This window comes from Eucyclogobius newberryi, unplaced genomic scaffold, assembly GCF_026437365.1.
Source record: "Eucyclogobius newberryi isolate DKJ021-1_F unplaced genomic scaffold, fEucNew1.0.hap1 SCAF_16, whole genome shotgun sequence".
Taxonomy (NCBI): Eukaryota; Metazoa; Chordata; class Actinopteri; order Gobiiformes; family Gobiidae; genus Eucyclogobius; species Eucyclogobius newberryi.
The window spans coordinates 14,816,586-14,888,674 of record NW_027315790.1 but is presented as its reverse complement, the minus strand read 5'-3'; the positions used below and the strand labels follow the sequence as shown (position 1 = coordinate 14,888,674).

General features: G+C 39.2%; 2 protein-coding genes across 2 annotated transcripts; one reads left to right on the top strand and one right to left on the bottom strand.

Moving 5' to 3' along the window:
• Positions 1–49,918: 49,918 nt before the first annotated feature.
• Positions 49,919–51,744, bottom strand: med10 (mediator complex subunit 10). Its single transcript, XM_072447703.1, has 4 exons — positions 51,461–51,744; positions 51,293–51,376; positions 50,951–51,053; positions 49,919–50,459 (listed from the first exon to the last, which is right to left on the bottom strand). Exons 1-4 carry the CDS (start codon positions 51,580–51,582, stop codon positions 50,364–50,366), a joined length of 405 nt encoding a protein of 134 aa, XP_072303804.1. The 5' UTR covers positions 51,583–51,744; the 3' UTR covers positions 49,919–50,363.
• Positions 51,745–54,571: 2,827 nt separating this feature from the next.
• Positions 54,572–62,389, top strand: ube2ql1 (ubiquitin conjugating enzyme E2 QL1). Its single transcript, XM_072447694.1, has 3 exons — positions 54,572–54,760; positions 55,187–56,053; positions 62,199–62,389. The coding sequence occupies exons 2-3, from the start codon at positions 55,349–55,351 to the stop codon at positions 62,328–62,330; spliced, it is 837 nt and encodes a 278-aa protein (XP_072303795.1). The 5' UTR covers positions 54,572–54,760; positions 55,187–55,348; the 3' UTR covers positions 62,331–62,389.
• The last annotated feature ends 9,700 nt before the right edge of the window (positions 62,390–72,089 follow it).

Below are 72,089 nucleotides of genomic sequence, written 5' to 3'. Positions count from 1 at the left end.
ATGGTACATGTACGTATGTGTTTGCCGACTGACTTACATTACAGACAAAGCTGATGTTGGCATCAGTATTGTTAATACCAACATTATTGCTGCTTGATTAAAAAAGGGAGGAAAGCTTACAGTACACCATGGGCTTTTATGTCTTTTAAAAATGCCAAACTGATTTATATTTATTATGGATAAAGTAAATTGGAATACATATTAATATAAAATTACAATACATCATGTGTCGGGGCATGTGTATCTTGACTTTATTGAATCGTGACAAAGGTACATCAGAGCCTCAACATCTTCCCCTAATCCCAATGCTTCGTGGAACAGCAGGTAATAAAATCACACCTAAATTACATGTCATCACCTTCAAGATCACTGCAAAGTCAGAGCGATGCCGTTTTAAGAAGCCAAAGGAGGGGCCTAGACACGCACGTGCTGCAGGGTGTGAAAGGTACTGTCGGGCACATTCAGGTAATCAACAGTAGAGGCATATTCAGCTCCGTGACATCTGGAGCTATATGCAGAGAGCTAAATAAAGAAAGAGGAGACTTGTTCTGCTGTTCTGCCTACATGCCAGACTGAACAGGGCTGCGGCGGTGCGAGGACAAATAAAAGACAGACAGAGATGGAGCGAGTACAAGGGCAAGAGAGAGGGACATATGCAGTTCTGCAGGAAGCACAAAGTGGATTTTCACTCAGAAAGGTGCTGCTTGCTGTAAACTTCACAAAGTTTAACCTTCTTCAATATATGCAGTGGTGGAAGAAGTACCTAAGAAGTTTGTTGCTGGGGATCTCAAGATATCTAGATCATTTGGTTAATCGCTAGCAGCAAAAGTGCTCCATCTAGACCCCAAAAAAGTAAAAACATGTAAAATACTTTATCTGGCTGTTTATGTGACGATATCACTATCTCAGAAAGTTTAATTTAATAAAACTAGCAAATTAAGGAATTCAATTTTGTATGGTCAAATTTGATTTTGTGACATCATTATCTGTAAATAAACGTGTAGATGCAGGGGCCAACAAATACTACATAAATAATAAAACATCTACTTCAAAGTAAATCATTTAGTGTTTCCCACCAAAGAGTATATTATAAAGGAGGTTTTTGTGACAAAAAATGAGGCGGCTTCACACTGTTTGCATCTAATAATAAAGTATTACTTTTCTCATCAAGCTGGAAGTAAACCACTGAAGATACAATATTTTATCATTCTAATTGACATATTGTAACAAACACAGTGTAATAGTTGTATAGTGGACATAATGATATAAAAAAATGATGGATTTTTACTCCAAACTGCATGGACATTGTTTTTGTTTGTTGTTGTTTTTCTTCCTTGTCAATTTGAGGAATTCCTAATAAGTCTGCTTCAGTCTGTGGGACCATGGATTTGATGAATGATGTGTAATATTAGGTAAAATGCCAAAACATTTTCGACATGTCCCCAAGTTGTGTTGCGATCGATACTTCAGTCATTTGATGCAGTGTCTGGAACCGTGCCAATCCCTCCTCTGCTGTTCCCTGATAGCGGCTGTGCTCCATCTTTTACCAGCATCAATACTGCTTTAGATTTATGACAAATATCTTTCCATATGATTAAAATAATGTACATATTTGCCAGTGGAGGTGAAAGTTTCCTTATCATTGTTCAACCTACATAGTAACTGGAGCCATTAAAGTACTCGCTGTATGAAAGATCCGTTCAGTAAAATTATAATAATGATTGCGTGGAGTGAAATGTAGGTCAGAAAGTAACTAAGAAACAGCACGTTTTTGTTGAACCCCTGAATTAATTCATCAATTTATGTTCATTTGCGCAAGTGCATCACTAAGGTGCTCACAAGGAGTGTGCTGCAACTCAGTGCTCTCTAGTTGAAAGACTTGAATTCAGAATCTTAAAGTGCATGACCACACATTTCACTGAAACATAGAGAACATGATTCTAAGTCATTTAAGAAAATGCTTTTGCTAATTATTTCCCAATTTAACAATTTCAGTGACTTTGATTGTACTTCCTGGTTGGACATGGGTAGCAGAAGTGACACTCGATAGTCAGGAGAAGAACTCGGGTTGAATGCTATTGCCTGACTTCCACTCGCAACGTCACCTGTTGTCTGGAGACGGACCAAAGTCAGTAGTTTTGCAACTTCATCTTTAACATTCGAGCTCATTGACTAAACATTACATTTAGGGGTTTACCGTCAGTTTTACGTATCATAAGAGCAACAAATTTGCAGAAGAAAATCCCAACATAACAAAATGCTAACCTTCTTAGAGAAAAGCACCTGGATGCAAACAGGTCAGAACCCTGAATGCAGTAAAACGACTGTTACCTAGCAACCGCTTTATATACAAGGGCCAAAATCAATCTAAATTACACAATAGTTATAATTTGACAAATAACCTTTATTTTGAGAACAGAACATTCTGTCAGCTGTGTAAATTGTTTGTCTGGAATGTCGCTTACTGATGACAAAGACAGAGGGATCCAGTATATTATGATAAATATTTAACTAAGGTACTAGCCCACCAAACAAAACTCATAATTAGAAAAATATGGTCTTTAAGTAGTTGCCAAGAGTTGATTTATTTCAAGAAGTTTTATTTTTATACGTTGCTTCTTATTTGCAGTAAAAAACATTAGCAGATCATCCAATCTTAAATGACCTTGAAACCAGTCGACCAAAAATGTTAAATAAATTAAATATATACTAATTTAAGTCTAACAGTCAATATTAATTTAAGTTATTTTGGCCAAAGTTATAAATGAATATACACTTATTGTGGTATCAATCAATCAATCAATCAATCAATCAACCTTTATTTACAGAGCCCTTTACAACACTCAAAGTGATGCATGTCGTTGGGCAGTTTGTTCCAGAGTCTGGGACTAGAGAGAGAAGGCTCGATCCCCCCCAGTGTTTGAGTCTGGCTCTGGGGACGTCCAGCAGAAGCTGATTTGTTGACCTTAGAGCCCTGCTTGGGTTTCGGGCCGACACAGGTTTGGTCCGATAAGGAGGTGCCAGGCCATTTAGAGCTTTAAAAACAAAAAGTTAAATTTTAAAATCAATTCTAAAAGAAACAAGAAGCCAATGGAGAGCAAAAAGAACCGGGGTGATGTGCTGACGTATGTAACCGCCCCTATAGTATCTTCATCTAAGCAGAGTACAATCTGGTGCCGAGCAACAGTGGCCGAAGTGAGCAGCCGCTCAGGGCAACTTTGCCCGAGGGGAAGCAGGAGGTCGAGACGTCAGAAGCGTGAGACTGTTTAGCCTCTCAGCCTCCAGCCTCTCCCTCCCAGTCTATTGTCTGCACTGCACCACCTGCTTCAACATGTAGCCGATGGTACATGGGCTCTGTCCAGGGAGTATTTCAACCAAGAACATCACTACCGAGCGAGACGCATAATCTTCCAAAACTAATGAATCTCAAACCAAAGCTGCACCAACCATAACTTCTCTTCTGCACTGCCTCATTATCCTCATTCATATCCCAGACAGCACATTAATCAGGAGTCCCGATCTTGTTTAAAGACTATGCACTGTTACTCTCACATTATGACAAAATTATGACTCAGAGGGCCACGATGTGAACTACACATTAGCACCGCGACCCACAATGCATTAAGGCAGCAGTGACAAAGCTTTTACTGCAAATGGGGAAGGCGAGAGATGGAGCAATCTCACAGAAATATAATAACAAATAAACACACGACAGATATAAAGGCCTTACGTAACCACAATGTAACAATGAATAATGTAAAAGTAACCATAAATAATGCACTGTCGGTTTGTGTGTGGATGTGGAGGAGGATGGTAAATACTGGAGCGCAATGTCAATGTCAGCTTTATTTCTATGGCACATTCACCACACCAGCTGCTCAAAGTGCTTCACATGACATACAAACTCAATCAGAATCAATTACAAACATATACATTGTTTACCCCTGTACCATATTTAAGTTATTTTTTACTACAGCAGTTTTACACTTGATCTCTACTGTTTCTCATAGGAGACTAAACTTCTGTACAGCACAAATGAAAGAGAAATAAAACTATCAATTATATATTTTACTGAAATAGAAATTATTATTTCAAATATTGTTTTGTCTAACTGGTGAAGACTGACTGTTGTAACAAAGTTTACACCGTATTAAATCAATGATAAGATAAGATAAGCTATTCCTTTATTGTCCCACATGGGGAAATTTCATTGATGCAACGCAGGTAGATACAGAGGTAGATACAGAAGAACAGATCACTTATAGGAAGTTTGAAAAACACTCTCAGTAGAAGATCCCCTATAAACAAAAACTCCCATAGACAAAACCTCCCATTACCCAACAAGGGATGGAGGGGAAAAAATAACAAAGATAAAATAAATAAATAAATACATAAATACCATTGCATGTGATCACGACAGTAATTGCACATGAATATGTGTCACGACAGCACATAGATTGCACATGAATTTCACAGTAATTGCACATGAAACACGACAGTAATTGCACATATGACGGAATTGCACATGGTTAGGTCAGTATTGCGAGTGTTCAGGACAAATTAGTCATGTCTTTGAATAACAATTCAGTTTTATGAATACTGGGAGGAGAAACAATGTACAATATACCATGACTGATATATAATCTAGTAATTTCTATTGCTGACATTATATTTCCTTTATTGACCAAGACCAATTTGTAGAATCACATTTTTCAATTTCAAACTTGGATATTGATCATTACAAAACCCTTCTGGAGACCTCTATGGTCACAAGTCAAAGACATAAATCACGTCATCTCTTGCGTTTGAATTGATTCCCTTAAACTTCCACAGAAACTGGATGAAAAGGAATTTCAAGCTGATTTACTTTGAGACAGCAAAGACACAAGATTTCAATGTGTTCTCAAGACACAACACACAATGCAAAAAGATAATGTGTTTTCTGTTTGGCCAAGGACACACGTACAGATGCAGCAGCGTCTGGAGAATTGAATTAGACAAAAACTTAATACAGCCAAAAAATGTGGGAAGCATTAGTTATAAGGTAGAAATCTGGGGGTAATAATGGACTCAGACTTGAACTTTAATAGCCACGTCAAATCAATAACATCAGCAGCTTTTTACCATCTAAAAAACATTGTCAAAATCAAAAGTACAGTGTCTAAACCAGATTTAGAGAGACTTATCCATGTGTTTGTCTCCAGTAGATTAGACTACTGTAACGACCTGCTCACTGGTCTCTCCAAACGAGCTGTAAAACAGCTGCAGTACATCCAGAACGCTGCTGCTCGGGTCCTGACCAGAACCAGGAAGTATGATCACATTAGTCCTGTTCTCAGGTCTCTGCACTGGCTCCTGCGGCTCAGAGAAGAGACTTTAAAGCAGCTCTGCTTGTGTACAAGTCTAGCCTAGCACCAAAGTACATCTCGGACATCTTAGTGCAATATGAACCATCTCGGACTCTGAGGACCTCAGAAGTGGCCCAGTGTACAATGTGGTTAACAGATTTTGTTTTATTTTTATTCATTTACATTTGTACACAACAAAGAGTAAGTAATTATACAATGTCAGAGTTAATTGACCGCAAAAAAGCGTGAAGAGGAGACAATGTATATTCTACATACGGAGCCACGCTATTCCTTAATATTATATTTTTCAAGGATATAATGTGGTTGCTAAAGTAACTGTTATGGAATGTCTTTGTGGGATGTCGTGATAAACGTCGAGAATATAATTTTTAGTCAAACCTTAACTCTGTTTGAGTAAAATAATAGCGCAACCTGTCAAATGTAATAATAACCTTTAAATATAGCCGCAAGCTGCAATGATCGGCCCTCGCCACGCCGCCGCCACGCCGCAAGAGGAGGGGGCGCTAACGCGCCCCAATTGTCCTTTTATTACGCCTACTGCTGAATCTGTGACGCTGTCACATCTTCTCCCCTTTGTTTTACCATCAAAAAGCAATTTTATTTTGAATTCTTGGCAAAATGTGCAGCTTTGCCGCACAGACACCGTAACTCTTTGAATAAAAATGTGGATAACTTTTGATGGTCCACCCCTGAAGATGAGTCTCACCAAATTTCAGGTTAATATGTCTAACGCCCTAAGAGGAGTTTGTGAAAGTCTAAAGTGTAAACATGTTCTGGCGATTTCCCCATTGGAATAACATGGGAGGTTTTGGTCATCGCTACGGCAACGCCATAACAATTATGACATGGGTCTCATTGACTTTTTTGATGGGGATGCCAAAATTGAGTTGTGTGTCAAATTTCATATAATTTCGCAAAACTAAATATTTAACCTCCATATAAAATCTGTAGGGGGCGCTGTGGCTCCAAATTAATTTATTTCACTTCAAGTAGGTTTAGGGCAAAGAGTTTAACAACTGATTCTAATTTGACGCAATTCGGACTTTATCTGCGCAAACGGCAGAAATGTTAAATTTGGGAGATTTCTGAAATTCTTGCTACAGTTTGCGGCTTCGCCGCACAGAGACCGTGAGAGGTATCAATGTAATTTGGATAACTTTTGATGTCCCACTCCTCAGTAGCATTTTCACCAAATTTCAGCTTTTTAGGGCCAACGCCCTGGGAGGAGTTTGTAAAAGTACGACGTTTGGAAAAACTCCGAAGTCATGTTTAGCCATTTTTGAAGCAATATGGCCGACATTTGGTTGGGCGGACGGCGTTGCCGTAATAATATTTTTTACTTCTCTTTTTGGGTCAGTTCCCATCTCTCAATGCATTTTTGGTACATTTGGGGGCGCTGACGCGCCAATTTTTTTATTTTAGAAAAGGGAAATAGCCAGAATGTAGAGAGGCACGATTTTTAGAGGTGTGAACATTTTTGTGACTTTTCGTCAATGTTCACTGGGTGAAAAATAGGGGGGTTGGTCCCGAGAAGAAGAAGAAAGAATAATATTCCGATGCGAAAACAATGTTTCCCATTTTTCAAATATCATAAACTATACATTTTCGGAAAGCGCTCGCGCTTTCCTACCTCATGGTGTGGGTCCCTGGTCACTGACGGGTACTTTCGTTAATTTTAAGTGGGCTCCGCCCACTTTGTGTTTTTGGCCCTCTATACAGTAATAATGTTCAATTTTTGCATTACATGCTTATATGCACGGAACATGCAAGAGATGGGGAACGTATTCGTGAGGTACTTAGCGCAAATGAGTGCTTTATATGGGAAGCGGTCGTCATCTCAATGTAAAGTGCTCGTTTAGTGCGCACTTTTGCACGGGCTTCGCCCGTTTACAACGGTAATGTTCCATTTTCCTACTACTAATTAGTATGCACGGGGCGTGCGTGAGTGGAGGAGTGCGTTAGTGAGTGTTTGGAAGTGGGCGAGCGCTTCGCGCTCGATTTCGTGCGCACTACGTGCGCACTTTCGCAGCCGTGCTTCGCACGGCCTTACGAGATTAATAGGCCTCTCGCCAGCTTGTGGCGCTCGGGCCTAATTAATGGTTAATTGTCCCTTTGGTAACTTTGTATAGGAGAATGTCTATGAGTAATCTTGCAAAGAATGTAAAATAATTTAAAACCACTGCAACAAGGATTTAAAATAGGTTAATCAACAAAGCATTTGATAACTGTCCCAGAGCATCCTCTGTCCTAAGACCCTCCTCTGTCCTAAGACCCTCCCCTGTCCTAAGACCCTCCCCTGCCCTAAGACCCTCCCCTGTCCTAAGACCCTCCTCTGCCCTAAGACCCTCCTCTGTCCTAAGACCCTCCTCTGCCCTAAGACCCTCCTCTGTCCTAAGACCCTCCCCTGTCCTAAGACCCTCCTCTGTCCTAAGACCCTCCTCTGCCCTAAGACCCTCCCCTGTCCTAAGACCCTCCTCTGTCCTAAGACCCTCCTCTGCCTTAAGACCCTCCTCTGCCCTAAGACCCTCCTCTGCCCTAAGACCCTCCTCTGTCCTAAGACCCTCCTTCTTGGTACGGAAGAAGTACAAGAAAAGCTGTAGCATTTGGCATTATCAGAGAAAGAGCCTGAGTCCTGGAGTGACATTAAAATGACCCATCGACCCAGTGTCCTCACCGTTCTCTCCAAAACAGCTGTTCTCTCTCCTCCTTCTCCTCCTCCTCTTCCCTTCTGGTTCTCCTGTCCTGGATTTATCACCGCTGACCTCCCATGCTCCCTCGCACTCACACGTTTTTGTCACAAATCGTACAAAGAGAAAAAAAGACATAAGTTTCACCGTGTGGGCTGTACATGTTGGGTAAAGGTTTTGACTTCTTTTAGTACATAGTGCTTCTTCTACCACTGTCAGTGTTACAACTGACAGTAAGGGTACTACTTTCTTTTGCACTCTTTAAAATGTTGACAGGAGATATAGTCCTTTTTAAACCATTAAATGAAGACTAAAAGAGCCTTGGTGAAACGCAACTATACAATTTTAGTACAGGCAAGATATTTTGAGATAAACTCGACAGAGCATAAAAACAACAAAAGCTTTAACAGTGACTTTTAACTTCCAGTGTCACAGAGCAATAATAAATATCTAAAATTATCAAAATGAATACTTAAATATTATTATATACGGTGAACCCTGAATACTATAAAGAGCTAAAAGGTGCGAACATGTGCTGGCAACATTACCAAAACATGTTAGTCCACTCTGACAGTTAAAACATCTCAAAGCTCCTCCATCTCGCTAAGTAGACATTTTAGACTTAATACCATGTTTCTTTTTCATTCATGCATGTTTGAGTTATCATTTAAGCTGAAATAACTTACATCTCTATTGTAAATGTTGCTCACTGCCATGCTGCTAATTGTCCATTTCAACATGCATCAATAAACACTGTGACCACTAGAGGGCGATAGGCACAAAACTCTTTGTGTATCCTGGGTTTAAAACAAAAAGGCCTGACCTGTGCTTGCCCCTGCAGCACGAGTGAAGGTTGCAGATGGGTGTTGGGACAGGCTGACCCCCCCAACACCCACACACGGCCTGGCACACGGCGGGACACAGAGGTCAGAACGGTCCAGCAAAGGAAGTCCCCCCTGTCCCATATGTCACTCCCGACCTCTCCAACCCTCTCCAGCCACCATCACCCACTGCTCTCAGTCCTCATCATAAATAATAAATAACAACATTTGAGATAGAGAGAAAGAAAGATCGTTTTATAATAGAGCTTAATGGTTGTACACTGCTATTCTGTAATGATGTTGATGGTAAAACTGTGGAAAATTGGGTAGTTATTGGGTAAAATGTTTGGTGAATTAAAACAAATATTTTTTATAATTACACAAATTCTACGCATTATCATTACAATTGATATTACAAGGAACAGTTTTTTTGGGTGGATTTTCGAAAATCCAACAGGCATATCTAAATCCTTTAAATGCTAAAATTATATCAGATCAAATTTCTAGAGATTTTAAGTCTCAATAACAACAAAAAATCTAATTTGTAGTAAAGTATTTAATATATTTGTAGATAAAATGAAAAAAATCATTATACACTTATTTGAGTATTCGTCCAGTAAAACATAAACATCTGAATTTTGCCTTTATCAAAAATGTGTCTGTGAAGATATCCTATTAAATGAACTAATATGTTGAGAAAAATACAATATCCTTAAACCAGGCTTTGCAACTCACATATGTCCGAGTGGGTTCCATTTGTCAAAGCCACTTTAATAATTCATGTTTTGTCATATTCTGAGGTTAATTCAAGTTATTTTCCACTTTTGCCGCTGTTATGGAATTTAGACTGTTTTTGTTTTCCCCAATGAAAACAAAACGTGCTAATTGCAATAAAAAAAAAAATTGCACAATCTCCATTAACAAGTAATTCATCATCTGCCTATTCCCGTGGCCAGTTTGTGTGGTCAGCACCAAAGTGACATCATGTCTCCACCACCAAACAGCCTGAAGGTCTGTTCACAAGTAACATGATCACAGATGACCGCGGTAACGAGTCTAAAACTGGCCTCTGACTCATCCGCCTATGTAGTCACCCCAGGTTTTTAACTACAGGAAGTATCAAGAGACCTTGGGGTATGGCTCATATAAAGAAGGAAGTTCCTTGAATATTAGATTTTATAACATTATAGAAGCAACTGGAAAGTAGGGCATTGTAATATCAACATCAGGTTTTCAGACACAAAAACATCAGTAGACTTATTAATATTAGCCATTTAACACAACAAAAATGGTCAAATATCTTCAAACCACCCGTTTTTACCATCAGCAGATTGGAAAACATCTCGATTCAGATTAAGAAAGACCCAAGCTGATCATTGACGATTAGAAATTCCTGAATCTCAGTCTTATCCCGTCGATTACCTGCACAAGCCATACATACTAGAAAGGTATCATTTAAAAAAAGACATGTGATTTTTTTTGAGGTACCTGGTATTCAGCTACAACATAAGTAGACATGACATTTTTTTCATTGTAAATTGCAATATTGTTCTAAAACTTACTATTAAATACACACCCATTGACTTCCCGTTCAAAACTGCAGAACTGATAAGCCCCGCCTCTTCATAATGACATTTCACAGTAACAGATTTTTATTTATGTGTCTTTATTTTGGTGACTGTGTGACATCTTAGAACTCCATATATCCCTTAGCGTCTTAGTTTTTCAATAATAGTTTTTCTTCTTCGATCTTTCCAGCGCCTTCAACACCATCCAGCCGCTGCTCCTGAGGGACAAGCTGGAGACGGCTGGTGTGGAGTATGACCTGGCAGAGTGGATCCTGGACTACCTCACAGACCGACCCCAGTTTGTGAGAACCCGGAACTGTGTGTCTGACACTCGGACCTGCAGTGTGGGGGCGCCCCAGGGCACTGTCCTCGCGCCCTTTCTCTTCACCCTTTACACTGCAGACTTCAGACATGACACGGACAGCTGTGTCCTGCAGAAGTTCTCTGATGACTCTGCCATCATCGGACTCATCACGGACGACGATGACGCGGAGTACAGAGGACTGGCGCAGGACTTTGTGGACTGGTGTCAGCGGAACCACCTCCTCATCAACGCGGGGAAGACCAAGGAGATGGTGGTGGATTTCCGCAGACGCCACCCCACTGCCCCCTCACCAGTGAACATCCAGGGACGGGACATTGAGAGAGTGACTCATACAAGTACCTGGGTGTTCATCTGAACCACAAACTGGACTGGACTCATAACACAGACGCACTGTACAGGAAGAGCCAGAGTCGGCTCTACCTCCTGAGGAGACTCAGGTCTTTTGGAGTGACAGGGCCACTCCTGAAGACCTTCTACGACTCTGTGGTGGCATCGGCCCTCCTGTACGGTGTGGCCTGCTGGAGCAGCAGCATCACAGAGAGGGAGAGGAAGAGGCTGGACAGAGTCATCAAGAAGTCCAGCTCCGTCCTGGGCTGTGCTCTGGACTCGGTGCAGGAGGTGGGGGACAGGAGGGTCCTGGCTAGATTCACATCTATGCTGGACCATGAGTGTCACCCCCTGCAGGACACTCTGTCCGCTCTGGAGAGCAGCTTCAGTGAGAGACTATTCCACCCTCGATGTGTGAAGGAGAGGTTCCGTAGGTCTTTCCTTCCTGCTGCTGTCAGACTTTATAACAAACACTGTTAGTACTGAACACTCGCAATACTGACCTAACCTAATACTGATGTGCAATTCTGTCATATGTGCAATTGCTGTTGGAATTCATGTGCAATTACTGTGAAATTCATGTGCAATCTATGTGCTGTCGTGACACATATTCATGTGCAATTACTGTCGGGATCACATGCAATGGTATTTATTTATTTATTTGTCTATGGGAGTTTTTATTTATTTATAGGAGATCTTCTACTGAAAGTGTTTTTCATACTTCCTATAAGTGATCTGTTCTTCTGTATCTACCTTTGTATCTACCTGCGTTGCACCAATGAAATTTCCCCATGTGGGACAATAAAGGAATATCTTATCTTATCTTATCTTATCTTAATCACTACTAAGTACAGGTGGGCGGGGATGTAGCACTCGAGCCTCAGTTACAGGACATTACAGGATTACTCAAACATGCATAAATCAATCAAAATATAACTTGAGTAAACTAATGATGAGTAAACAGTCTAGCAACCAGGTTAAAAGCTCATTAAAGTTGATTTTGCACAATATGACCCCTTTAAAAGCTCTTTGTAAAGTATCACATGTGCTTACGAATACCAAATATAACCATTTTGAATTTTAGTTGGCTTTAGTATTAGCTCAGTGAAAAATTATTCCAACCATAAATATTAATATCATACAATTTAACAGGAAAAAATCATATTATTGGTGATTGGCTTCAATTGGAGCTCAAATGTCCTGCCCACCTCGAAGCCCACAGCGTTTTCATGGAAACACAGTAGTCAACTTATCACTGAAATATGTCTTCAATTACCACATAAGTCAAATTTCATATTACACATACTTTTTAAGTTTTGCTCAGCATTGTCCGTTATACAAGTGGATTGTTCATTCTTTGACAGTGCCCAAACTATACACAGTAGATTCCCAAGATGTCTCATTATTTCTAATTACGCAGAGCACATATTTACAACCATAACTCTTCATCATCGCTATGGCAACTGAGAGATGCTGAGAGACTGAGAGAGAGCCATAATCAGCCTGTGCCTTGAATGGTGCCTGAAGAAAGAGCTAATAATGACTAGAAAAACGCATTTGCCTTTACACTACGGTGGTTAATGGTGCTAAAAAAAAAACCCAAGCAATCATTTTGTTTTGTTCTGTGTGAAAGTGCGCAGAAATTATGGATTGAATTGAAGTGCAATTTAACCTGCTTGATCATTTGAGAGCTCTGTTGAAGACAAAAATAAGAGGCAATCAGTGTTTTTAATGCAATGTGATAGGATGTACTTTAGTGGATGAAAAGCTGGAGGAGATACACATCAAGTGAAATGTTTTGCAGTGCAGTGTTTGCTTTTTGCAGTGTGGGTAAATGGACTCAAAGATGCACATGTAGAGAGCCTGCTACGACAGCTCTCTACCTCCTACTGTGCTTTTAGAGACTCTTGGGACCACCAGAAGGCCAGCATTTTGAGAGTGAAGTGCTTTGCTTGGATGATATGGGGGGCAAAGCAGTGCCAGTGCTGTGGTGGGCTCTGAACCCTGACCGGAAAACTTCAAATAAGTTATTGTCCTGTAGATGGCGACAAAGCTGTTTAACTACAACTCTTTCAAGGATTTTAAGAGACAAAGGGAAGATTTGATATAGGTCTGTACAGCAAGGTGTATGTATGCTGCTCACCCAAGTGTGACCTTTTCAGATGAGCGCACATGTTGATGGGATTGGGAGAGATGCCCCTCACCTTTCTGAGCAGATCGGTGCTGCAGTGGGACAGCCTGATCTCCAGTGGACACCATGGAACCCAAGTGTGTGCTCACGTACTGTAAGTGTATATGTTCACTGAGCGGCAAGAAAGACTGGCAGCCTTCAACCCCCCACAGAGAAGAAGATGAGAAGAGGAGAAGAGAAGAGTGGGTGAGGGGCTGGAGAGTAAGACATTGTACTAAGAGAGGAGATTTTTATACCTAAAGTGATGCATCTCCTGGCCCAATGTCTGGATACAAACTGAACGTACAAAAGCTGAAATTCTATCGTACTGGCAACCCCTATTGACATTTCAAGTGACCTACCCATTTAAATGGCAAACAGGATCCCTCAAATATTTAGGTGTGGTCCTCCATAAAACAATACTCCCCACTTTTCCTCTATAAAGAAAGACCTTGAAAAATGGAACCGTATATCATATTTTAGTCTAAGCCAATGGATTGAATCAAATCAAAATTAATGTCTTGCCCAGATTTCCCTAACTATTCCAGACTCTGTCAATTCCTATCCCCAACCAGCTGTTTGATGAATGGAATAAAGCAATCTCTAGATTTATATGGCAAGGTAAAAGACCTCATATGCGATTAAGACCCTACAACTACCAAAAAAAAAAAGGTGGTTGGGGCCTACCTTTCCTGAAAAATTACTTTATTTCAGCTCAGATCAGAGTACTGGTCTGTGGAGTGCAATGTTGTGCCAGGGGTTCCTGTGCAGGCCGTACTGGCAGATGACAAACGGCTGAATAACTCGGAGGAAGTTGAGAACCCATGGGTAAATCAAAACATATAAATTGAACAAAGCTGGTTGTCTTATGACCAAAGCGTTGATCTGAGATTTAAGATTCAACAAAAGGCACAAGAGTTTTTTACCAGATCGTAAAAGAAAATCAAATTAAAAGCTTCGATATGTTGAAAGAATTCTTTGGCTTGGAGAAACATAACTTTTATAGGTACTTACTAATAAGGACTCATTATAATCAAGAAATAAAACAAAGCACCAACAATTATAACCCTTTGACTGAAATCTTTATAAAAGCATATAAATCGGAACTTTCAAGGGGAATAAAATATAAAGTATATGGATGTATCAATGACAAGAACAGCCAATCTACCGTACTAAATGTATTAAAATCAAATGGAAAAATTAGGGTAATTTTGTTTTGACGGATGAGAAGTGGGAAGAAATATGTACATCACATTGGAGGACCATAAAGTCCCATGTTCGGAGGGAATTTTGTTGGAAGAATGTGACACGTTTTTTCATAACTGACATTCGCACCATGGAAAAACTAACCGCCGGACTCAGCTTGAAATTTTTTCAAATTAAACAAACAATGGATAAAATGGGGCTCAAACTTCCTGCCATAAGCTGCGTTAACCCTTCTTTCCTTTGGATGCTACCTCATTATCTGCTATTCTTATTCTTTTTTTAAATTATTATAATTATTATTTTTATCTTTATTATTATATATGCTTATGGGAGAATGAGTACCGGTATGTGTTTGTGTGGATATGTGGATATATGTATGTGCACACATATATATGTATGGGTATCACAGAATATATATGAATGTTTTATATGTATATGTATGTATCAGAATATATGTGTATATGTTTTTTATATGTTTATATGTTTGTGTTATGTACTGCTTTGGTTGCTGTATGTTTAAAAAGGAATAAAGGAGAGAGGAGGGGCAGACAGATTACAAAAAGAAAAAAGAATAAAAGTCAAAGTAGTAGATGAAAGGTGCAGAATAAAGAAAAGTAAAAGGGAAGGGAGGAAAACTCTGTTCTATTGTCCAAGTTAAACCGCTCTGAAATTCTTTGTGTAGGAAAAAGACTAGATTATAGTGTTCTTAGAGTAACAAAATTGTACTGGACAGAAATGTAATGTATGCTTTGGTCTATACAGTCAGTTATAGTATAAATCCATTTATTTTACATTGTCTTTAATAACTCACACAAAAAAGGAAAAAATAACATAACTGTTTTGACATTACCCCTCGCTGAACTGCCATCTTAACATGGTGGTTTGAGTGCGCTGATGATCCAAAGAGTTATGCTGCCTGAGGCTTCATGTCCCTGGTAGAATTTTCCATGGCAAACAGGTCCTAGATAATGAGCCAGACCAAGTGCGTTTCACAAATCCATCCAAAAGGACAGGCTTGGCTAGAAAAGGCCACATGGGACCACCCTTCTGTAGGCCCACCACAAGTAGGACCATAAGGTGACGGAGCCTGGGGGAGCCTGAGCTGGTGCGGGAGTGTTACCAGTCTCACCTCCACACAGGGCTTGGGCTCGGGAACCAGCATCCCAATTTGTCAAATCAGTGTCTGTCAATGTATCTCTTTATTCTTACTGGCTCCTGTATTCTTGTCCTAGGTCAGTTCATTTACCCTAACAGAACAAAGAAGACCAACAAAGTACAGCCTCCATGGTCATTGCGTATGCAGAGATGACAGCCAAGTTGCACCACTGATGTCTGTATTCTTTCACACTCCTATTACAACCCATTTGAGCCTTGATTGTGTTCAAATGCGCCGGATGCTTTCATTTTAATACCAAGGCTAAACCACTATGACACAATGATTTCCCAAGCCCAAATGAAAAGTGCCTCTAATTGAAACAGCTTTTGAATCTAGGTGCTAATGGACTTCCCTGTATTTCTTGTTCCCTGTGTGTTTTTATTGATGCCCTTGTCTGTCTGCACATTTGCAGAGTCACATAAGACCGCGTGTGTGCCTAATGTAGTTTTGATTGGGAGTGATTAACAGGCAGAGCGGGCCAGGCATCTGTGATCAGATTGCTCCTGCAGCCAGACACTTGCCACGGCACTGGCGGGAGGCTGCACACACTGGAGCTGTAATGAGCACACCATTACTGTGTGTGTGTGTGTGTGTGTGTGCGTGTGTGCGTGCGTGTGTGTGTGTGTGTGTGTGCGTGTGTGTGTGCGTGCGTGCGTGTGTGTGTGTGTGTGTGTGTGCGTGCGTGTGTGTGTGTGTGCGTGCGTGTGTGTGTGTGTGTGTGTGTGTGTGTGTGCGTGCGTGTGTGTGTGTGTGTGTGGCTATATTCATGGGGTAAAAGCAAATCATTGTATGCCTGACACATATTTATCATAGGATACTGGAAGAAAAAAAAGACAATGATGAAATGTAAAAGTGTGTGCTGCCCGGTGTTCGAGTGGTTAAGGCACAGCACTCGTATGCCAGGCTCCGAGTGCAGCAGTTTGAATCCCGACAATTTACTGCATGTCGTCCCTTGTCTCTCATCCCCCATTTCACGCTGTCTTTCCTGTCTAATGAAGACTATGGCCCTAAGAGAAAAACAGAAATGTAAAGGTGCACTATGTAATTTCCCTGATACGCCAGCTACGTGTCTCCATAGATAATCCATTACTTTGCCTGGAATGCTTCACATATGCCATTAAAGGGGCTGCATCTGATTTTTACTGTTTTGAATTGCCGTCCACATGTATCACTCACTTACCCATTGCATACCCAGCATCCTAAATATCAATCCACAATGAGTTTAGATGCACTTATCACGAGTCTCTAAGACCAAGTGAGTTATCCCAGGTAACGCTAACAAACATTAGCATGCTAACGACGCGCTTCCCCTGCTTCTCTGAGAATAAAACACTTTATATTTAGAGCAGCAAATGCACTGTGCTCTCATTTTCTCCTGACTAGATGTTTTAGAATATATCTGTACTGGGGCAAAACTATTTGATTTGATTACACATGCAAAACAAAAAAATAGTAAATTAATGTTTTTCACATTTCAAAACAGTGACAATCAGGCACAGCGTCTTTAAATGTACCTTTCTCCATGGAGACAAGCAGGTGACACCACTTGGCCAGATCTTGAGTGAAAAGGCCGCTCTCAGTAAGAATGCATGTTTTTCTAGGTATTTTTCATTAAATACCACACAATGGTACAATGGAACAATCCATAAAAAAAAAAAAAATATCCCAATGAAAACAAGCTGCTGAACGCTCTTCCACCATAAAAAAAAATCTGGGTCCTGGGCGTAATCTGCTGACAATCACTATGTTCACATGCACTCCAAGAAAACTGGTGTCATGGTCCAATTCAAACAGATTTGTCAAAATGTATACAAACCCAGGAACTATGATTGAGATGTCGTGGTTCAAATCTCCCTCATCCGAAAAACACATCTTGATAAGTCCATGTGTACTCATGTTCGCTGCACAAAAACACATTCTGATTACACTAGAACAAGAGTAGAGAGACATTCAACTGCTTGTGTTTGGATTTTAGATCAGTGGAGATGACAAACTACACTCCCTCCACTGCGGTCTATGTGTGTGTGGTTTTGTGGAAATTACAGTAAAAACCACTGAAGCTTCAATGTGTTTGTTTGCCCTGCAGAGAGCAAATAACTCAAATAAATCAAATGCGTAATGAGTCAAATGAGATATCACTTATCCATGTTTGCATCCATGATAGTGATTTTAATTAGCAATTGTAGCTGCAAAGGTTTAGTGCAAATTACAAGACGCCCCAATGCCTCTCAGCGCCCACTCACACGTATTTGATTATTTAACCTGAATGCAGCCTGGGACAAGAGTGGTCTATTTAGTTATTTAGTGTTCTGTGTGTGGAAGTGTCGTAATTGTGTGGAGTTTATATGTTCTCTTCATGTCAGGATGGTTTACTTCTGGGTACACCATTTGCAACCATCAACCTAAACACAATAGACTAATCATTCATCTAGGTGTTCTTGGTTACATGGACCATGATTGGAAACAGGCTTCATGCTGTTTCTAAAAGGCTGCCCCAGTGGCATAGAAGAGAACAATTTTCCCCCCTGAGATGAAAAAAGCACACTTTAACCTTGAGATAACCTTGAGTTATACGTTGAGGGAAATTTGTAGTTCTATATTTCAGTTATAGTTAATAAATAGTCAGTTCAGGTAAGGTTTTTCTGTATTATCTGAACAGGTGTTCATACAGTTCTCTGCTCTTTCCCAGAACAGAACACACAGCACATGCTTTTGGGGAAAGATTAACATTTTAATGAAAACATTAATTTGCTGCGCAAAAATTTAGTTAAGGAAAACAAACTCAGTTTAGGATTTTTTACGATTGTCAGTTTTATAGACGTGTGTCAAAGTCATTGGAAAACAATTGCAACAGAATGTACAGAACCAGCACAATAAAAACAATTTCAGTAAAGTAAAGAATGTGTAAACATTTGAAGCAGGCCAGGATCAAATCTGCTGCTGTTGTCTGTGGTCAGGTGTACTGAGCACACACACGCTCTCTTCTCAGTTTAAATAGAGAGATCCTAGTTAAACTGAGAAGTTCAGTACACATCGGATCAGTTCGAGTCAGTATTCTGAAGCACACCAAAAAGCCTTCAGCACAACTAAACACTTAATATATTGTGAAAATAACCACAAAGAATAAAAATGTCTGAAACTATTCTGGTGATACATACATTATTTTACTGATACGCAGTAGCTTTATCCACATTGAAGCCTACATAGTATCAAGATAAGATTAAATAATCCTTTATTGTCCACACATGGGGAAATTTCATTGATTTCAAAGTTATATCAAATATGTATATAAAAAAAATTGTCACCTCTAAATGTGCCATTGTGTAACATGCATTAGGTTTGTGCAGCTGGGTCACAATGAGCCTCTCTGCTGCTGAATAATGCAAGAAGAGTTAAGTGACACGGGTCCACAAATGACTCATAAGTTAAGCAGATTGAAAGGACACAAATACTTTTCATCAGTAGCCATGGATAGAAAATCCTTGAAAATAGAATAAATTTAAGATTCTTTGTTGTGATAGGATTCAACCATGAGAAGTGGGTGATGTCATTGTTTTAAGCAGGTGTACATTATGCATTATGGATCAGAATCAATATTTCATGTACTCATTCACGCTGTTATACTTATCTCTGCAGGACCATGTGCAACTTTGATGAGTATGTACAGTAGTGTGAAAGGTTATATAGAATCCATGTCCTACGCTTTCTTTCAAGACAAAATTACAGAATACAACTTGTATTTTTGCAAGTAATGGGATTTTTGGGAAAGATTTTTCTTTAATAAATCCTGGTAATTATTTATTATTCATTGTTTTATGTTGCATCTTACCGCCGAAACAAGTTCCTATGTTTGCGAACTGTGTTTTATGACAATGGCAATAAACCTTTTTCTGATTCTGATTCTGATTCTGAAGTGGGGAGGGGCATGTGTCAGTTTGTTACTCTAAATTGAAACACTGAAAGTGCATCTAACTGTCAACTGTAAAGAGAAGGAACATTTCTTTAGGAGAAACATCAAGTCACAAGTCGAAGTCGAGTCCAAGGTCGATGTCCATTTTATCAAGTCAAGTCTCAAGTCATCCAAATAGTGACTCAAGTCTGACTCGAACCCAAGTCACGGTTTGCAGATCCACACCTCTGCAGGATAGAGGCAGAAATGTTTTGTTTGTGTTTTATTCAGAATAAAAGCTACCGCTGGGACAAAAAATTTCATATAAATCTTAACAAATTCAGCAAACTATTAAATGATCATACTGTTAGGGTGAGCAGTGCTTGGTACTTTCCGATTAAAAGAGGTTAAATTAAATTGTATTTGAAACTAAATTTAAAAAAAAAATCTTAATGGACAATTTACATCCTAAAGACGGCTTTTGTGAAATTATTTTACCATCATTATCACTAAAACTAGAAAATAAAATTATAATAATAACTGATTATACAGATCATTATAAACGAATCATCATTGGAAGGTTGGGAATCACTTCAGTTCTGCAAGTGTCCAATAAGAAGCCCGGAAACCAACTGACGTGAGTTAACAGTTCCTTTCGTTTTTTTTAGGTGTGGCCAGCCATGGGAAAACATCATGGGAGGATATAGTACAGGTTCTGCTTCCATCTGTGGAGAAAGTGCATGGCTTTTCTGTAGCAAACCATATTAATGATCTCACATGGCTAAACTTTGAAAATGACATGGAAGGACCGTATACAATCTGTAAACGTCTCAGGAGACCATAATCCCCTTCTCTCAATCAGCTTGGGTTCTCCTCATTTCTACAGGCAGAATAAAACTTTGTTACCATGATCCATATACTTACCCAATGTTCAAGCATGAGTCACACACTGAAGCTTTTTCCTTTGCCAATCATCTTGACCCACTTTTTACCGTAGCTAACAGAACAAGTGGGGGCAGGGGCATCCACTCAAAACTGATCACATAATAGGATAATCACAGTTACATTTGTACTCTAGCTTTGCAAAAATGGGATTACGCTTCGGTAGATTGTATTTAAATCATTGTCCTTCTTTATACAATTGAATAGACTTTGATGTTTTAATGAACAGCTTCTGGCAAACTGGGAACTCGATTACGTGGCTGGGTGGAAACAAGCACAGACAAAGAGGTCCAGCTTCCATGATCATGTCTAGACACTGACCAGACTAACTTATAGGATTGAAAAATACAAGTGTAAAATTCTTCATTTTTTGCTAATAAAATTCATTGGCTGAAATTGCAGACATACGGCACAATATAAAAAGCATGCCATTCGAATAAAAGTCTAAACAGTTGGTCTTTATGCATAAATGAACTACTTGCCACACATTATATTATGACAAAAATATAATAATAGAAGCTACTTAATGAGCCATGAACAAATAAGTTATTTAGTTGGAGGTATTCTGAGGACGACAGGGCACGAGAGGTCTTTGAATGCAATGCAATGGTTTCTACGTCATTGTCTAAGTTTTGGAACATGAAAGTTAATGTTTATATTCAAATGGTTTGTTCTGTGCCTGATCTGTGTCACATGAGCTTTCCAAACGCTCACACAAGACATGCAACTGCTTCATTTATATTTTAACCATCAGTCTTTACATGTTCTCAGATCAATCTTGGTTTCATTTAAGAAAACATCCTTGTAAAACATGTGTTCTCACCATGAGGGGGTCATATCCACAGATATGACTTGTAAGCTTGGTTTTGGAGGTAGATTTGTTTAATGCCATACTGTGGAAAATTGGCGACAAAGCTACCTCTCCAAATGAATCTTTATTGCAGGACATTGGACAGTGGTGGGGGATTAAACATTGTGACACAGTACAAAACAATAACCTCATTAGAGTATTATGTTGTTGTGTTGGCTAATGCCATCAGGAGGAACCAATCAACATGTAACGCTTCCTCGAGTATAGAAAACTATTAAAAGTTAATAAGGTAATTTTGACACCTCTTTAAAATGGAATTGTAGCCTGTTAGCTCGGCGCTCAGCTTGTGTGGTTCCCTGATACGTTTAGAGAGCTTTACACAGCCGAGCATGAGATTAGGTCCACACTCATGATTACAGCAGACCCTTGTTTTCCTAGGGCCCGGTGTTGTGGTTGACCCTGGAGGTCAGAGGTCGCTCTAACCCGCTGTGAAGTGGTGACACCTCATTACTTCCCTCACTACCGCCTGATCACCCCATCGGGTTGTCATGGCAACTGCGAGACAGGAAGCTTATCTTGATGCAGAGAGAATTGCACCAAAGCACTGCTCCCCGGGGTGTGAATGTGTGTGTGTACGCATGGCATATGGTGTCCACTGCATGTGTCTGCCATGAAGGGACACTTCCTCCTCTCCCCCCGCCTCCATCATACCCCGCAGTGATGGAGGTTTCCCAAATAAACGGGATGAAATGGAAGAGCACAAGGTGATGACCAAAACCCAAGGCTAAAGCTTTCACTACTGCTGTCAAGTGTAATCTGTATGTAATGCTCGTGGTCACATCTCTGCTGATTATGTCAATAGTCAAACTTGCTTGGTGTGTTCAATCTTCGAATTTCTCTCAAATTGGTCATTCATTTTTACCTATGAGAAAAAGAAAAAGTGCCAAGAGTCAATATATTATAAATTATCAAGTGGATGAATAGTGTTAGTGTTCTTGTTGTTCCAAATGAGTTTTCCAAATGGCTGTGCATGAACCAATATTGTCATAATAAGAATATTAGGAGTCATTCTGGCAAGATATACTGCCACCTGCCCATGTGAAACTGAGCCACTATTGAGGTTTTTGTAGTTTTAGTGTTATCGTGTGTGTAGTGCTGCATTATGCCAAATGCTTTTATCTCGGCACTTAAAGACTTAAAGAAAACACCAGACACGTTATAAACATATCCAAATGTGTGCAGCTGTGCTAAATGTGAGGTGACAGGCACTTCTATCCATATTCTAACTATGAATCACTACCCCTAAAATACTATCTGAATTTGTCCTCCTGAACTTTATCTCCACAACACTGAACATTTAAAAGCTGTATGACCTTATGTCCTTTTAATATCCATAATGCTAAATGTGATTCTTCTACCACATTGATGTACATTACAGATTTCCCAACTATTCCTTTATCAAGATCCCGCAGCTTTGACTGGTATTACGTGTTGTCTAATACTATTAACTTCCTAGTGTGGTGATTGTGCATTAACCCTGCAGATTATTAAAAATGCAAACTCCTCTTGTTCGTCCCACCTAACCCGCCTCTCCCCCATGACCTCATCCACTGACCAAGAGCCATGGCTGTGCCAGAGTAAAATTGCCATTATAAACAAGGATTGTCACCGTCTTAAAACCAGTGAGGTGTGCGTCGCATCATGCATCCTGGCTTTGTGGTGGTGTTGGTTTAGCATCACGGAGCCCTGTGTGTTATTCTCTTTGCTCATTAGTTATAAACAGACCTGTAGTTTAGCCTTTGTGTGGAATCATCTTCTTTTTCCTATAGGGACCACCTAGGACGGCACTGTTGACTCTATTAAATTCTATTACGGGGCCTGAGAAATTAAAATATTACACCCTTTTCCTGGTCATTATAGCCAGACATCTCAAATTTAAGTAAAGCTTAAAGGCTGTCACTTTGAGTTCAGTACACTGTGTTCTTGTCTGTGCGGGTTCGGCAGCTCTTTGCACTGTTACCACAGACAGTTAAAGGAATCAATGTCTATTTACAAGTCTGCAATCAGGCATCACCATCTCCCACAGAGACACAAAGCCTTCTGCCTCCGAGTGACGTCCATCTAGATGTGACTCGGAGCCACGGATGCCAGCTCCCATAATAGCTATTGACCAGGGCTTCCATTTCTGTTGCAGAGATAAGGCACGCCCACCAAAATCGCTCCGACATGCGTAGACTCTGATGGTACAGTGGACCCTTTCAGTCAATCAGAGACAACAAAGGTCCAGCTGGCACCAAGATCAACTGCGTCAGCCCAGTCAGTCCCTTTGCTCTTCCCAGATTTGTTTTGCTCCTGATGAGGTGAATGAAAAATCCATGAATTCAAAGTGGATAGAGTAGGGCCATCAGACATGGATAAAGGGGGAACAGGTGTCCAATTGGTGATAAAATAAGGCAAGAATGACAGTAAAGAATGATTCAGCATCCATAGGGTTTTTCATACGATGATTTGAGCTATTATAGAAGGAGGAGGGGAATAGGATAGCATATTTTAGAGTTTAAACATCCAAATCTGCAATAAAAGAGTGGCAAATTTGTGAGATTTTAGACATGCAAATGTATGAGATTTTAAACATGCAAAAAGAAAAAAGTTGCAAATTTACACACACCATTTTTTTTATTGCTAGACTGTAGTATTATGTTGATTGGAGGAAGTTGGATGAGGAATAATAACTTATATCTGCAAACTAGATCAAGCTTAGGGTGACTTTTGCCTTGGATAAACTACAAGGATATAGTTTATGAGAGAAATGTATGTGCTATTCTTGGGACTTAGTTTGACAGTTTGACAGTAAACATATGTCCCGTGCAGACGTGGGGGAAATATAGACATTTTGAAAATGTTGTTTTGAAGATATGCTTATGATATGATTATGCTGTACACTTTCAAATATAAGGTGATGTGTGATTCATTTTTTGTGTGATTTATTTGTCTAATAACTAAACCGCAACTAATATGTGGGGATATATCGGGATACTAAAAAATATATACGTTTTATTTTTGTCATTGTCATAAGTTTAAATTGCCAACCCGTGAAAGGTAATTTTGAAAAGAAGATATGGATGTAATTTATAACAGTGAAAGAATGAACCATCTGAGATATGCAAGATGTTTAGCTTGAGGGGGCCTCTAGAATGGAGATTTATGATGGGACCCTCCAGCTGCAAATGAAATAGCGGCCTGTTATTTGGTGCCCAGGATGACAAATCTATCTCAGCCGCCTGTATTAAGTTTTACAGATAAATAAAGAAAGCCCCTGTTTTGCACAAGTCATATTTTTTAGTGGAACCAGTCACACGCCAACATCTACATTTTGGATAAACACAAAATGAATGCAAGGAAACAACAATGCACTGTAAGTGGATAAACTATTTCTGATATGAAAATACACAATCGCCAAATTGTTCATCTTTATACATTTTTTTTATTTATTTCTTTATGATAGCTTGAGTGCTCGTATAATGTTTCCCCGCCCACAGATCTGTATTTTTTCCCCCTCATGGTCACACATGTTCAGACGTTGAGACAAAAATAAAAACATGTTTTGAATTTCCAAAACAGGATGTAAATGGACCTGTTCCTATAATAAAGCATAGTATATTAATAATAACATGTCTTTTAATATGTCTTAAAACACATTTACAGACACAGATTAAACACATTTACCCAAAGATTAAATTTAGCTTATAAAGTGTCAGTCTTTTTCGGTTTTATTTCGGACTGAAGAAAACCATAAATCATGAGTGCAATTGTTCGTAGCAAGCCAGACAGAAGTGGAGCTTTGTTGGAAGAATAAATATTTTATCATCACCAGTCCATTCGTATTCAGAGAAGAGACGCGTCATGCAGAAGCAGCAGTTGCATATCTTACCAGTAAATTGAATATATTCACTTTGGACCTCTAATCCCTGACCAGTCCGATCGCGGCAGTCTTGTCCCAAAGGCCATCAGCAAAGTCAATAGCTTTTAGAGATACCAATCTTTCATTAACCTTCCATTTCTTTGCAACCTTTCACTATTGTCAACCCCATGCAAAAACCCTACACATGCTGGTATGTGTGAGTGGAGGAAACAAAAAAACAGGGAAACTAATGTAATTTTTGTCCATTTTCAACATGAGATTATGCTTTTGCTACAGTCTGAGAAAGTTGTTGTTCTGTAAATCATCCAGTGAGTTCAATTTAGTGTACATTTATTAAAGCAGTGAATGTGAAGAAATATGTTCATGTAATAAGTATTAAACTACAACTTAGGTAGATCATTATTTACATTTTGTTCATTGTAAAACTGCAACATTGATCTAAAATGGCTTGAAATAGAAATGGGTCCACTGACTTCCTGTTCAAAGCTGCAGAACTGATAAGCCCCGCCTCCACATAGGTTGTCATATATGTGTTTTACTGTTGGAAAATGGCTAAATTACTTTTTTAAACCCAACATGTGTGACTTCATTTTTCTGAATAATCGCAAATGCATACAGGAAAAGGAGTTGGAACAGGGGTGGGTGAAAACAGACAAGCCTCAAATATGGAACAATACAGGATTAGGATTAGTAACGTGTTTGAATCAATCAAAACATAACTATGAGTAAGGTGAGGGAACACTGTTTTTTTGCATACGTCCATTTCATGTAAACTTTCCACAGCAACAACAAACGAAGTAAAGCTGCCAACTTCCTCAAAGGCTTATGCAGATGTTCCCAGACCAACCAAGACACACAGCCCCATCAGTGAGCCTGTGTCCTGGTTTGGCTTTGCTTCTCCTCTCAGGACATCTTAGCTATTGGAGTCATCCAGGTGTCAGCAGAAACACATGCCTGAGTCTGTTTATCTCTCTTTGGAAGACAAATGGCCACGTTCAAAGGTTTTTATTACTTCCTATGCATAAAAATTTAAGATAAGTACCGTAATTAAATGTTGTGACCTTGTAACAATAATTTTACTGACCAACGGATTGGATTGAATTGATTTGTCTGGGATCAAGAGTACAAATTTCTTCAATTCTTTAAGAAGAGTGAGTCTGGTCGCCTCTCCTCCCGTGATGCCTTGAGCCAAAGTCAAACAGTACCGTGCAATCAGATTACCATAGTTTATTTCCCTGATGCATGTGAAACAATCAAATCCATTGTTCATCTATTTCATTTCAGATTGTGAACAACATTTTGTGCTTCACTCATTGATTCTGCAAAATCTACAATGTCTTTCAGTCTCCTGTGATATTTTCTCCTATCTTTTTTCCAGCAACCATATTTTATTTATATGAACAAACCATACGTGTCCCTGATTTGTCCACCGGGCACATCTGAACTTGCAGAGATGAAACATACTCAGCGATATCATTGTGGGGTTTCCAGGCAACGAAATCATGACCCGTGGGAAGACATTTGTAACATAATTTCTTGAACCTACTTGATATGTAACTATCATGAATAAACATGACAACTGCCTAAGCACAATCCTAAACCAGAAAGTACCCCAATGGCTACACATCAACCCCATAACTAAATTATCTCAGTTGCTGCATGTATTATTTACTAGCACTATGTTTCCATCAAATAGCTGGGGGTTGATGCCTGTTCTGTTCTACCCAGAAAATATGGGAATGAAACAACTGATATGATCAGATTTACGGTATAAGGGCAGGAAACAGTACCATATATGTGATTTAGTGTAACCTACCTTGATTTGCACTGACCCAGACTGGACAGTTTCTTGTGCTATCTCATAAAATATTCAGCTCAGATCCACTAAATAATATAGTCGGAGTTACTCATATTTGCTTAGAAGCTTTCAGAGCTGTGTCTCCGCCATAAGACATTGTCACAACAGGACGAGAAATTAATCTCATATTGTGCACAGTGGAGATATAATAACCTTGTGGGTGTCTCTATGGGCGTTCTCTGACAGGGCGACTCGCATTGTTGACATTTGGTAGATGCGAGATCGTTTTTTGAAATTAAAGGCGACGTCTAGACAGAAGCAGTTCAATTTGCAGAGCTTGTAGTTGTCATTATTCAGGGCGCGTTTGGCTCCCCGCACTGTTCGCTCCCCTCAGTTCTTCAATGACATTCTTGGTCTATTATGTCAGCGGTCAGAGCCTCTTGTGCTGGTGGGATTTGTTGTTGTAGAGGATAGTGAAAGGGGAATTTCTGCGATGACTTTATCTACCACAAAGTCTGACAGGTAACATCTGTTGTGTTTTTATGCAAGCAGCAATGTGATTTTATTGGAAAAAATGATCGATGAAAGGTGCTTTAGTGTTGCTGGTTCAAACTCTCATTCCACATTTTGATATGATTTCAAAGATCTATTATGACATTGTTCTTGTGCCTAGTTTTAGGCAATTACATACATAGATTATTATTGTTTAAGATGTTGTGCAATGTAAAATACACAATATTGATTTAAAACAGCTCGATAAAAGAAACTCGTCCATTGACGTCTTGTTCAAAACTGCAGAGCCCAGAACAATTGGCTTTCACAATAAGCAATTTGTCTTTTTGCTGCAGAAAAATACTATGAGTAATTTTTTAACCCATGCCCCACAGTCTGAATTTTAACTAATAATAGTAGAGCGTGTGGGTGGAGATAAGGGGCAGGTGAAAACAAGAATTTTCTCCAGTTTCAAATGCAGAAGAAAACAGGATTACTCAAACATACAAGAATAAATATAACTCTAGTGTAAGTTAATGATGAGGGAATACCATTATAACAGAACAGAATATATTATAACAGAACAGAATGTGTGTCAGTTTTACAATAGCCTGACTGACAATCAAAATGATGGTCATAATTTTCCAGTTGACATCTGAAGACAGTTCTTCATTTACTGTATGATGTAGTTTAAAGGTATTATGTTCTTGAGAGGTAAAGTTGGATAGAATGCATTTGGAGATACAGACTAAATGGAGCATGGCGCTGAGACAAATGGTTTTACATCCGGGCAAAGACCAGGGAATACAGAAAAGAACCTTGATCTGCTGCGCAAGCATCATTTACTGCGTAAGTCCTCAAAAGAACAGCAGCAAGAAAACTGCATATACTTTACTATTGATGACCTAGCAACCCTACGCTAAAAAAAAATAACCCTAGATAAAATTATGGCACCCATTGCTTTTTAATTATTTTCTGTTGACCCAAAACACAATTTACATTAAATTAAATGTATGTATTTATTTTTTATTACATATATTTTCATTTAATAGAAAAATGTTTAGATGTAAATTGGTAAAAAATATATTAATTTAAGGCCAGTTTAGATTTTCTAAGTGTATAGCACCTGCAAAATTATACACTTAATATACAGAGCCACAAAATAGTGCATGATAACAGACAACAGGTTTTCTTCTTCTTCTTTTTAAGCTAATCAAATTCCACACAAAAACAGCCTTTTACCTTTGATCTTCTTGCATGCTATAGAGCTTTGTGATATGAGACAAAAAAGATAAGAAAAGAAAAAAGATCAAAGCTAGTGAAAACAGCAGTGGCACTTTTGTAACCCAGTTAGCACTGCCATTAGCATCATCCGCCCTGTGTCCTTTCCTTTGTAGTGTGTTCTGTTCATAAGCTATATGTACAGAGCCATGCAGACAGCAATATACTGTATGGACTGTATGGGGGCAGGTATAGCACATTTTTGAAGCTGGACTACAATTCTGAGTCAATACAAGACCCCTTTTTTAAGTTTAATATATATTTATATGTACATAATTCAATTAGTTAAAAAAATTAAATGACTACATGCTTTGCTTCTTGTTATTTGCCACCCGCTTCTGTCCTCTCTGCAGTTTATCTATATTATATAATCTGCTTTTTATGTCAACCGTCCCATGTCACCCTGTCACAATAAATCTGCTTCATGCAGTCAGAGCATTCCCTTGTATCCTTCCCTATTTTCTCTTGTCGCCATTTCCTGTCTCTTTCGCTTTCCTTTCTTCCCTTGACTCCTTCTCTTCTTTCCTCACCTTGTCTCCTCTTCTCTCCTTTCCTTGTATCCTTCCCTTATCCCCTTCCCCTGTCTCCCTTACCTGTCTCCTTCATTCCATTGTCTCTTCGGCCTCCTTCCTTCTCTTGTCATCTTCCTTCCCTTGTCTCTTTCCCCTGTCTCCTTCCTTTTTCTGCCTTGTTTTTTCTTTCGCGTCTTTTGTGTCCAACAACATTCCAGCCTCATTCTTGTGTAATTTGTACAGAATCAAGGCCCTTAAATTACTCTCCCATCCCATTATTTCTTAAGGTTTTTCTATTCACTCCTACCTAAACAATTATTTTTCTCCAAGTACACTGGCAGAAGAATGGCAGGTTGTTAAGCGTAAATGACAACCAATCAGATGTCTAAAAGCTGTCTCAGAGGAACCCCCCCCCTTCCCGCTCTCTCGCTTTCTCTTTCTATCATTACTTTTGTTATGAAGCTATTTTGTTGCTGTCTTCCTCCCATGCAGGGTGTGCGTTCAGACAGTTATTGTTTGGTCATATTAACGCGGTGCATCAAGCGCTGGCAGATGTGGTGGTCCAAGCTTGACAGGTTGAGTCGTTTTCAGCACTCAAGAATGGAAAGAGACATAGAATTCTGTTTAGATTGTTATATACATTGAAAGCAAAAAGCAGTTGACGTTGTATTTGTGGGTTTTGTATGATTTAACTGTGGTCCATGAAGTCATCATCAATATTATTCTGTAAATCATTTGAACTTGTTGCTTTATAGGGGTGCCTCCATTTCAGCATTTGTATCGTCTTTGGGTCATGACCATTTGTCTGTATCTCAGGGTCGAGACTGATGGTGGTGAAGAGGAGGAGGGATACTGAGAGGGCTGATGGTTCTACTGCTTCAGCTGAGATGGGGCACATCAGAGTCACAGCGTATAGATCAAATGTGTGGACGGTATGCGTGACTTGAGCGAGAGGCAGCGCTGCGATTGGCTGCATGATGCAACCGACGTCGCATGATAAATTGAAATCATCTTTTGTGAATTTGTACTTTTGTGTGTATGAGACCTGCATTTCCATGTTGTACTATTCAAAATGTACGAACACTCTGACGTATGAATAACATCGAATCAGCCTTGATAAAAAAAAGTACCTAGCTTTGACTTATCCTATACTATTCATATTCTCCATATGTGTTCCGCCGCTCAAATGCAATGCAAGCTCTGGCTGTGTTTCCCCCAAGGTCGACTTTTGTGACGAAGATGATTCACAGCTAACGGCATCACAGCTCCAACTCTAACCAATGTCGGCATTTCCTTTCATTCCGTTCAATTCACGAGTCCATTTTCACAAGTCATCGTAAGTCAAAGCGAGATAGATACGCCAGAGCACTGATGGATAGCGGTAAAGTGCTGTCTGGCTACACCCCACCTAAGGGTCCCACGGGTGCCCTTTTAGACAAAATGGACTACGCAGCACCCGAGTCGGACCGCTATGCTAATGATATGCTAATCAGGGTTTGAAAATGAACACAGGCTTGGGTGCATAACTACTGAAGAGTTCTGGCATGTTTGATCTAATGTATGCTAATGACATACATGTGAAGTATGGTAATGTGATAGCCTAGCTTTGGGGTTACCTCCAATCAGTCTCTAAGCCCCTCCCTGTGCTCTGGGCCGCTAACCTTTTCTTTTGAATGCCTCTGCGGTGGCAGCATGTCCGGTCCATGGCAAGCCCATGATGGAAAAAAATTAATGCCATGACCCAACTTGCCCACTTTAATTTTACAGTGGATGACAGTAATTCTCTCTGGTCTAATCTACTCTGTCAGTCATAATATTCAATCAATATGTAAATAGTGGTCATTTCTAAAGTTGATTTGCAGCATAAATATGACTACATATTATCCAAGCAATCACGTTAACAACGATAGAATTAACGGTTGCGTCAACACTTTATAATGATAACATAGTATTACGCCAAACTGCTTGATAGTGCCACCAAATGTTATTGATTGCATGGGCTGATTACATCACGCTGATTACATCACATTGATTACATCACATTGATTACATCACATTGATTACATTATTTTTGGTCTGGGCCAGCATAAGATCTGACCATAAATTGGCTATTGTTAAACCAAACTTGTGCTCATTCAAGATTTCAATTGAGACATAAACACATATGGACTGAATATGAAAGGGGTGTGTTAATGATGTGTGTTAATGATGTGTGTTAATGAGTGGACTGTTCAATAAGTGCTCTGTGCAATAATGTGTAACTTGTATACAGTGTATGAAATGTATTTGTTATACTGTCTGCCCTTTTGTTACCTCAGCCCTTTGGAACAACTGATGGAAATTAGCCATGTTGTATCATGTATGTTCCAGTTAATGGTAACATAAATAAAGGTCAATGTCTTCTGTTCCATCATAAATAAACCAAACTGAATTTGTTTTTTCACATTAGCCTATTATATTAATATTACAGGTTTGTGGAGCCAATTCCAAACAAATTATGATGGATTTCTGTTTTGAATATTTGGATATTTTGGATAGAGATTCTTTCAAAAACAGTAAAACTCCCATAAAGTTACATAGACCCTTGCCCACGATTTGTGATTAAGAACGCAATCAAAATTCATGATGAATTAAACTCTCATATGAAAATAAATTGAGGTTTTCAAACAGAACAACTAATATGCAATTTTGATAGGTGAAGATCTAAATAACTAACAGAATTAATTTAATTGAATCCCCAAATATCGGCTAAATCAGTGCCTGTAAACGTGTGACATGGAGTTCAATAAGAAGTACCATGCTTATTCATTTTTTTAGAATGGTTCAATAAATGAACTATTTCATGTACATTTTAGTATTTAATGACACTTTCAGATTTCTTTTGAACGATAGCCTTCAATTAGTCTTGAGGCCATATGGATTGTGTGGCCTTTTCTGTGCAGAGATAGAACTGTATTCCTGAAATAGTTTAACAATGACAAGAGGAGAGGAGATTCTGCTGTGTCGGCACCAGGCCTTTGCCAAACAAGGAGTGACTCAGCTGGACTGCAAAAGGCGACTCAAAGCTGTTATGTAAGAAGTGTTCTGATGATCATGATTGCGGCAACGAGAAGTCGTCCTCATTTGAAGAAATAACTCAGGACACACTGTTATATCCAACAATTAGGGTACAATACTGTGCAAACAAGCAATGTGTAGTTGTTATGGACTTTTGAGAAAATGTTACCAGGGTGTCAAGCACAAAAAATATGATTTGGTGAGATGTCTAATGTGGGCCTATTTTTTCTCATGAGCAAAATTCAAAATACCATCCATCCATTTTCCATCCATTTTCTACCGCTTGTTCCCTTTCGGGGTCACGGGTGACTGGAGCCTATCCCATGACTTTGGGCCTTAGGCGGGGTACATTTAAAATGTAAAAATACCAAATAAAATAATTATGATTATGCCTTTATGTTTACCAAAATACTAAATCCAAAACTACAAGTCCTTCATACTCAGGCAGAAAGCTTTGTCACTGATTACAATTTAATTTTCAAGTACATCTACCTTAATGACTTTTGTGTATTTAAAACAATGTTAAATTGTTGAATTTTCCTTCTTTTTTTTTTTTGGTTTGTATATTTTTTGCCTGTAGGCTTTATTAGACAGGAAAGGACAGTGTGAAATGGGGATGAGAGAGAAGGGAGGACATGCTGTAAACTGTCTGAGGCAGGATTTGAACTCACGACACTGCACTTGGAGCCTGGCATATGTGTACTGTGCCTTAACCACTCCACCACCGGGCAGCACTGAATTATTATATTTCTGGTTCAACTTAACGCCTTGTTTTTTATCAAATCATCCCACCATTGACCTCCTTTTCACACACGTGCTTACATAAGTGATCAAGAGCCCTCTGTGGCCTCCGTGCTGTTTAGCTCTAGATGTGTCATGCTGACCTCTCATCTTGCACCATGACATTCAAACAGAGCATAAGGCACCCACATCTCCACCTCCCCTGCGTCACTCTTACCACTGCACCCCATCCGGCCTCCCCTGCCACAAACGCACGCAATCACTACGTTATATCGCACCCGCCGACTATAGCTACAGCTCTATATTGCAACATGTCTTGTGCTTTGGGCAGATGGAGCGTGACTATGTGCGTGCTATAAATAATACGTAGACTAGGCATGTGCACACACGTTGATCAATCAGCATGCAAACGAGACAGCCACCAACACACTGGCAGCACAGATCCGACACCTACAGGCCAGTGCTCCTCACATGCGCACACCCACACCTCCCGGATACGACACAAATATTCACATGTTACACAGTGAACGCCTCTGTGAGGAACGGGATTAGGATATACACAAATGAAATAAAAGGCAAGGTAATAAATGTTGAATAAATGTTGTATCATTAACAATTTGACAGATATTGACATAGTGTGATAATATACACTGTTTATTTATTGGATTTTGTAACAAGCCTGGCTCATTAGCATGCAACAAAACAAAGAAAAGTGTGGGGAAAATGACTACAAAACGTTCGGGCCGTTTAAGATAATTTATTACAACAAATGAACATAATAAAGTAACAACGAGTGCCATAACAAAAGTACAAAATATACTAAAACTGGAACCAACGTTGAACAGAAACCAAAAGGATTACCTGGGGGGAAGAAAGCAGACAGGAGTGTGTTTCAGGGCAAACGATTTATGTGACTCAGGTGCCACCAATCAGGCGGCCCCACCCCTGCCTGCCATGGGGAGCCTCCCACAACAGGCAGGGGAGGGCCGTGACAATTTGGACTGCAAAGTACTGTTGAAATGTTACGTAACTGCCTCTGTGGGCTCATGGCAAGAGGGTGCTAAGGTAGTTCTGATCTGAATAAGTTTTCCAAGTGCTGCCCGCGGTCACTCACTGATTCTGACATGTTACCCTGAGGCACTGGCTGAAGAATGGGTCAAAAGCTGAGGACCAGTTTCACTACACGAAGAATTATGGGTGCGTTCATACTTTGCACGCTTCATCAAGTTGTGATTAAACAGGGACTAAATTCAGAACTAATCCTGGAATAGACCAGGACTAAACCAGGACAAGAACACAAACAGCCCGAGTGAAAAAACATCTGGGCTCAAAGCAGAACCCAACAAGGACCAATGGGAACTCACCTTCAAATACAAATTATTTCAATAACAATCATTAAATGTTTCCTTTCAAAATTGCTGTAACTGCTCATGAATCTCAAAAGACCATATTCAAAAAAAAATCTATTTAGTGTAGTTTGTTCAAATACACAGCATAGAAAAATATGAAATGGTCTGAAACTCCAAAGTGTCCAGTGTCCGGCAGCGCTCTGAGTGAACAGCAGCAGGTGGTGTATTATTTTGAAGGTGGTGGGTTCAAAAGCACAGGGGGGGAGAGCTTCACAGCAGCCTCTCTATGGACCTGCTTTAATGTTGTCACATCACATGCAGCCAGCCCTCTCCATGTGGTCTGTCTCCTCTCAACACGCTTTTTTTTGACATTTACAGGACGCTCTTTTTACTTTTTTCTGTCTGTGTTAGCATATATTTTAAGGCTTAAAAGGGAGTTCTTATTATTTTTCAGTTTCTTGGCAGGATTTTGTACCTTGTATGCAAGTACACGAGTCCAAAAGCTGCACGGCTAAGCTTGCTTCAACAAAACGGTGTAAATGTGTCTTTAAATTCTGTTCAGTGCAATGCGACAGTGAATTCCATAAGATTGTCATAATACGAAATAAGACTTATGTATTTTTTAAAGCAATTTGTAGGATATTAAAGGGGCTGTACTCATACTCTACTTTCCCCCCCCATATAATACATTTAAATCTGTTTTACCCCAGTGTGCATACATACATGTAAAATGACACCACTGTGTGTTGTCTGCATCTAATTACAAAGTGTCTTTATCATCCGCGAATCAGGAGGTAGTACTGGTGCCCTGTTTGCATGCTAGTTGTTGTTAGCATTACAGGGACAGCAAAACTCAGCTCTGGATCTGAAAGTTGTCAATAGCACTTAAAAACTATAATATTTCGGGTCTCGGAATGTGTTAGGAATGTAAGGAATATGTTTGGAATACCGGTAAACAGTTTGAAATGAACTAGATTTTTGAAACAGTAAAAATCAGGTACCGCGCCTTTAATAATTGCCATAAGTGTCTTCTTGTAACAAAAAAAACATTGTTTGTTTTTGCATTTTCATTTGGAAGCATTCACTTTTCACGCAATAACCATGGGCCCACTGCAGGTGGTAGAAAAAGGGAGCGCCCAATAATATGCTGTGCCCTTTAATATTATTTCCAATCTGGCCTAATTGGAATCTTCTAATGCCAGTGATGGGATGATGTCATTTTATAGCGCGGCATATGGCCGGGTCGAGCGGAGTTGGAGACCAGAGATTTGAATGGTCACACGGGCCATTCATCCACTCCCCCTTCTGACAGTTATGATCAAGGTGCCCTTCTGAAAAGCAATAAGAGCCTCATTCAGTGGCTAACAGGGGGAGCATTGCAACCACAGATATTGAAAAGAGCGTGACGTGCACTGTTGGATACCGTGCTCATTGGATAATTCTTGACTATGGAGATGTGTCCGACGTCGTGGAAATCTAATTTGTATAACCACAGCAGAAGAGTGCTGCTTGTAGCAATTAGCATAGCTCCTACGTTGAACATGTGGGGAAGAATAAACCAGGTAATGAGTGTTTTGCTTTAATTAACATAGATTACCTTCGTTTTCTGCAGACCAAAGGGACTGAGTACAAAGACACAGCATCTAGTTAAGGTGGAAACATGCGTGTGCTATTTCAAAACAATGCTCGGTGACGAACGGCACACTTTCATGGCATGAGTGTGTAATCTACTATGATCCTGCATCCTGAGTAAAGTCGTGACTAATTTTAGCCCACAGTACCTAGCTGTTTTGTTGATACCCACATAATATAAGCAGTGAAATGTTTTGAAGGTCATTTTTTAAAGTTTCACTTGGTAACTTTTCTGGTGGAGGGTCCGACACATTCTTGTTCACTTGGAGATGTTATTTTGCCTTGAATGCTCCACATGGCGTTAGTATTTATCTACGTAAGAAGGCAGGATTTTCAAGGTTAAATTTCAGCATCATATCTAATTGAATAAAAGTTAGTTAGACCAATGTAAAGCTACACTGTGGAACATTCCAGGCAAAGCAATTACATCTTTGAAGAGAGAAACAGATGTCAGACTCCCACCAGAATGTTTCAAAGTGCACATTTTAAAAGGGGTTGCTTCTATCTGGGATTGACACAGAAAATATAAGGCCACTTTAAGATTACTTTACAACATTCTTTATAGGGTCAGCTAAAATGAACACTGATGATTTTTGTTGCAGCATAGAAAGTTCCAGAGTCTATTCACTAATAGAAATGATCAGGTCCAACGTTTAAGTGTGAGTTTCGACTCATGATTTAAAACAGATGACCTTTTCTCCCCGACACAATCTTCCAGTCCACAATCGCGGCCGAATGAATTGCCAATAATGTTTAATTCTATGAGGTGCTGACATTTTTTATTCTGCATAAAAGTAAGTACACTTCAAAATCTGTTTTAATTACAAAAGCTCAAATTCAAATGAAGGACCTATTTTTAAAGACAGTTTCTAAATCATTAGCAATTATGATCTTTCACCAGATCACTGCAGTCAAAATTAAACAATTTTTTCTCCCACTATCAATTAACCATCAAAAACACTGAACATAATCCCATTTTCAGTGTGAGAAAGACATTGTAGAGCCAGAATTACTGACTCTCATCGGGCAAAGAGCCAGCCTGAAAGAGCAAGCTCATAGAAAATCCCCTGCATTTAAAGGCAATGTACTACACTGGGGTATTAAATTGTGCTGTCGGATTTATTGTCCTAAATAAGCTTATAAAGACGGCTGTGAGGGTCCAAAGACATTCATGGAGCAGAGCGGCTTGCAGGGCTTCCCATTGTGCACACATAAGAGGGGGATGATCGGGAAAAGAAGACAAATCTGCTGGAGATTAGTGCTTCTCAAGTGATTTTCACACAGACAAAAAGGCCGTGCCAAAACAAATGGCAAAATGGTTAATAAACAACTTAAGATTGTGGTCAGTGACCCCGGTACAGTTTGTAATATGAAAATAATATGTAAACAGAGGTTAAAATATATCAGAGGTATTATTCATAGAACAAAAGAGTACAACACTGACCACTGAAATTGGGTACTATGATAGATGTCTGATCCTTTTCATAGTAATGATAAAGTATTTAACAAAAAATGATTACATGACTATTTACAAGTTAGGCTTACGCAATAGCAAAGGATTTCGAAGATTTCCATTCGTATCTGCCTTTAAAAAATCAATTTAAATCTGTTGCCAGAAGTATGTCTTTAAAGCATTTTGCCTGACTTTCTCTGCATCGCCCCTAACTAGACAAATAGCTGACCAAGTAAATACATCAGCAGTTTTCCTCCTGACTAAATTTAGCCTGATCGCTACAGTGCACTTTTAAAAAATTATCTCTCTTCTCCACAGCCAAGCACCAACTGGACGCGGGCAACAAGGCAATTACTTGTTTCTGACACAGTTGAGATTTTTATTGCTCTCACAGATGGACATCGTGTGTGTGATGGTCCAGGGACACTATACCAAACCTACAATAGACACATGAAACTGGCTCAAAAAAATAGTAATTTCCCTCCAAGGATTCAGCATATTAAGCAAAACTGATAATGATATGTGCATGTTATTTTTGTACACTAGCTTAAATAAATAAACAGTGAAAGTACAAAACATGATACATTTTAAGTCTGACTACTAGACGATGTACATGACCCATCTCCAGAACATTCAAAATGGTGGAAGAAATTACGTAGTGTACCTTAGGTTTCTGGTGTTGTCTTGAATGTTCCACAATAAAGCATTAAACATATGTATCTGATTTTTATTGCTATTATCATTAATGTGAGCAATTTTATTATTTAAAGTATTTTTACAACAATTGCGTCTATTGTGAAAAAAATGTTTTCACTTTAGTTTATTTATGGTGAAAGAAAACATTGAACTTTGTGCTAGTTTTTGCGTCATGTGGAGATATGACTCATAAACCAGGTCAGCAAATCTGCAATTTCATAGCAAATTGTACCATGTAATTCTGAGTTCAGTTTTAAACTATAGATGAATGCAACAGCAGAAAATCAAGTAGAAGATCCAACACCAGAATAGTTATTTGTGTATCTTTAAAGCAAGACTAAATGTGTATCTAAACAGAACACAATGACACCTGGTCCACGGCAGAACCACTGCTTTAGAGCACCTTGCAGCCCATAGCGTGCATCGCCCCACTTTCTTCCTTGTCAGAGCGGATTGTTCTGGGCATGCATCATTACTGAGAGCAGGTGTTTGTGGCTCTTGCTGCTCTGTTAATTCACACTCATCGCTATTTGTGGCCCACAGCAAAAGCTTTAGAGGCAACTCCAGACATAAAAGCCGTCCACCCTCTTAACTGTATCCAATATATGTCTCTCCGACTAGAACTTCTTTTATTTATGAATTCGGCTGAGTGTGTTCTTGGGGAAAAGTGTTTGGTTTTGGGGCATGTGAAGAAGACTAAGGGGGAAAAGTGTACATTTTTGATGATGCTGTCCATGTCCGAAGTATATTTGTAGTCTTAGAACAGAAAGTTAACACAAGGATAGAATAAAACTTAAGATTTTATGAAAAGGTCCAGCATCCAATCTCTTGCCAGCCCATGGACAAAAAGTAGGGGCATGTCATATTGTATGATATTAATTTGTCTGTAAAGTATAACATTAAATATCTAGAGCATTTGTTTGATTGCATGGGTTTCTATTGCTCAAAAATACCTTGGAAAAAACATGCATTCTTTTTGATACTGAGTAAGGTCAACTCTCACAGATCTGACCTGTAAATTCCATGGAGATAAATATCTTTACTGCCATTTTGTGGAACATGCAAAGCAAAAACATCTCCATGTCTCATTCTATGAAGTGCCTAATAACACAACATTACTGTGAAGCTATTGTTCAAAATACAACAGAAGGCAATTGTTGATTTATTTATTATATTTTTACAATGGATGAAAACTCTATGTTTGCACAGTTCAATTATGTAATGTATCCATGGTGTGATTATATTTAGATATAAACATTTTAAAATATATCGTGTTCCAGCTGTGCACCAGACAGGAAAGGCCACATCCAGCCACGGTCTTATTATGTAAATCTCACTGACCAGTCCAGGGGAAGCCAATAATCCTCTCTCCCCGTAAACTCAAGTTAACCGGACATAAATTCACCAGCTTAAGCTTTAGCCGTGTGGGAATCTCTGGCTGGAAGTGTAGTGTGAGGGCTGAGCCGCGGGTGCCAGGGTGCAAGGCTGTGAAGGTAACACATTTTTACTCTTTGTAACATGTTCTATGCCGTATTAGATTACACTCTGCAGTTCTGTCTTTGAGCACAGGCTATCTTGTGACTGCATGTGCAAAATCCCTCAAAAAGCTGCTGACAACTGGCCACGATGTACATTTTTACCATTCTGATGGAATTAACATTTAAATGATGCATATGCTACAGGTGAGAGGCTGTCAGTCACGCGCTGAGCTGATGCAGTACATCGAAATGAAAGGTTATGTCATAGCACTGACATGAGTCCTACAATATGCATTGAATAACGGACCAAATTAAGCAGTTGAAATCATATTTGGAGAAGAAAATTAGGGATGTGTAAAAAATGAAATCACAGGTACTCAAACCATTTACATTTTGATAGAATATTAAAGAAATGTGTCAATTTATGATAACTTTAAATTGGTACCTGAGCCTAAGAAGTTCTTGGTGTTTTGTTCAAGTCTATGTCATGTTCAGTGCTGAACAGCAACGGTGGACACAGTGGAACGTATGCGCTGCTGGCCTGACAGTAAGAAAGAATTCAAATATATATATATAAGCCAGTGAGAGTTATTTTGTATTCTGATCATTTATTTAACAGTTTTTATTTGATTGATTACTCACAGTCTTCTTCAGAGCAGAACAAAACAAAATGGATTAAAAAAAAGAACACAGGCCTATGCTTGGGGCCTCACAGAGAATGTGCACAGGGCCCAGACAAAACACAATACAAACACATCCGTAAAAAACATATAAAAAATCTGACAACTACTCGTACACCCAATTGTCAAAATAGCGCCATGAGCACAAATGTAATGTCATACCTGAAATGCCCTATAATAAAGCAGAAAATAAAACAGGGAAAGCTTTCAGAACATGAACAAAGGAAAGAGTTAGGCCATGCGCACAAGCAACAAAACTCAAAGCAGAACAGGTACAGCTCAAATTCACATTATGGACTGGGATGGAACAAACATCTGGACTGAGGACAACAAACATTGCTGCTGGAGAAAGGAGGCAATATGGAAACAATGTTACCACTAGACAATAAACCGGGACAAGGGGGCCTTTTCACTCTCACACACCTGGGATACTGTCTTGAAGAAGTCGGATTGCAAATGACATTGTTGCTCTGTCGCTACTAGTAAAAAAAAAGAAAATCATGTAAATCAGCTGACGAGACACATCACAGCAACGTCCTGTCCGTCTGAAGATGACAGCGAGTGAGCTGCGTAAACTGACAGTTATTAAAAACAAACTGCAGTGAGAAATAATCTCTTCGAATGATTAATTGCGTCTTAAAAGGACATAAAAAAAATATATTTTGGCTGGCTTTATAATGCAGTTATATTATGCTGCTTCTTTTAATATGAACCTCTCCCAAAACAGTTTTCATTCACGACCTGAGCGCCGAATCCCAGACGCAATTTACTCTGATAAAACACATAATTAGACAACCCAGCAACTTTTATCAAGGGAGGCAAAGTGGAGGTCTGAATTCCTGTTCTTCAAATGAAAGTCAATCATTTTGAGCGAAGCAAAGTTACGGCCTTCCCATCAGGACCGTTAAATTCTGCTGGCAAATCTCCAGCTATGAAAGGTTATTAAAGACAGTCAGATGGACTCGTGATCCTCCCACAGGCACGAGTCGGGAGTGGGAGAGGAGGATTGTTGTGTGTTTTATCTTTATTCACTGAGTATAGTGGCTGGAGTGTGGGCTGCAGGTATGGCTTGACTCATCACCTTTATGTGTATTTGTAAGTGTGGGAAGATAATATAATATGCTAAGAAAGGTAAATGTTATTAACAGTGAGCACACCAAGACAAATAGAGTAGGAACATGTTCTTTAGTGGCTTATTCTGGAACACATTTATTGTCTTGGTCCCACTCTAGTGAGACAGAGAATCATTGAGTTAATAAAAAACTGCTCAGTTGTTCAATAAATGTCATTAGAATACTATGCAGCGCAGTAATCAATACAGTGTAATCAATATGGTTTTAATTTAAGTGAAGACTTAAGGGCTAATTAAAGATTGCATTGTAGTTATCATCTCACCAAAGCATTGAATCTCTTATTCAGGATTGTGAACTGATGTTTTTTTCCAACCCGATGTTGCGACAAGTCCCATATTGTAACTGCAATGTGCATTGTGGATGAAGTGTCTTGCCCATGGGTAAAAAACATGTGCTCAGGCAAGGTTATAAACTGGTAAGCCACTGGTTGGTGGGCAAGAATTTGTTGATGGCCCCTCGAACTTGTTTTAAAACTTGAGGGGACAGACCTTTTAAAGCTTTCACACATTGGAATGATCTGCCTCTCTTCCTGCGTCCTCTGTGGATGTCCTTAAAAAGCACCTAAAGACTCAAACAAGCATTTTAGCCTCACTGCCCACGTTAAATTTGACTTCATCTTGTTGTATTTTGTACTACTGTTTGAAGCACTATACTATATTTCTGTGAAAGGGGCTGAACAAATCAAGTTTACTTACGTACTTAAATACACCAAGCTTTATGTCCCCAAAATTAAGACGTTTACATTATATGCCACGGATATGGAAACATATTTTGAATCCTATGTATTTGTTTTTCTCCATAATGAAAGTATTTTCTATCTGGAGACGAGCCCCATGTGCCGCCTGGGTAGTGTGAAATGCATACATGCAAAAACAAGCATTAAAACACACCGAAACAGCAGAGCCAGACAGTGATTAATGAGCTTTTGTGTTGTGCTGTGTAACACCACATCTGCTGCCACGAGCCCTAAACAATGTGGCCCTTTGGCTCCATTATACAGTGACCAGTCCTGCTCAACCACACCCCTTTACCCTCATTATACTGGTGGAACCCCCTCCCACCCCCACGTATGACCTCTGCACACACACACACATGCCCAAGTCGTATCTACGGGTTTCAACCCCCCCAGGACCAGACAGACTCCAGTCTAAACCCTCACAGAATGCCCCATGTGTTGTGTGTGTCCTATACCACTGACTGGCCTTTGATTGCACCCCCTAAGGCTGTCATGGTGACTACATCGAACCCTCAGGCAGCTGCAAGAGCCTCCGGCCAAACCACAACCTGCTACATCAAGCTATAATTTCATAAACCTCATATAGTTTAACTGTTTCTATTACGAAAATAATAAATACAAAATTCCATAATAACTACAACTTCACTAAATATAATTAGAATTCAGTAACAGTGAAAACTTTTTTTTTTCTTCATTCCCATTGTCAAAAACAAAACAGCCAGATTTTGGACTCTAGATTGAATTAAAAATACTTACTTTTCTTCTAAAATGGTCACAATTATATATATATATATATTATTTTTTGTTCTTACGATTATATTGTGACTAATCACTAGGCCTAATAATCTTGACATCACTAATGGTGAGTATTGTGTGCTCAAAAAGGATTGTAATATGGAATTGCATATTAAAACCTCTAACATTTTCTTTTTTTTTCACTGACCTCTTGGCTGGAGTAGGATCTCTATTTAGACTATTTAAATTATATTCTCTGTTTAGCTGGATAATTGGATAAGGTTGCAAAACAAATACAATGTAAAGAATGCATCAAACTAAGTAATGTGGCTATATACGTTGTTCATATCAGAATTACATTATTCATGACCGTTTGTTTTGGCTTGGGAAGTCCCCTGCTGACTCTCGGTGTGTAAATGCTGGGTACAGGTCACCTTAAATATGCCGCTGCGAGTGTGTCTGTTAATTGTATGCTAGCAGGTCGAGCAGCTTGGCATTTATGCAATGACCTCCACTGGGATCACATCAAAAGATCCAAGTTTGGGCCAAATGGTGCAACAAAGGCAGGCGGGGTGTGGCTGTGGATTTTATGGGGCCTGAAGTGCAATAGTGTGTGTGCATGCGTTGTGGTCCATGGAGATGAAAGAAACACCCCCCCAAGAGGACAATGGGGTAGTTATGTGCACCAGCTGACGAAGGGGGAAATTATTCAGAAACACATTAACATTTAGCTTGACCACTTGGGACGTCGCCAATAAATCTCACAGGTCAATTTTTAAATCATGGGCAGCGATCTGGAGTTGCACTTCTTTTTTTTACCACCGTAATTAATGATTAGCATGCGTCCCAAAAAACATTTTCAACATGATTTGAGTATTTTTCTGAACACCTCTTTACTAAGATTGAGGGCTATTGTGACAACGGTAGTAATGCACATGATACTGTTTTTACCATAGTGGTTTTATTTGCTAATGTAAACAAATGTAGACTACAAAGAAACATTAATTAAATGCCCAACGTATTAGTATGAAACCAGTCATCAAATTGGGTGATTTTGAGCTTTCAGTTCTTAGATTAATCACTGTCTCTGTCCTTTTAAAGGCCTTTAACTTCTCCAATACCTGCCTGCGGTGATTGCCCTGCATCATGTAGTCAGCAAAAAACAGTAGCACTTTTACTACTATGATGATTAGATGAATGGAGACTGTTATCTACCGTAATTGTATGACAATGGTTGGTGTGTCTTGTATCTTAGTTTTGCAGAGGCAACACTGCATTTACAATTGCTTTGACCTTATTGGCACATCAACGTGAACAATTCAAATTCATTAGCATATGTTTAAAGTCACAAAACTCAGATTTAGAATTGGACCCTCTCCCAAAGGCCTCTCATAATCATAACATTAGCATTGTTAGCATGCGTAAACAGCTGTAATAGCATAATGAAGCACTTGCTGGCTCTTTAAAAGCAGCACAGCATGATCTCTGGGGCTTTTTCTCCTCCATTCTGACAGGCTAAAGTCAAGGCACAAATGCACTAATTACATTCATTTGGAGTGCACTGATTTCTTGGTTTCTTTGCACCAAGGTAAGGCCAAATGTTGGTAGAGTTTAATATGTTAATCCCCCTAAAACAAACAGCCGTGGGCCAAAACACCCGCTGGCAAAGCTGTTGTGAGATGTGAGAACGTGTTTGTGATTATGTTCCCAAGCATTTGAAGCCGAGCTATAATTGAAGTTCTAAGATATACACTGGGGCCTATACTGTAAATCATAGTCCAGAATATGATGGCCCATTAATTTCAGTAATCACGCGGCGGCAGAAGGTGATGGAATAGATTGATTTCCACTTTGCAGCATGCAATGAGAAGGGTTTAAACATGAAAGAATGGAGGGGGAAGCTATTTGCCAGCTCAGCACTGTCATTGACACCGGGCCGAGCAAATATTACTCACTCATAGAAACAACGGAAGCTCACCACTTCACCCCTAACACTTAAAAAGAGTGAAATCGCTATGGTTGTGTCTGTAGAGATAATTAAACCAGAGGGAAATTATAAAGACTAGGCTGCCCCTCCTCCAAAGTCGTCACGTTAGTTTGTTGCAAATGAGTTCAGCTTGTGTGGAATGATTAGGCCAAAAAAGGTTTAACATTACATTTAGGCAATATTCTTCAGCTAGAATAAATCTCTAATCAATCAAAAGGATTTAGAATTCTTCTACAGAAATTGCTCTCTTGGAATTACTTAGTTTAGTGGTTTAACGTGCCATCAAAAAAACAAACAAAAAAACAAATCTGTAACTTTCCTGTAACTTCAGTTTAGACATAGAAATCCTCAATTCAGTGCAGAATCCACACATTTAGTCCTTGTTAGTAATATCAAATGATTCTTTGCATGAACAGTATTTATGATCTAATTACAAGCCATTATACGCAGACAATGGCACACCCTGTAGCAAGGCAAGGCAAGGCAAGTTTATTTGTAGAGCACATTTCATACACAAGGCAATACAAAGTGCTTCACAGCAGGAAAAATGCATTCAAATCACAAAGAAATTACAGAAACAGAAATACAATAAAATTAACTAAATTAAAAATTATCAATCCAACTGATTTTCTAAACTAATAAAATCACAAACAAAAGAGAAGAGTGCAAAGAAAAAATCCTTTCAGTCGTATGCGCAGCTAAACAAAACTGTTTTTAGCTTAGATTTGAACATTGTCAGAGTAGAAGCCTGTCTCACATCTTCAGGAAGACTGTTCCAGATTTTAGCTGCATAAAACTGAAACGCAGATTCCCCATGTTTTGTCCTGACTCTGAGGTCCTCAGAGTCCGAGATGGTTCATATGGCACTAACATATCAAAGATGTACTTTGGTGCTAGGCCATGGAGAGACTTGTACACAAGCAGAGCTGCTTTAAAGTCTATTCTCTGAGCCACAGGAGCCAGTGCAGACCTGAGAACAGGACTAATGTGATGATACTTCCTGGTTCTAGTCAGGACCCGAGCAGCAGCGTTCTGGATGTACTGCAGCTGTTTTACAACTCGTTTGGAGAGACCAGTGAGCAGGCCGTTACAGTAGTCTAATTTACTGGAGACAAACACATGGATAAGTCTCTCTAAATCTGGTTTTGACACTATATTTTTGATTTTGGCAATGTTTTTTAGATGGTAAAAAGCTGCTGATGTTATTGATTTGACGTGGCTATTAAAGTTCAAGTCTGAGTCCATTATTACCCCCAGATTTCTAATTTGGTTTGTAGGTTTTAGAGCGAGACTCTGGAGGTGACCGCTAACACTTTCTCTTTGTTTCTGTGGGCCAAAAACGATTATTTCAGACTTGTCTGAGTTCAGCTGGAGAAAGTTGTTTTGCATCCACACACTGATCTGTTGGATGCAGTGACAGAGTGAATCCACTGGTCCATAGTCACCTGCCGATAGTGAAACATAGATCTGAATGTCGTCTGCATAATTGTGATAGGACACATTTTCACTGCGTAGCGCCACTAATAGTCATATATTTGGCCTCCACACTGTAGGCTTATGCTTTATTAATGTTTGTGAACTTGTGCATGATTGGCTTTCATCAGTTATTAAGATCAGATGAAACATAATGTAATAAGGACCAACGGGAATATATGACAGCCCATAGTCACGTCATAGCAATTACGGAATGGGTGGATATTGGGGTCATGGCGATTGTCTGATTGTCTTTATCTTAAATATGTTGCTGTGCGTAAAATACAGACCTACGAGTAAACACTGTAGAAATGGTTACTGATAAGAACTGACTTACTTACTTACTGCTCCAAAGAAAAACACTTTAAGCCTTTACAGCTCCTGTGCACACAGTGTACAGCTCATTGTCTATGGATGAGAGCGAAGAGGCCGTGCTGTGGAGTGAAGGAGGGGTGTTTCCATGGCGACTGCAGCAACAGAAGAAACCAGACCCTCTGTCAGTAAGGTGTAGAAGTGTCCCTGAGAGGAGCAAACATGTGGAAACATGTGAGGTCTGTGGTGGACATAGGTCATGTGTGCTGCAGCGGTCAGTCCAACCAGTCCCAGGAATTAGCATTAGCATCACAAACACATTATGCTAATAGAAGAAAAGGCTTTTGTGTAGGCGGCTCCAACCCAAGGGCAGCATTTTACATTTCAGCCACCGTCCTTACACTGAACTTCAACCGGAATTTCATGAAAAGAAATCCTCGTGGGCAACAGGTTTTTTTCTTTCACAGTCAGGGATCTGGTCAGAAGGTTATAAATATTCAAAGAAGTTTAAGAGAAAATATTCTGTATACTAAGTCACATACACATACAAAACAAAAATGAATAACTATCAAATGGTAAAACAAAATAATATGTTCAAACTTTAGTTCAAAGCTTTTGCAGACACACAAGCTTTGGGAGATTTTTATAATTTCAATAATTCATAACTTGAATGTCCAGTCACCTGACACCTCTGATCTTACACCTTGTCTGAATGTGATACCAGCAGAGCACACTTCACGTGAGCCTTTGTGTTCGGAATGCCCTGACCTAGTGTTCTGTTTACAGTATGACACTGGAGAGAGGAGGAATCTCCCAACAGCAGACAACATGAAATGTCACTGGATCGGACAAGTCGAACTGTGCTTCGTGCAAAAAACTTGAGTAGGTTGTGTTCACGTTGTAGAATTTGATAATGTCATCGTCTCAGCTGGTGGGCGGGGCCTGTGTAACTTTATGGGAGATGCACTGTTTTTATAAAAATAGAATACACATGTTATGTCTTATAGTTATTTGTTATGGATTGGCTTCACTAAAGTCCTTTTCACTGACAACAATCACATATTTGGAGTTGAATAATGGCACTAATTGTGAAAAAAAAAATGGGGAGTGTGGGGAAAGCGGTATTTCACTTTATTGTTAATTTGTGATAAGTTCAGTATCTTCTCAGTCAGCACATATAACCAAGGGTAAATACTTTGTCAGAATAACATCAGAAAGTGGTGTCGATATTCAACCAGTGTCAGTGATAAGATTAGTAAAATCGTAAGATTAATGTGGAAAGTTTGTGGAGTCAATCCCAAACAAACTATAAAGTTCAACAATTATTCTCTTTGGATATTTCTTTCAAAAACAGTAAATGTCTCATAGAGTTACAGGTCTATCCATGAGGTTTAGAATGAAAAATTATGACCGTAGAAACATACAAATAATTATTATATCTTTTGTCAGAAAAGTCAGACGTATATTTATTTATTGTATTAATTTCCCACACAATCTTCCATCACTAGAAATGTTTTTGTGCCATCATAAATATTTTACTTCTCTACAACCTAATGATGTGTTTTGTTGCCATTCCCAGTGAACATAATTATATATAACGTAAATAGAAAAATTTAAATATATTGTGACTGAATATACTTACAATAATGTACACAATGGACGGAACAAAAGTGCCATTAGATTAATCATAATTGAAGTGACTTATTTAAGTGACAGGCGTCATGGCGTATACATAATTGTAATCTGATTCTCTTTTCCACCAACACTACACACTAGTGACACTCAGGATCTCTTAAGGGAAAGTGAAGAGCGGAGCATAAAGCATTTAGTCAGTGTAAGAGAGACAGAAGTTACCTTGGCAACGGAGGAGGTGGCGTCATGCACAGGGAGGTTAGCCCTGAGTGCTCTGGAGAGAAGGGTGAGCGCAGGCAGTCTGAAAAGAGACAGTCACCTTGGATGAGTCACGTACTGTATTTACCGCACAAGGAGTGAGCGGGGGAGTGTCACCCTGCGAGAGGAACCGACACAAACACAAAAAGCAAGCTAAAGTAAATAAAGCATCTCATTCCACTGCGCATTCTGTACCATTAGGCTGTCATTGGATTGAATGGCTGCCCTTGACTAGTTCTGGCACGATTCAGTGCAGTGAGGAAGTTCTACAGCGAGCCACAGTAGCAGGTTAAAGGTTAAAAATAAACACACTCAAAGATGATGACAGAGTGTATAATATATTGTTTATATTCCGTATAGGTGTGTAGTTCTGTTAACATGTGTTGGCAGCTACCGGTACACACATACTGTATCAAAGGACTAAACTGGACAAGACGAACAAGAAAAGAACCCAACCAGGTCTACATCATGACTAAACAGGGGCAAAACCAGGACTAAATTAAGGGACACATTCCTGTCTGCATAAAAAACTGACTGTCAAATGTTATCTCCAAGTCATATCACTCACAATGTGATTCTGTTCATTATCACCCCTAAACAACCTGTAATATCTTAAGTTCTATCAAAATAACATGACAAGATAGTGTTTATTTTTACCTGTGAAATATCTATAGCTAGCACAGCAGGGGGGTGAGGAGCTGGAAATGTATTGCTGAAAGAATGAGATTGACTCAAACATTTCCAGCCCGATGCCCAATATTTGAAAAACCTCTGATATGACTTTGACTTCACTTGAAAACAGACAAACTTGAACATCTTTGGGCGAGACGGGATGCTTAAGCTTTATGTTTAAACATAAAGGTGCCATTATTATTATTTCTCATGACTTGTATTATTGCGACCTTCTTTAGCTCTTAGGTTGTGTGCCCAGTTTTTGTGTTTCTGTAAAATGAAAAACTGAAAATAATCCCAAAAAACTGAAAAACTCCATTTGTACTAGAAAGGAATTGGCAGTTTTACACATATCCTTGGAAAATGAGAACTGTTTGTAATGCTTCTTGTGTAAAAGAAATAAAGTTTAAATATTTAATCCCTCACAACAGTCCTATTTTCATGGATTTTACAATTCTCTCTATTACAGACTATCAGGCTATCAGGTCAATTTGTATATATACACACAGACTGGTACTACAGCTTCGTCGTGGCCTTAAAAATTGAACACAAAAGTAGTTAACAGCATATTTAAATGACTGGAAATGGCAAAAGACAGATGGCAAAGAAAGAAGCACATTTTATATATTGACAATTTATTTACTAAAGACATTATAGAAACCTTTAACAAAATACAAAAAAGAATCCAACCGAGCCTTTAAATAAGCAGATGTGAAGCAAGTAGAAACCTGAGCGTCATGGAAAATATAATACAAAGGTGGCCTGGGCTAATACACTAAACATGCAATGACAGAAAGGGGTTTCATATTCACATGAAAAAAGCAAGCATAGGTACCACAAAAGAAGTCGGTTTTAAAGTTGGCATTGTTGCATGTGCTTTGACGACTTTCCCCGATTGCAAAGAGGAGGGAAACCGAGTCAAACCGATAATGAAAATGCATTCCGCATGATGCTGGTCTTCAAATGGAGGAATTAGAAATCGTATCATTCTGGCAGCCACAGTCAAAATGCCGAGTTAACCCAGGCTTGGTTTTAAGAGTTCAAGAGGCTATAGTCAGGGTCACTAGGAGGGAGGGTCTTCTGCACGCATCACCTTGTATTTGGCCATGTCCTCTGGAAACACTTTACTGAGCTCCGAAATTAAAAGGCTCTTGAATTTCTGTAACAGACAAATTAATGAACATTACACAATTTACATATGTGGTAAGATTCAGTAGTCAAAGACACGTCGTGAATCATCAGTTTATAGTTTGGACATTAAAACTCTCAGTATTGATCAAAAACTACAAGTCTGCTGATTTTCTGTTGAAAACTTTACCTACGTCTCAACAATGCACCATCATAACATCATCATCACAACAAAGTGCCACACATGCTGACAGTCCTGCCTATACAATAATAAGTGTGGGAATGTGGGGGAAAACAGGAATTTACTTAGCAATTTCTCTTTAGTGTAACATCAGAGCCACTGACAGCACGTAATATACTGTTGCCTTGTACGTTTGCTCTACTTTAACACGTTGCGCTAGCCCATTTTATGATTTCTTTACTTATTTATCGTTATTGCAAACTTCTAATCTCCTGCTGGTCATGTAATGTGTGTTGCAACAACAGAGTTTCATAGTTTGTCATTTCTGTTGCATCTCTTACCGTCATAGTGTCGATCTTGCCTTTCACCTGCTCGTTCCTGGCCAAAGCTCTCTCCAGACACTCTTTAGTATACAGCTGGGGATTTCGTCCTTGGTCTATATATCTAGAGACACAAACATACAAATCAGCTTTAGAAATTGTGCTTTGAGTGTTTCTACTAAAAACATTCTACCACATTCCCACTGTCATTGATTATTGCAATAAAACAAACAAATGAAGAGATAAATCAAATATACTTAAACATGTGATTGTAACAAAACAATGCTTCACAGCGTCTGATGTGGATTGAATATGTTTCCCTGTCATGAAATACAGATTTGTGTGTTAAAAAGATTCACTTACTCAAAGACCTCCAGCGGGACGTTTATCTCATGCAGCTGTTGACGGCATTTCTCTACATCTTGCAATCCGGAAATCATAAAATTTCTGTAACAACATCAAACATATCAGTACAGATAAAACAAGATAAGTGTTGTGCATCGTGCAGAACAGAAGGAGCGTCTGACTCACAGTTTTTGGTTGAGCCCCGCTTGGCTGCTCGGCTGGAAGTCACTCACAATGATCCCGAGTTGACGAATATTCTCGATAAATTTCTCCAAGTGCTCTTCTAGGTTGTCGAATTTCTCCGCCATGTTCTCTGGTTGTTACTATAAAGCGATGTGACTGGAAATAGTTGGGTGAAAATCTAATTTATATGAAAAAACTGCGTTTGCTCAACTAGTAGCCGTTTCCGCGGCTGCCATTTAGTCTCATTGCTTTACGGCAAGAGAAGAGCCAATCAGCTGAGAGTAAAGTCCCGCTGTCATCGTCTCCTTCTTCTTCTACTCTGTTTCCGGCAGAGTAGACGCCTGGCGGCATACTGCTGCCACCCTCCTAATATCAAATACTGCACGTCATTACAATTTACATTTTAAGATGAAGCCCCGTGGCAACAACAAAGCCCATAGCTAAGGTAGCTCGAATGAGTATATATGTTTATTTGTCTTCTATAATAATGAATTGAGTAACTGTGGAACCTGACAACTTAAACACTACCCTATAACTTTTCATTGCAGTTAGTTGCAGTTATTGTCAGTTAGACTTATACGATCATGTCTCAAAGAGGTTCACAGAGAGTTTTCAGGTCTTTATGGTTTATAGTGTCTTCTAGTACTTTTAGTACATGCAGTACTTTGATGTAATATGATGATGTTGATGTTATTGTTGTTGTTGTTGTTGTTGTTGTTGTTGTTGTTGTTGTAGAATTCTAGTAATCCGAGTACACTTTTTGTCCTTGCCTAGCTCTGATGTTGGTTGAATAATGCAGAATGTAAACAATACAAACTAATTTAACCACAATTTCTTCTTCTTCTTCTTCTTCTTCTTCTTCTTCTTCTTCTTCTTCTTCTTCTTCTTCTTCTTCTTCTTCTTCTTCTTCTTCTTCTTCTGTGCTTTATGGCGGTTGGTATCCAAGTGTTAAGATTACCGCCAGACTTTAAATCCAACTTTTGTTGTTGTTGTTGTTGTTGTTGTTTGAACTTGCTCCCCTACGGACTGGTCATGTGACAATATAAATCATATTGAAATATGCATTTGATTCCTTTCCGCTTTGAAAATGCCCCTTTTCAGTTGCCAACTGCTATGAAGTCTAAAGAATGAAGAAGTCTAGCGGTAATGTACCACTTGCCATAAGTCTGGCAGTGAGTCAGCTCTGGAGTCTAACACTTGGATACCAACAACAACAACCAAAGAAGAAGAACAACAACACCACCACCACAACAACAACGTGAATTCCTCATTTTCCGATTTTCGTCATTTAAGGTTCTTTTTTTTTAACATAAACATAAAATTAACATTTGAATTATTGTCCTAATTATTTCTAATATGGATTTATATATTGCTACCATTTGTATTATTGCATAGCAGATGCATGCATGCATTTCCAAATAGAAAATTATAACAACCGTTTTAGAATTTCCCATCTCTTTTTATGTTTATTTTTTTTCATCACTATATGTTTCAACCATATACGCGTCCAAAGTTAAATATCTACTGACAATTTTTTTTTATTTGATAATTCATAAGATAATTTACAAAAATATTTTTTTGAGCATTTCCCCCCCAAAATAAAGCTAGTCCTTCTATTCAAGCTTCTTTTTGTGATATTTTTTGTGTGAGTCCTGCTATTGCTTTTGGTTTTCCTCTGTATTTTTGCGGGATTTGTTGTCTAAGTTGGATTTGTGGATTTTCAAATGCACTTCCAGAAGTTGCATTTTTTGCTGGATTTTTGTCTTTTTTTCCAGAGTCCTTGGTCATGTGATTCACACAACACTTTGGTGCTTGTTGGTCTTGTAGTTTTTTCAGAATGACGTTAAATTTAAAGTTAATTTTTTTCCTAATAGTTTACATTGCTATTTGTCAGTTAGACTTCAGAGATCTCCCTGGCGAAACAGTATGAGTGAGAGTGACCAGAAGTCCAAATAAGGACATGTCTGAAAGAGGTTCACAGAGTGTTTTCAGGCCTCTAAGGTTTGCACTGTTGTAGATATTTTCCATACTTTTAGAATTGTAATTCTAGTACTTGCAGTATATGCAGTATTTTGCAGTTCTATGTCGTAGTACTACTACTAGATTGTATTATGTTGTAGTAGTTCTAGAATTCTAGTAATCCTAGTACTTGCAGTCTATTCAGTCTTGTGTCTTTGTTGTTGTGTTTTAATGGCGATTGGCAGCAATCTGAGAAGGTACATTTTCGGCCACCTACTGTAGGTGCACGTCTTCAAAGTATGTGTTTTACACTATACCGTAAAAAAGAGAAAAATAAATAAAAGGAGAGAAAGAGAGAGCAAAAGAGAAAGAGAGTAACACTATGTTGGAGTACTTGTAGTACTACTTTATAGTACTACGTTATAATACTATGTTGCAGTACTATGCTGCAGTACCACGTTGTAGTACATTTGTTTTTTTAGAATTCTAGAAATCCTAGAACTTTTTCAGGTTTTCTTTACAGGTTTGTAGTTTTGTAGATTTTTAGATGTATTTTTTTTGTACTTTTAGAGTTCTAGTAGTTCTAGTACTTGTAGCGTATGTATTTCGGTATTTCTCGGTCTTGACGTTTTTGTGGGATTTGTGGTCAAAGATTTTTCCTATCTCTTAAAGTGCCAGAATTTGGTATAGCCTGAATCACATACTTTGAAGACATACAACTACAGTAGGTAGTGGTAAATGCACCTTTTCAGTTGGCTGCCAACCGCCATTAAAAGTAACACAACAACAACAACAACAACAACAACAACAACAACAACAACAACAACAACAAGGGTTAGGGTTAGCCCTAACCCAACAACTACATGTTAGTGATGTTGAGAAATGTCGATGCTTGTGATATAATCGTTATAATCTGATTCTTATAGCATTCACACTTAACGATTGAAGTTGTAGGGATGAAAATATATTTGGATACTTTTAATGAACAATAGATTACTTACAATGTGTAAAGTAAAATACTACAAGGATACAATAATAGATATACATTACAGATTTATATGGAATCGGAATTGTCAATTCTAGACATGGAATCGAAAATGAGGTTTTATTTTGAAAGCCAGTAGCGCGGGTCATTTCCTGTCGTCTTGACAGGCTGGATTACCGGGGGTGGTTTGTCCTCGCTCTCCAGCATTTAAACAGGAGCTGGCTGCCGCAGCAGCACACCAAAGACACGGCTCCTTTCACCACAGATTGCCTCGGTCACCGGCCCGTGATTTCGAAGAGACGACTGGACGTTTTTATTGGGACCGTGTCGACCGAGCGTGACGAGACTGAGAAAGAGTGGTAAGCGCTGGGTGAAAGACCAGTGATGATCTGCTGTAGAGGACACGATAATGTGCTGTGTGAATGTTGGAATATGTTCATGTGTGATCACAGCGCAAATGTCATTGTTTTTCCTCGTGACAACATTGTGATGTTTTATTTCCAGATTCAGGCAAAGGCCTATTGATTTTTCTCATTATGTCCAGAGTCTCTGCGGACGCGGCTGTGGATCCTGATCATTTGTGTAAATGGCTACCTGGGGACGCACTATTTCAATCTTTCGGACGCGCGTTTCTTCGGCTTTTTAACAATCACAATGTGGGATTTTCCACCCACGAAGAAATATTTTAAGATCACGCTTGACCACTGCAGTAGCGTCAGCGTTACTCTGCTCGCCTCCCACAGTCTGATTCTGGTCCTCTAAATCATGTCTTTTTGTCTCCTCAGGAGCCGTGTGGAGATGCACTGAGACGAGGCTGGAGGGGATTGCGGTACAACAAGGTTAAGAATCCGCGCCAATAAAGGTCGTCTGCGTGAACAGATCCTCCAAAGGGTGACTCTCGCCCCTGTGTGGGGGGATCCGCGGATAAGCAGAGATCTATCAAAATTATGGCCACCCTACTGCGGAAAATCGGTCTGATCCGACTGCACGACCGAGACACGGAGGATCCAAAGCATCACCAGGGCTCGCTAAAGGGCACCAAAGGCAGTCAGAAGAATCACGCTAATAAACACTGTCAAACCGCAAACGAGACTAACATCCTGAGTACCCCAGAGATTAAAGCTAAGAAGCTGGACCAGCACGGCAAAGACAAGGCGCCCGGAAAGGATAAGCAGGGCAAGGATGCGAAGGAGAAGCAGCAGACGGGCGGAGGCGGGAGCAAAGCCACCAGTGCCTCGTCCATAGCTCCACTGGCCCCGCACCGGCAGCACTGCACCCAGGTCCGGACGCGCAGGCTCATGAAGGAACTACAGGAGATCCGGAGGTTAGGGGACAACTTCATTTCTGTGGAGTTGGTGGAGGACAACCTGTTCGACTGGAACGTCAAATTGCACCAAGTGGACAAGGACTCGGCCTTGTGGCAGGACATGAAGGAGACCAGCACTGAATATATCCTGCTTAACGTCACCTTCCCTGATAACTTTCCCTTCTCTCCACCGTTCATGCGTGTTCTGACGCCCCGCTTAGAAAACGGCTACGTCCTGGACGGTGGGGCCATCTGCATGGAGCTATTGACCCCACGAGGATGGTCCAGCGCCTACACCGTGGAAGCGGTCATGAGGCAGTTCGCCGCAAGCCTTGTGAAAGGACAGGTGAGACCCACTGTGCGGATTGTCACTCTTCAAATCCCTTTATCTCCAACAGAAATCCACTGAGTGAGTTGTATAGTCCATGTCAGGAGGAGGATATTTATCATGACACATGCCCCTGTTATTGTTCTAAAGGTAGTGAAGGAAAGAAAAACAGACACAACTATTTAATTAAAATATGTAAACACTACTTTGCATTCGTGTGTACCCTGGTTAGTTCTGAGGTTTCCTTTACAATGTAATGTGTAACTGAAGTAGAAGGTTTGTCTTAATAGTATCTTTACTGATGTTTACTGTGTAGAACCAGGCCGCTGAGTTCTTCACTCTTCTTGCTGCATCTGACATGACTGAATATTATCTTTTGGTGACTTAACAGCGGCCATTTCATGCAACACTCTGTATCTCCTTGATGCCAGCTCTATATGCAGCTGGCTTTCTTTGCCTCCTTTATCGCCTCTATCAATCTGCATCCATGACAACAAAGACCTGCTTTAGCATGCATCAGAAACCTCTCACTGCAGACTCCTGCAATGTTACAGAATATGCACTCCTATCTGCAGACTCTAACAGGGAAATAAGTCTGACCCAGGTGTTGTAGTGACTGAAACAGTGCTGCACGGTGATTTAGGATTATGTAATCCAGTCAAATCTGTTATTCACATTTTTGTGCACTGCAGCATTAGCATCGGTTGGAATGAAAATGGCTGTTTTACTAAATGTATTGTTTTGATGCTAACCAGTTTAAACCAATCACAGCCGTGTTTCGTGCTAAAGCAGAGTGTCCCCTCTCGTCACACACTCTTTTGACGTCAGCAGTGTGTGACAGAGCGTCGTTGAGAGCTCTGAGGGCCTTATGTAAACCGTCACTGGATTCTCCTCACTCACCCCTCCCGTCACGTTTTTGACTTTGATGATATAACTTAACAGGGACATCGTGGGGGCATTAATCATCTGTGGCAAAAACAGATTATGTAAATTCAGCAGCCACAGTAGAGTGAAAAGGGCATCTGTCCGTTTATCTTTGCGTGCCTGGATCTGCAGCGCTCCCTAATTATGCTGCGGCGTTGTCCTCCTCCTTGAGTTTGCAAATGGAAACAATATTGATTAATCTTCCCCGTGAGTGTGTTTTTCCTTTGTGAAATTGTTGTCAGTGCAGGTGTTTAGTGGCCTTTGGATACATGACAGATCAAGGAAATAAAGCAAATGTTTATTCTCCTTCTATTTTTACTATTTTCTGTGTGGAGAGGATGTTTGGAGTCAGTTTATCCTCAATAATAGACATGTGTTTACTTGCAGATGTCAGATGGCTTTGCACACTCTCTGGGTGCTTTCAAAATAGAATTGTTCCACATCCCATCAGCCTATTTATATTCCTATCAAATATAATTTATTCATAGTTTTGGAGCTGACTTGGGCTGCAACAAGTTCATCGATTATCCACTGTTTATCGTTTATTGAGATAATTGTGAACTAATTTAGTAATCGAATAACATGCCATGTGTGAGAGAAGATGTTTTATGACTTGTACAAAGCAGGAATTGCATCAAATTGTAATCTTAGCATCGTTGATCAAAAACTGTAATTATACTCTGTCGGGTATATCTCAATCCAGGTCAGATTTAGTAAAATATCAGATATTTACAGGCCTTTCACGTTCTAAACAAGTGATTGAAAGAATAATCACCAGACGTTAGTTGCAGCCCCAAATTAGTTTTAAGAGCTACAGGTTTGTGTTAGTTGTCAACTGAGAAAAGCAAAGCAAAGATGGATTAGAACTGAATTAACGCATTATTGTTACACATAAACGTTTCCCTTTTTGTATTGTCATCGTTGTAAATACAGAAAGATATTCTAAGCTTAGAAATTGATCTGTGTTGTCTCGTCTGTCTGTGTAGCCTTGGCTGGAAACTAGACCTGTTGTTCTTCACGTTTCACCGTCATTTGATATTTTTGGTTAGGTCTATTGAGTAAAATATATTTGCCTGTATTTAAGTCTAAAATATATTGCTTTTGCTAAAAAAAAATGCATTATCTGCAGATGATATGCAGGGTTGGCAGTAACAGTAATTGTAATGGTATTTATTGTTGTTTTATTTATATATATGTAACTAGGGGTGCAATGTATCAAATTGTAGATTGTGAATGTTGTTTTAATTTTTAAATTTGAATTGACTTTATTGTTTATTTATAGGAATAGGTGCAATAAAAAGTGTTCAAATAAGTGTATAAGGTGAAATGTCTGAACTGTTGCGACTAGTTTTACAGACATTTCCCCTTTGTCTAATAATCAAACCTCAATTATTACATCTAAAGACATGTTTAAACCCCATAATTTTGCTGGATCTAAATAATGTCTGAATACTTGGATGCACATTTTTCTCAATCGCCCAACTTTATATGTAACTATTACTTTCAATTGTTTTGTGTTTATTCCCTTTAGCCATGTGTTGAGTATTAGTAGTAAGATTATGTAGTCGCAGAATGTTCCAGTTGTATAGTATCATCATTAGCTAGTAACTATTCCAAGTCCTTATGTTACGCTGGCATTATAATCCTGATAATGATGGCTAAGATTCTAAATGCCGTCCACAGACTGAGATGGTCAGTCCCCATAGAGATTCTGCAAACGGGAAGAACAAACGATTTTAAAAAAGTACTTTATCCTATTGACCGCTCTTGTCCATGCAGACCTCCTTTAGCGATCTGATGACGGTGGTATTGACTCGTCTGTTTATTCCAGCACATGTCTGCGTTATGTAATGTTCCCATGTCCCCACCCCCAAAGCTACTTTCCCATGATGCAACTGTGGCTCACAACTGCTGTCCATTGACTGATCCTCATTCACACGACTGGCCAGAAAAAGCTACTTTAGCATGAGTGTTTGTCTGATAAACTGCTGTATTGGTCACTTGCAGGTTATAACGTATGCACTATTATTGTTAACGCAAAGATATTTTGACCTCCTGACTGTTTCCATCTTTGAGTGCATCACTGAGCTTTTATTGAGAAAGACTGGGGGCATGGTACCACAAATTAATGCTCGATTTCACCTTCTCATGTCAGAGATAGACTTTTACACCGTATCATACACACGCATTGCCAGGCATAGTTGCAGTCATTAGCACAGCGCGTCCTCCCTGTCTAACTTCACTTTATTTGATCTACCTTAAGATCTGAAACACTCAACTGCTGTTTTTTGGTGCACGCAGTCGCAACAGTGCAAACAAGTCTGTCTTATTTATTATCACCGGTGCACATTCTTCTAGAGGACAAAAACAAGTTGCTTGTTGCTTATAATAAGGTTCAACATAATTCATTGAATGAAATTCCACTGATAATGTTTTCAATCTTGTAGTGCTATGCTCCGACTGTGTATAGTGATAGTACACACAGTTTCTCTATACACATTTGGAGCATAGTGCAGTGTGCTTTTGAGCTACAATGGCTCATATCTCATAATCGGATCATAACTTGGCTGTTTTTGATGGAATACTACTGTAGCTGGGGTGGGCCATATAGGCAAACATAAACATCTCTAGACTCTTTATTTAAAGCGATAGTAGTCACTCTCTGGGGTGGTTTCATGATTAAAACCATACTTCTGAACATTCTCCATGTAGATAATTTTTACGTCATGTTGTGTGGGAAAGTATAACCAAAAGAAGTAGGTGGAGCCCTCCTTCAGGCCAAGTAAGAGTCAGGTTTGTGAAATAAGGACGTATTATTTCTTTCTTTCTTTATAAAGATATAAAAGACATGCTTTCATTTGTTTTGCTAAAAGTTACGCACTGGGATTATGATCATCTGAATTGTGCTGAAACATGTATCAGCTCAGGTTTATTATCAAACTGTATAACTGTGTACAGGCTGTAGCAAAACCAACAAAAGAGTCCCCGTTCAAAAGTGACACTTTTGAATTGGAACATAGGTTTGTTCATTTTAACATTTTGAAGTAGCATTTTGATATTGATAATATATTCGATATTCAAATTGTGCATATGTTCAAAGACAATCCCCTATAAGTATGATAATTCGATATATTGCCCAACTCAAATAACCCAAATACACCACATGAAGGCTTTAGTTTTGGAACTACTCTGACTGGAATTAGGACAATTGTGCAACAGCAACAGTGTAACCCTAATCTCCAGGACACTCAATGCTGCCTCATCTGTTATCTCCAGGACAAAATGGCAACCCATTAGCACAGTTAATCGCATTTTACCCATATGGCTTCTTATACTGTATCATTAAGTTATGGACAATTTGATTGGTTAGGTGCTTGTTTATCATTTAATAGGTTTAAACTCTGTTTTGTAACGCTTGAATGCCAATGTGGGCTATAGAATTACCAGGGACAGTGTGTGCTGTGAATGGCTCCAAATGTGTTGCATTTACATAAATAAAATCTAATCTAGAGACATTTGCATTTTGATGTCTATAAATGAATTTGCCTCATTGTCCCTCGATGAGTTGCATGCATATTTATGATATTTATGATGAGGGAAAACAAAACAATATAGGCCTGCCTTTATTTGCTGTATTATTATATTCAGGTTGGAGGTTGTCTGATGCATAAACTCTGGCCCTGTGTAATGATTTCTCTTCTACTAAAAAATACTGAATGACGATGGCAGCATGTTTACTAATTCAATAGCATATTACTGTCAATAGATCAGGTTGCAGTGTGCCAGCATTCCCCTCACATTTTCTACTGCACTGCACCACGCTCCGGGCTCACCTTCTCACTGGATTTCATTAGTATTGCTTTCAGTGGGGAGCCTCTGTGCCATTTTGTCTCAGCCAGGGAAATACTCAGGCAGGGTCTGTGTACAAACAAATATAAAGCGCTTACTGGCATCTTACGCAGCACAAGATATTAGATTTTGTCCACTGAGCAGATGGAGAAGAAATAATTTAATATTTGCTTTGGGAGACACAATGGCATGGCACCACCGGTACAGTCTGCAAGTCTTGTGAATGTGGTTAATTAATTGATTTCTCCAAAATTGTTTTTAATTATGGAAATGACTCGTGGTTTTGTGTTTGCCTACCAGAAATGACCCTTTTTGCTGGATAAGTTACAGTTACTTTTAGTCCTGATGCATTGTCGCTCCTTATTCTGTAAAAAATACTTAGGAATCACATTGTCTGAATCACATCTCTGTCGTGACACTTTTCCTCCCACACTTTTCCCTGAGGGCACAGAAAAATGGAAGACAGAGCCTACATGTCCCTCGTTAATGCATTTATTATTAGCCGTAGCATGGCGGAGGAATATGGCTCATGTCATGGAAGCTTTCCACACCGTGTACAATTGGTCATTTTATACATTTTCTATAGATTTACAAGCTTTTCATCTTTGATTGCAGTGGTTTATTCCCTGGTTTGTCTGTTCATGGCATCTTTGGATTGGACATGACATCCTAAAAGCCTTTAAACATTGATCTAATGTTGGTCAACTTGAATCCAGACCACTTGTCAAGACGTCCCCTGCGGCGGTTGAATCGGGTTCATGTGTGCATATGCAGCAGTCTCTTTGTTGTTAAGAGCTTTGTTATTGGCTCAGCTCGAGAAGAGCATGTCTAATGGGACCATTTAGTTTTATTCGCATACAAACTTGTTAGGGTAAATGTTAGGGGTGGGACAAGACGCAAATCCTACAAGATGAGTCAACAAGAAGGAGACCAGATTTTACGGTTCAGATCGCAATTTTGGCCTCACAATTTTTGGTTGATTTTATTTCATACTTTTGCTGTCATTGTAGCAGTGCTTTAAGAATCATGGCGTCTCAAAATGTGTAATTTTGATCATTCTTTATACAGTTTGTGTTCACAATCTTGTGAGATTTGTGATATCTTGTCTCATGTCTCAGTAAATGTTCTCTGAAAAATGCTGCTGAAAGTTCACAGATTCAGATGTACTAAAAATGACAAATGGCTCTGTTGTCCCAGGCCCAAGAGTCTTAGGGGCCCACAATTGGACCATATTTCTATTAAAAGTGGGCCTATGTAAGCCCTCTTGCTCGAGGCCCACAAAATGCTGTGGATGGCCCCGTTATCCCTTTTTTAATCCATTTTACATTTCCAAATCTGATACTGTATGTTTCCTAACCTTATGTCTCCCCTGTCCTCTTTTGTCTTCCAGGGCCGTATATGCAGGAAAGCGGGAAAGTCTAAGAAAGCATTTAGTCGCAAAGAAGCAGAAGCCACCTTTAAATCGCTGGTGAAGACCCACGAGAAGTACGGCTGGGTGTCCCCGCCTGTGTCCGACGGCTGAGGGCTAACCCGCTAGCCATTTAGCGCTAGCAGGCCCACCATGGCCTAGCTCCTTTGACACGCAAAACAACACACCATGCTAACTCAATCTTCAGCACATCTCACTCAAGTCATTTTGGTGTGTTTTGTATTATAATTTTGGGGACTTTTTAAAATACATTTTCATGACAATGTTGGTTGGTCTCTTGCAATCATCGTTCTATTGTGACCCATCAGACTTTTAAGGCCTTTCATGGTGTATGATGTCACCGTTGGACATTAGCTGGGAGCGCACATGCATCCAAGTCTGTCTTATTCTGGATTTTTTTTTTTTTTTTTGTCTGGTAAATACACTTATGCACTTGCAGTTGAACAAATCAGACTTTATGGACTACAAATGTGAAAGACTACTGAATGATTTGAAAAGACATCACCTCATCCCTCTATCCTCAACGATCCGACATCCCATTTTTTTGTAGTTCTATGGCCATTTACATAGAGTGAGGAAAATAAGTATTTAAACTCTCTGCGATTTTTACAAGTTCTCCCACTTAGAAATTATGGAGGGGTCTGACATTTTCATCGTAGGTGCATTTCCACTGTGAGAGATTATTATTTTTAAATCACATTGTATGATTTTTTTTTTAAATAATTATTTTCAATGTTATTGCTGCAAATAAGTATTTGAACACCTGAGCAAAATCAATGTTAATATTTAGTACAGAAGCCTTTGTTTACAATTACAGAGGTCAAATGTTTTCTGTAGTTCTTGACCAGGTTTGCACACACTGCAGCAGGGATTTTGGCCCACTCAGCCCCGAAACTTGACATATTTAGAGATCTGTGTGGGCGCTGAATAACGCGTATGCACCTTTTCAGTTGGCTGCCAACCACCATTAAAAGTAACACCACAACAACAGTAGCAAGCTCCCACAAGATTCTCTATTGGATGTAGGTCTACAGACAAGACCAGAGGTGTCAAAACTATGGTCCGGGGGCCAAATGCGGCTCGCTGACCATTTTTTTTTTTTTTTTTGTTGGCCCTCAGACTTGACCCAACCAACAAAAAGAAGCACTTTTTACTGTAAAATTTGAACCAACCTAATAATAATGTCCCAAGTCTTATTAAAGGTGTGGGTGCATCAAAACTATGCCAAAAGCAAAATTTTGAGTGATTCACACATACGAATAAATTATTTTCAAAATCATACAATGGGATTTCCGGATTTTATAGACTTTTTAGATTCTGTCTCTCACAGTGGAAATGCACCTACGATGAACATTTCAGACCCCACCATCATTTCTAAGTGGGAGGACTAATACAAAAGTTGCAGGGTGTTCAAATGCCTATTTTCCTCACTGTATAAATTAAGTTGTTAATGTTTAATAGACGGGCAGTGCATTTGGCGTTTATTAATTCACTTCAACATTCCCTCCGTTTTTTCCTTTTCTTTTGGCTGTGCCAGCTCTTGCAGTTCGGTGAAACATGAAGATTGTAATTTTACATACTGTACGATTCCTTTCTTTATCTCTATTGTTCTTGCTGTCTCTTGTGGCTAAATTTAGCGCTCACTGTTGCGTAAACGGATTTCAAAAATGGAAGAAAATACGCTATGTGTTGCTTTCATGCAGAGACTTTGTATGATAACTAGAATGACAGTCAATCACCTCTTTTCATCTGCGTATAATCTTTTGTGTGTGTGTGCAAGCGTGTATGTTTGAGAGGCAGAAGACTGTAATTCCCATGATTTAGATACCAGATGGTACAGGGCTAAAGCAGTACGGTTATGTGTACGTCAACATGAGAAATAGCCCTTTTAAACTGAAAAATATGATTTACTGTGAATTTATTTTGCTTTATTGACTGTGCCCAGACTCGATATATGTAATTGTGCTGCATAATCTTTGTCTCTCTCCTGTAAACAAGTAAAGGTCAGTAGAATGAATGTACACTCTCGGATATTTCGACATGCGCACAAACACGCCCGTACTACAAATGGCTATGGAGGGGGAAATGACTTTGGGGTTTTGAAGGATGGTAGACTGACAGCCAGCGCGGAGTAGAGCAATCCCGAGTGCTTTCATCTTCTCGGAAATGTCAGGTAGACTACAAAATGGCTGTGCCGCGATAACTTATCTAGCTAGACCCTTGTACGGATGTTATATTAACTCCTGGGGAAAGCATTGGTCTTAATCACTGGATGTCCGTAGTTCAATGTGCTCCTCTGCGTGTTTGTTTTCCTATCTGCCAGTTAAATGTCAAAGGTAGAGCTGCTAATTGGTCTGACATTTTGGGCCGAGCATCATTAGGGGAGCACATGCAGAATAGCGAAGCCCAGGAAGGACGTTTTGTCACATTCTGCTCATAGTTGTGTGGAGCTGGTCTCATACAGTACAGGCCTAAATACTCCCTCAAACGCTAATGTGTCCGCGTGTGTGATGGTGGTTAAATTCATAGTCAAATGCATATGTAAAATAAGAAAAACACACCATCTGGTATGTAATCATGTGCGAACACCTGCTAGTCCTGTATGAATCTGGCTAGTCATTTCAGGGTCGTATAGTGTTCTCTTGGCTTGGAGAAAACTGTCACGTATTGTTACAAAATATCTCACAAAGCTGAGTGTTTGAGAATACTTTGTGATATAGTTTAGAATGGTAGTTTGCAGTACCACTAACTGGGTGAACTCTGATAATGTTGTAATATATCTGCATGTGATATGTGATTGGTAGCTACTGTATATCTTTTTTCAAGAAAAAGCAAGGGGGAAAAAATCTACATCCGGAGGAAACAAAAAATGCAAAATGCTTCTTTTCTTGTACTTCTAAATCTCTTCTTTGGATTCTTTGGATTCTGTACTGTATGTATATGCTTTATATTTTCTTTCAAGAGCGTCCTACAAAATGTCACATTGTGTTATATGAATGTTTGTGTTTTTATTTATTTGTGGTTTGCCAAAATGAAGATTTGAAGCATGTTGCAGGTATTGTCACAAGATAACATGAAGAAAAAAAATAAAAGTAATGTAGAGATGGGGAAGGTTGGCTTTTGTGGCAGGACTCCAACTTTCGAAAGTATTGGGAGCTCACAGTAAATCAGTTCTCTCCGCTAAGATCCAGGTGTCCGCCATGATGTCACTACTGTCCCTTCCCCGTCGTGATGGCCCATTGGATTGTGGGAAATGCAGTGAACACATTTGGACTGAAGTCTCCCCAAGTCACAGATTGAGTCACAGTCTAAAGATGCTTCAAATCTCGCGATACAGAATTATCGTGCGTATCTGACCTTTAATCTGTCGCTACGGGCAACTTCATGCAACTCCCTGACTCGAGTGTTTGGTCGAGGCCAAGGTTTTAACATTCAAAAGGTGAAAGGTCATTGCAAGACCAAACAGGAATGTGCAATAAAAGTTACAGCTTATTTAAATTGACATCCTTTCTTATGATTGTGTGCTTCTTTCCTTCCATAATGCGATTTAAAATGTATGTTGCAATGGGAAAAATTAGGATACTTCACAAACCTCTCAATTTGGCTAGTTAGACTTAGATTCCGTTCATAATACAGGTTTTAGTGCGACAAAACACTCAAAAGATGTTCTAAACTGCTTTGAGTATGTAAAACATAGTCATATTTCAGCTGAGATTGAATTGTTTTTAAGAGACACTGAGTACAATATAATTATTCATAATTTGTTCAATTGTGTGCATATAAATGTTGAAGTCATGATTAATGTGAGGATTAACTAACTGCTATAGAGAAATACCCTATATATATTTATATATATAAACTGCAAACTGCCTCAAAATATTAATTGGATATACATTAAGTAAGTGTGCAGTATATATAATATTTTCCAGTTTACAAACTAATGCACTTGAAGTACTTTTATGAATCTAATCTAATTATTTTTGGGACATCGGGTTATGCTTACATGCTAATGACCCAGTCTGCTGTGTCCTCTGCCTGGCCTCGCTGTTCCAGTCCCATTGGCGACAGACAACAATGTCTTCTGTACAGATTGGATGATACTTGTGTCTGTTCCCTCCAGTACCTACTTGTGCATTTACAAGTAGAGTACAAGATGACTCTACAAAAGGAAACAAAAGCCATTCCAATTTGCAGAAAAAGAACAAGATACGTGACCTCACATGGCCTTGGTCCTCATTGGAAATGCAGTCATCAGTTCTGTTCCAGAGTCTGCTGCTGAAAGGCAATGAAAATATCAACTCATGGTCTGTTAATCACATGGCAAGCCAAATTTACTTACAATATTATGACCAAGTGAATATACTTATAGGCTGCAACATATTTGTTTCCAAATTTGAATACACGATTCAGATCTAGATTATAAAGGTATTGTAATTAGTAGTAGAAAAAGCTTCAGTTGTAGTCATCTGGACTCCGTTAGAAAGATGACTACAACTGAAGCTTTTTCTAATATGGAACACGCCTGGACGAATGAGGGATTACACCGACGTATTGTAATTAGAATTAAAAGAAACAATAACTTGCCAAATCTGTCAGCAGTGGTCAGTGTACAGAAGGATGTGTGTTTGTGGTACCAAACGCTTAATGCCAAATGTTATATCTGATTTGCAGTATGAGTGAAACTAATTACACTATTATTATTATTATTATTATTATTATTATTATTACGTTATTGTAATTGAGTAGATGTTTTTGGTAATTGTACTTTTAAATGTGTACTTGTAATTGGGTATTTGTTTAGCCATGTGATTGTAATGAGTCACATTTATGAGGACGGTAGTGAGCACAGCTGTCTCACGTCTGTCTCTTCTCTTCCCTAAACCTACAAACACGCCCGCTCTGATTGGCTCGCAGAGTATTCAGACATTTAAAACAATGTTTAGCTTTACATTGTTTATTTAGTCAAGTTTTGTGCTAAAGACTGATCTAAAATTATACTTACACATGATAAAAAGTAAGAAGTAACTAGTATTATGAGAGGTTATTTTTCTTGTGTACTTTTTTATTTTAATTACGTTTTTTTGGGATTGCTTCAGCACGGTTTTCAAAACAGGGCTCATGTTTTCAAAACACTACGCACAATTAGCTCTTGTAAAAAATATACACTTCTTTTTAAAAACCACACTTTGTTACCATATGAAACACACACTTTTCACATTACTATACTCTGTTTGCACATGTTACACTCTGCTGTGATAAACCTAAAACACTTTTATCAGTTCTATCTCACTATGATTAGAGTAGGCTACTATCCACAAAGTACAATTACTGTAAAATGTAAAGTCACCAAACACTACACGAGACCAATGTTGCAGACAGAAGAAAATCATTTATTTCGAACAAAACGTCACTTTAGGTATTGTAAGAAAAAGATAAAAATAAAAAATAGACATTGTCTCTTGGCCTAGCTGGATCAGGCCAGAGAATTTCATCCACATCGCAGGCAATGTTGTCATTCGCAAGACACCTCGAAAAGAAACGTCTTGATTGACAAATCCATCCTTGGATTGCTGCTACCTCCATCTGGTCACATGCCTCCTCCATGGATTGGATGAGGGGTACCTCAGCCTGGAGACGGAGATCATATACTTTCCACCACAGAGAAAACCTCTTCTATAGGGTTGAGGAATGGAGAGTATGGTGGAAGATATAAGACGGTGAAATTCTGATGTTGCTGAAACCAGGTCTGGACCAGAGCAGAGCGGTGGAAAGACACATTGTCCCAGAAAACAATGTATTGCAAATTATTGATTTGATTGGCTGCTGTTATGTTGTGCAATTGGTCCAAGAATGTAAGTATGAGTGCTGTGTTGTAAGGGCCCATACGGGCATGGCGGTGGAGGACCCCATTCTGTGTAATGGCTGCACAGAGTGTTATATTACCCCCACGTTGCCCTGGGACATTGACTATAGCCCTTTGGACAATGATGTTTCTTCCCCTCCTTCGTGTTCTCGTCAGGTTGAACCCAGCCTCATCTATGTAAATGAACTCATGCTGGATATCCTCGCCATCCATTTGTAAAACTCTCTGAAAAACAGTGTCAGGCAAAATTGGGTAGATCTAGTATATACACACACACACATACGTATATACACATATATATATATATATATATATATATATATATATGTATGTTACCGTGGGTTCTCTCCGGGTTCTCCGGCTTCCTCCCACCGTCCAAAGACATGCATGTGTTAGGTAGAATTGGTGACTCTAAATTGGCCCTAGTGAACGAATGTGAGAGTGAACTGTCTGTAATGTCTATGTCTCTGTGTTGGCCCTGCGACAAGTTGGCCACTGTCCAGGGTGTGCCCCGCCTAAGGCCCGAAGTCACTGGGATAGGGAACAAGCAGTAGAAAATGGATGGATGGATATATATATATATATATATATATATATATATATATTTTTTTTTTTTTTTTTTTTTTTTTTTATAGTGCTCATGCACCTGATTGGTGTGTCTACAATTAGGCAAACGAGTGTTTGCACCTGATGACTGTTTTGAACCAATGAGTTGGACTGTGTGGTCATTTGACAGTCAGTGCTTCGGTGTTGCAAGGATGTGACTTCATGATAGATTTTTGGGTGTAATGTATGTTAAAGGCGGTATGGACGATTTTTCAGCGATTTGAGAACGCAGGCGGAAGTGCGCATGCGCCCTCCCCCGTGCGGACTGATACAACACACACGTGTGTTTGTTTATTAGCGCAACGGAGCGCATCGCATCGCTCGTCTCCCGTAGATTTCTGTCCACTTCTGCGTCAGCTCGAACTGTCTTTCTCCGTCTTCATTTCGCCCCGTACACTGAGGGAACTATATTATGATAGATCCATGCGCTTAGGCACGCAGAAACGTGGGGACGAGCCTGACGCGGCTGCAGGTGAGCGGTAGGTGCGTTTTATGATTGATACGTGGCAGGACAAATGATTTATCCACGCCACGAGGAAATATGATTACAAATTTGCTGAAAAAATCGTCCATACCACCTTTAAGTGTGTTTAGTATTTTGCAAATCACTGTGTGTAGAGTTTTGCAACAAGTGTGAGGTTGACAATGTGCTTGTAGTTTTGCAAATCATCATCAGCATGGGCTGATGTACTACATTTAATTTTAGTGTTTAAGCAATCCAAAAAAACTATAAGTAAAGATTTGGTCCCAGTACTTGTAATTGAGTACATTTTAGTCATGTAACTTCACTGTTGATTAAGTAAAAGTATTTGGTACACTTTCCACCACTGCCAAATGGTTTGTCTACTTAAATACTAATGAAACATACAACACAGCATACCAGATAATTGATGACCCTATATTTGTTTAACAATAGTTCTTTGTGTGAGAAAAGCTGCGTGCTATGTGAATGCTAATGCCATTAATCAAACCCAGACTTTTGCTCAAATGTTTTGGGTGAAAGGGGTCAAAATGAAAAATTGCTTACCCCCTGCTTTTGCTTCAACCTTGAAACTTGTGTCCTGCATTTATATTAGGATTTATAGTTGAGGTCACACACCTCCATGGATTACCACTGTGGTGTCTTTGTCAGCACCTGTTCAGCCGATACAGCAACACATCTTCTGCAAAAACACACAAATCTACCCCTCACACTCGCACAATGTACCATAATCATTGCTGACATATCCCAATTAAGTGGTCCCTGAGCATGCTGGCCTTTGTCAACTTGATTTTTCTACCTCCGCTCATTAGGAGGCAGCATGCAAAATATTGATGACACCATGGCCAATTCTCCGAGGACACAAGAGCAAGTAAAGAAACCCACTGCCTTCATAAGTTGATCCATGACCAAAACAAAGGATGCTTTGTGAATTTGTTTGCAAGAAGTTTCGAAATCTTTCCTTATGCTTGATCAGATCGTGTTTTTTTTACGGAAAACAAAATAAATCAATTTGCCTCGGTTGAAATAGAGTTATGGACATTTTGACTTTCACTGTTCTTGTGTTCTTGGATTTAACATTGTCACCAACCTTTTCCTGAATGTGAAGTGTGCTTCAAAGGCACAGAATGTCAGTCACAAGTGGGCCAATGTACACTATTATTAACATGATTTATGAAAGTATGAAATATACATAATACTCCTCACCCTTTTTTACTTAAAGTCATTCAATCAGAACACCACACTGGTTTGTTTTTGACTGGAAACAGCAGACAGAAAACATCCATGATTGAATTTTGTGCCAACATGATTTGATTGCCTCAAGGTTAAGCCATCACAAAACAAACAATGACATCATGCAAGGTGATTGTCCTGTTGGTGCTTTATTCACTCACTAAAAAACTACGCCCTCCAGAAGAAGTCAGTTGACAGTTTATGGAGTGCAAGCTGACAGAGTGATGCCATAGCAGTGTTCAGCCTGGATATTATGAGGTAGAGGGAGATTTGAACTGGGACAGTGATAAGCATATTGTATTTGAAAGTAGACGAATTTGAGGGGAAAAGATACGTATAGGGAAATTGATCTAAGTCAAAATACCTTCTGCTCCATCTTTGTATTACAGTTATTGTATATTGTATATGGTATAGGAGGCCTACTGAATAAATATGAGATAAGGAAAGCTTGCTGGAAGTGAAAAAGTGTATGATTGATGGATTTATGTGTGGGTGAAAAATCACAGAGTTACACAAAACCAGAGGGAGCTCGTCTGGCCATTATATTCCAGGACACGCTCTGGGGTTCAGGGTCTAAGCCTAACGTCAAAAGAAATAATTATTATTGGAGGATTGGACGGTTACATAATTATTTAAACTTGTAGACATATTATTGTCACATTAAACTTTATTTACAAAGCACATTTCCCAAAATGTAACTCAACATATTTTACACTCCATTAAAAACATTCTCAGTCATATCACAGCACATCACAATTAAAAGAGTAAAACCCAAAATGGTGTAAATGGTTTTATATATTTTCTTATATATGCTACACAGGCACGTCACCCCCCAAACATCAAGTATCCACTATTATATTTGAAAAAGAATAAACATCATATGAAACCAAATAACTAAACAAAGTGCAAATACCTATTTTCAGCATCATCTCAACAGTCGACACAAAAATATTAACCGAGCGAATGCATGTGATACTCAAAGGCCTGAAATAGCACACACAGAGCTACTCCCCAGCTTCTAAATTAAATTACCCACTAATAGATGTTATTTAGCTATTTTCCAAGCAAAAAACAAATGCTGACAGTTAAACAAGTTAACGAAAAAAAATGACCCAAATCCTTCAAACACGTCTCAATAAGCAACGATTTACTGCATTGAATTGGAATTTGTCTCAACAGGGAAGTAAAAGTGACTTGTAACATAGATTTTAACGTCTATAATAGAATGGATAGGTATTGACTGTTTATTGATGACAGTGTCAGGAAGATGCACCAGGGGCCTATGGAGCACTAAAAGGGGCCCGGCAAGAAAGGAATGGAGCTGGAACCAATGGGACAAGCCATCAAAAAGCGCATATGAATTATAGATCCACGTGGCACTCCATACTATCTATGATTCATATAGGCATCTTCACAATGCATGAATTAGGAGAGGTGGTGGGGCACGGATCAAAGATAATGCATGAAGTGTTGCTCATGATAACTCCCACAGGGACTCACGCTACACAATGAAGTCGGAACGGCCCTCGCTTTTACAGCAGAATGAGCCTGGAGTGATCGAAAGTGATATTGTAGCCAGAATCATATGGACCAGAATACATTGTTATGCCAGATGTGTTAATATTCACATTTTGTTACGCTCTAGTTCTAACAAAAACATTTAAGCACA

Coding starts and splice junctions, on each gene's coding strand:
- med10 (XM_072447703.1), bottom strand. CDS start 51,582: ATGGCGGAGAAATTCGACAACCTAGAAGAGCACTTGGAGAAATTTATC. Junction 51,377..51,460: donor GCGGGGCTCAACCAAAAACT/GTGAGTCAGACG, acceptor ATGTTGTTACAG/AAATTTTATGATTTCCGGAT. Junction 50,460..50,950: donor GCAAGATCGACACTATGACG/GTAAGAGATGCA, acceptor TGTCTGTTACAG/AAATTCAAGAGCCTTTTAAT.
- ube2ql1 (XM_072447694.1), top strand. CDS start 55,349: ATGGCCACCCTACTGCGGAAAATCGGTCTGATCCGACTGCACGACCGA. Junction 56,054..62,198: donor CAAGCCTTGTGAAAGGACAG/GTGAGACCCACT, acceptor TTTGTCTTCCAG/GGCCGTATATGCAGGAAAGC.